Below are 62,814 nucleotides of genomic sequence, written 5' to 3'. Positions count from 1 at the left end.
TCCCATACCATGAGTAGTGGTAGGGGCTGCTTAAATCCCCAGGTCACTGTGGGACTGGCCCCAGTTCTCAGTTCCCACTGACTTCAAAGTGAATTCCCTCTAATCAGGTATGGAGAGAAACACCCACTGGTGCAATTTCAGCAGGGCCTCCAGGTGGTCGATTTGGCTTCTGATTACATTATTTAAACACTATTTCACAAAGGAGGTGATTTGGCATCACACTAATGCAAGCTTGAATTCACTGCCCATGATTTGAGTTTGCCAGTGTAAAGTAATTCTACAGTAACGGTCTTTACCACATCAGCCTTTTTATGTTTAAATTTGATGTTAAATTTTTAAAATCTCAGGAGAAGATAAAAGAAGAGAGCCTAACACATTTTAAGAAACCACAAACACCTTGTGAAAAGTCAACTTGTAAAATCCCAGCTGTTAAAGTGGCAAATTTAGCTCTTTATACCTGCAGTAGGTATGAATGCATGGGCATGTGTGTGTACACACACATGTTTTGGACTTATTTCTGTAGGGACAAAATGTCCAGGGACAATAGATCAGGGTCTGTATATATCACTTTTTCTTTTTGTGACCATCCCATGGCAATTGGATATTCTGGGAAAGCTGTTTCACTTTTTTTTTCAAGTCTTAGTCTCTCATATCTAAAATATGAGGATGTGACTATGTGCTTCCTAAGGCTCTTTCTAGCTCTCTCTTTATAATTAATTATCAGTAATGTAGAAAAATTATGAAAAGCTTATTTTCAGAAGGTGTTGCCTGGACCAAAAATAAGGAATGATGAGCAGTGGCTAAATTTTGACCTGATGGAGTAGCAGAGGAGTGGATGCCAACTTATTGTTATGGACTGAGTGTTTGTGTCCCCAAAATTCATGTGTTAATATCTAATTCTTAATGTGTTGTTATTAGAATGTAGTGCCCTTGAGTGAGATGACTGGGTCAGGAGGCCTCCACCCTCATGAATGGGATTAGTGCTCTTATAAATGAGACCCCAGAGAGCTCTCTCATCCCTTCCGCAATATGAGGACACAACAAGAAATGGCTGTCTGCAAACCAGGAAGCACACCCTTACCAGACACCAATTCTGCCACTGCCTTGATCGTGGGCTTCCCAGCCTCCAGAACTGTGAGAAATAAATGTTGGTTATTTATAAGCCAACTGAGGCTGTGGCATTCTGTTACAGCAGCCTGAATGGACTAAGAAACTTAGTGACAGTGCTCTCTCATCTCTCATTCTGCCTCTGCAAATTGCTCCACAAATGCACTTATTGTCCTCCCTCTTCCATTCTGAATTTCTTTCTCTCCATTTCTTATTTATTCACTCATCCATTTGCAAATATTTTCAGCCATAACCTGCATAAGAGACTTCCCTCTGCCCACTCTCAGTTTCCTTGCATGGAAAATGATGGATTTGGTCGAGGTGGAGTCTCAGGTTCCTGGCAGCACTAACATTCTTTAACTCCATGGAGATCTTCCCTCCATAAGCCTGTCAGGATGAAGAGCCGATCCAATCCTTCACCCTCTGTGCATTTGTTCTGCCTACAGGTGCACTGTTTTTCCTGGTATGCTTTCTCAGATGGCAGCAGAGCAAAGAATGAGGTAACTGCTGAGGATTGGCTGCCAAAACCTTCTGTGGGAAAACAGAGTTTTCCAGAATTGATATTTCTAGGAATGATTAAAGAAAAAAAAATAGATGCAGCTCAACTTGGCAAGGTTAACGGAATAGGCAGCAGGCTCTTGGGCTCAGCTGCCAGTGTGACCTCAAATAAACCAGCTTTGCCTGACAGGACACCTGGCAGGAATGCAGGCTGCAGAGTGGCCTGCAGGCTGCAGGGATGACATGGAGGCAATGGAGAGCTGGAGAACTGTTGGTAGAAGATGCGAGGGATGTCTCTAGTGGACTCTAAGTCAGTACTAGCCAGAGATGACCACTAATGACATCAGAGATGAGGAAATGTGTCAGGACAACTTCTCTGAGCACTGGGGAAGTATGGTAAATTGTTGACTCTTAGCTCTGGCTTCTTTCAAATCTCATTTTAAGTGTCTTCAAGAAGAATTCCTCTTCCTTCTGGTTTCCCTGGAGATTGGTGTGCAATGGACTGAGCCACCTATCTGGGGAATTCTTCATCTTTTAGTATCTTGTTAATATTTTCTTTGGTATCATGTACTTTCTGACTTTTAGCTGTGACGTCTTAGTTGTAGTTTATACAAGTGGATTAGGTGGAGAATAGGAATGCAAGGAACCTGGCCCTTTTTTAACTCTAGTTGACCTCTGTTTGCTAAGCAAATTCTCGTCTAATGAGAACTCATTCAAAGGCCTGAGAACTAGAGAGATATTATTAGAGCTGGAAAGAACTGTCAAGGATAACCTAACTTGGACCATCTCTTCATGGATGAGGGCAACACCGTGTGTCTGCTCGAGAGAGCCAGAAACAGAAGCCACAGCTTCCGAAATCCAGGTCACTTTTACCCCACCATCTTTATCCTTTCGATAAAAAAAAAAGCAAACATGCTATTTGTGAGTGTGTAGAATAAGTAGATGGTCTTTTGGATATGTGAGGAAAGAGGTAGGCTGAGTGAAGGAGGATGTATGTTAGAGAAGAGTTCCCCAAAGTGAAGTTGGAGCTGGGTTTAGAAGAAGTTGAATTTTAAAAACTGCTTTGGGATACATATAATCGGCACTAAAAGAGGCCTTACCAACCTTCCTTTTACAGTTGGGGAAACTAAGGATCAAACAGGTGAGGTCATTTTTGTACTCCCTGGAGAGGTAGCTTCATATATACAATATTTTAAATTATTTCCCAATTGTTATGATTTGGCTTTTGAACCAGTTTCCTTTTCCCTATATTGACTGAGACTTGCCAATCCTTTCATTTATTTACTTACTTATTTATGTTGGAAGCAGACTCCTATCACCTTTGCTTATTTATCATTTACTGAATTTCTTCTACTTCTTTTCCTGTTTTTCTTGTCCCTTTTTAAAAGATGCAAACCCAGCTAATGTACCTTAATCCAGATCCCATGATCCTTCGCAGAGAAAGCAAATGAAGTCCTCGCCTGTCTGTTGGACCTGCATGGCTTGCAGCAAGAGCATTTTGGTGCTCTGCCATGCACACATTCCTGTCCCATTGGCCACCCTTTCCAGCCTTCCTAGCAAAAGTGTATTTTCAGACCTTCTATCACTTTGCAATTTTTATTCCCCTAGGTGTACTTGCCTGAACTATTTTTTCATGCCAAACTTCAGTGGATTTCCTCCCCTTGTTTTCAAGGCCCTTTGGCCTCCAGCTGTTGGAGACAAACACTATTGTGATCTCATAGCAGGACTGATTTAACTGATAATTCGCAAAACAATCTGGAGCAATCATCACCTTTCACTCATGACTTCTCTGTTCCACATTTTCTCCTCAGAGGCCATAGATTTGGCTAAAGTTTTCTTGTCCCAAAGTCTGTCAATATCTGGCTCCCAAGCCCGCACTGTGTGTATAATTATCTAAAGGCATTTCTGGGCCTTCACATTGTTTTCCACTCTTCTGCTTTCACTTAAATATTGCTTCTCTTCTTAGACATTCCCCTTGCCTCTCCTGCTGGGTTGATGATGTGTGCCCCAGTTCGCTAGTATTTAAGATGCAAAAAGCTAACCTGGTTTTAAGAGCAACAGAAAAGTGGTTCTACAGATCTACCTGATATTGTTTGGGTGGGGGAACCTAACTGATGCCAGGAGGAATTACTCTAAATGTCAATGGCTTTTGATGAGTATAGGTGGAGATTAAAATAACCCAGGCAGCTCCTTTCTCAGCACAGCTTCTTTGGGTTTAGGCACACGAGTCCTGTGAAATCCTCTGTACCTCTTCTACCCATCCACAGCCAAACCTGCAGAACTCTTTGCATTTCTCCCACCTGTGCCAGCTCTGTGGGATCCTCTGCCCCTTTCCCATCCCTGGCTCCACTCAGCTGCCTGGATATGTAGATGGCTTGAAGTGCCTATGTGGAGCAATGTGCATTTTTGTTTATTTTCATTTATGAATTGCTTTTAAGTATGAATTTCTCTCTCTCTCTCTCTCTGTTCCAAACTACAAAAGAACCTAGATCAGATAAAGTAGGTACAAGTCATCACCATTTTGCTCCATGTAGAGGTATTATGAAGTCTCTAAATCCTTCCACTTTTCTTTTTTTGAAGTTAGATGACAGAGGACAAAGCATATCAGTAACATCTCTGTTCCATGGAAATCACTCTTATCTATTTTGAGTTATCCTTGAAACACAAATTATATTCTCAGTAAGGTTCTCTGTTTACCAAAGGACTTATCTCAATGACTCTGCTTACAGGTCCTTCGTTTTTTTCCATAGTTAAGGATTTCATCTGGGGGCCGAGTAATCAGTGTATCTTATTGGAGAGGTTCTCCCTAGTTTGCCCAGGGCCATTGGTCCAATGAAAATGCTTTTCTAAAATTTATTGTCAAGGCAAGCTATGAAACACATGAGCTCTGTCTACAAATTAATACTTATATTAAACTCACAGATATTAATATCAACGTGCTATCACATTTGTCTTCCCAAGTATGCTACTCTTCCCATGAACAAAAAAATCACATTTCTTTTCATTTTTTTACTTATGACACGATTTTCAAGACCCATTGCTAACCTGGTTTCTCTTCACTATGACACAGTGTATGTTGTCTACATCCTCTCCAAGCATCCCCATAAGTCATATTTAGTTTTACTTTTCCTCAAAAAAGAAAGCCATCAAGTAACAATATTATTTTAACTTCAATAAGAAATCAAGTATTTCTCAACATTTACATTTATTGTTGCCTGGAGAGATCTCTTCTAAGATGCATTTTTAAAAATTTCTAGAAGATAAGTTGGGTCCAAATGTCCATCTGATCCGATCCTGATAGAACTTGAAATTCTTGCATAAGAAGAGAGGAAGCTAGAAGATAGAAGAGGATGAGAGAAATTTTGAGACCATTGACTTCCTGTCTGCCTGGCGCTAGTACATTAGCCCTTATCAAAGTTAGAAGAGCTGGTACAACACAGCCATTGTAGGTATTGGATCAATACCTGGCAAGCAGCCTGAAGGTCAGATAAAGTACTTAGGCAGGCAGTTTGCCAGGCTAAAGAGATGTCAAGAAAATCAATTAGACTCTAAAGAAAGAGTAGCAAGCTAACTAAAAAATCCCATCTTGAAAGGCTCGCTGTATTTCGAAGGTAGTTTATATGCATTCACAGTATCTTTATCTTGTTTGTAAAAGTACATTTGCTAAGCAATTAAAACTATCCTTGGGTCACCTGAGGTCAACTCACAAAAGATTGTAAACACCTGCACAATCCTAGATTAGAAATTGCTACAAAGGATGGGGATTTAATCAAGTTCTTTTCAGAGTATAAGATTACATAACTTTCGATTAATTTGTTCTTTTTCTATATTGATTACTTTATGTGCATTTGGAATGCCAAAGATGCCCTTGCTTTTTGAGTGGTGAGAGACACCATGGACTTTGAGTACTACAGTGATGCCAGGTAGTTTACTTAGTAAGTTGCAGCCATCTCAAATCGAAAAATAGAAGGGGAAAAACAGGACTGATTGCTTTGGTAAACTTTTTCATCAGCAAGCAAAAGAAAGAAGCATAATGCTCACTGTGTGCAAGGCAGAAGTATTCTTGCTATTTGTTTACCAGCAAAATCTTTTTGTTATTTATATAGTCCCTTCTCTGTCCCAGGGACCTTGTGGGCATATTTTGGTATAAATAACGTGATGACACTCTATTTATCCCGGGTCTTATGATTTTCCTGGTATTGTTACATAAGACTGACAGATAATTTGTAGTACATATTTCTTGACTTCAGGGAAATTTTGTTGAGTCTGGTGGGAGAAATAATATTTAGACCATTTCAATGCTCTGCCAATATAAATTTATTCATAAAGGATAATTATCAAGGGCAAATGTATTGAGCCAGGTACTGTGCTAAATGCTGGGTGGAGGTACTGCAATAAACCAAGCAGATGGATCTCTGCTCTCAAGGAGCTTACAGTCTAGTGAGGGATACAGGCAAGAATCAAGCAATCTAAAACAAGCAAAGAAACAACTAAACATTGCGATGTGTACCCAAGGGAAAAAATAAATAAAATGTGGAAGGTTTAAGCTTATCGTAAAGATTATAAAGATGGGGACAGCAGTGAGCATTTCAAGGAAAGGAGACAGCCAGCACAAAGGGTCTCAGGATGTGGAGAAGTCAAGGGGTGGATCACACAGGCTCTGGCAAGCCATACAACTCATCACCACACAAGACCACAAAGTTTCCTTTGTTTTTAAAAATCTTTATATTTCTTATCCATGGTTGATAAAGAACCACAGATGACTAATTACAAGAATAATAAACAGCAATATTTGTTATTTTAGGTTTTGGAGAACTTAAGATTTATGTATTTGAAGGGTCTTCTGGGTCCCTGTCTCTATAGGTCTTTAATTCCAATAGGTGAACCTAACTGACCTACACTTTTACCCCTGGGTGTGATGCAGACAGAAGGCAGAAGAGCTACCCTTACTCACCCTGCTCAGCACTGAGTTCGTCCTGCTGTTCACTCAGGGAAGACATGGGGGATCTCAAATTTCTAGAGCTTAGTCCCTCCACCAGACACCCTGATGTTTTAGCCACAGGTCCTAATACAAATTGCTTGCCCATTTGGTTGCCTACCAATTGTTCCCTGCCTGATTCTCCACCTGTTCACACCTTGAGTCCCTACTCACACCTTGGACTTCTTTGACCTTGATTAATTGGACGCAAATCTAGTCTATCCTTTTGCCTTGGAACAATTACCCTGCCTGGGTTTTGCGTTGCATCCTGACAAACCTGTAGAATTGTGGCATTTTCTATAGTCTAGATGCTTTACTCCAAGTTGCTAAGTCTTTTTCTTGCAAGACTAATAAGATCAGTGAAAATAACTTAAAAGCCCCCTTTTTTTTTTTCTGCGGAGGGGGGTATAAGGGTATAAGTTTAATCTACTTGCATGCCCTGATCAGATAGTTTATGATTGACTGATAATATTAACGTGGTCATTAAAAGTATGAGCTTTGTAGCTAGATGGCCTGGGCTCCACTGCTTACTTGCTGTGTGTAAATCTGGGTGTTATGTAATCACTCTGGGCCTCAGTTTCCTTCTCTGTAGAAGGGGAGAAAAGTAGGACCTACCTCATAGAGTCGTTGTGAGGATTAAATAAATGAATACATGTGAAACACCTGGAATGTTGCCTGGCACTTTGTAAACTCTTCTTAAATGCTCATGAGTAAGGGTTGGAATTAGGATTTAAACTCAGACTAATTCTAGAGCCTGTGTTTTATTACATATTTCTCCCCAGCCTCTTAAGACAGGGATCTTTAAATGGTCTACAAACTACCATCTTTGGGCCAAATCCAGTCAAGGAGTTAAGAACAGTTTTTACATTTCTAAAGGGTTGTAAAAACCAGCCTACAAACCACCAAAGAAATAAAGACAAATATGTGACAGAGACCTTGTGTGACTCACAAAGCCTAAACTATTTATTGAATCTTTACAGAAAATTTGCTGATACTTGGCTTACATGTGTGGTTTGGGGCAATATCTGTAAATTCCAAGGCTCTATTTTCTCATCTGCAAAAGGGAGATTCTAATATCCATGCTATAAGGTTGTACAAGGCTTAAACAAGATCTCATACGGCAAAGTACTGAACATAATGTTCTGCCCATAGTAGGTGCTTGCTAAATGTCAGATTCCTTCTCTTCTTTCCCTTGTGATGTTATGTTGGCTTCTCTTAACATACATTTAAACTATTTTTAATATTGTAAAAGCGTCCACATATCACTCTAGATAAGCAGCCTGCTGAAGGGCTTCTGAATGATTTACCAAAGAGGACTGGAAATGTGGAAGGGGCTGGTGACATGAAGCAGCTGTAATTTGGCTACTTTTGAGGCCCAGGAAGGTCAGCTCTGTAAATGAGCTGTGAAGGGGAGGTGACCCTACTAGGAAATGGTGAAAACAAAAACAATGTGTTATCTGCCATATAAGTCAAGTGAGCATTTGGGTGAATTTAGTACAATATGTGAAACAGCTTAGCTTCCCCACTCTTAATTGCCACAGTAAGATGTGAGTTTGGCAAACTAAAGACATTGAGAGAAAGGCCATTGTGGGGATGATTCCTCAGAATGCCCTGGAAAGAAAGGGTGATTGCATGACCAAGGCAAGACATTTAGAGCCAGAAGAATAATATTTGGGGACTGGTGCCTTGCTTTCTTGAGGTTTACAGGCCAGGGAATGTCCTTCAAGTGTGGGGTAGTCTCTGAGTAGAAGTGGAACATTACTTATGCTCAGAGAAAGTAAATAAGGAACTATAGCCAGAAAAAAAGACTAAGGGTAACATGTAGGGAGGCATGAAAATGTCTTGAGTTCTGAAATCCCTGTCAATCTTGAAATAGACATTTATGTTCATACTGTTTGGAATGTTGAGCCTTGCTTAAACTTTTTCTCTCCCACATGTGACATTTTATTCTCTCAAAATTAGCTAACATTTCAAGCCTTTAGGGGCTTTAAAAACTTTTATTGAAGAATAATACATGTATAGAAAAGTAAGTCAATTAATTTTCACAAAAATACATGCATTTGATTAACCAACATCCCAATTAATAATGCATCTTAGATTAGCATCTTAGAAGCTCTCTTTGTAACTCCTTCCTGTTTCTACTCCTCTTTAACGGTAACAATTTTCCAGACTTCTGAAAGAAAAAAATAATTTTGCCTCTTTTTGTTCTTTACATAAATAGATTCACATGATATGTACTCTTTTGTATCTAGCTTCTTTCACTCATCAGTAGGTTTGTGAGCTCCATCCCTATTGTTACATATAGTTATTAATTGCTATTGCAGTAAAGTATTCCACTGTGTGATTACAGCACAATTTAGTCATTCTACTGTAGCTGGACATTTGGATAGTATCCACTTTTGGACATTACAAATGACACTACTATAAACATTCTGGTGCATCTCTTTGGGTGAACATATGTAGGCATTTCTGTTGTTGGGTTATAGGGCATGCATAAGTTAAGCTTTAGTAAATATTGTTTTTTCTAATGTGGTTACACCAATTTAAATTTCATATTGGTATATTTTGAGGAGGGTAAAGTGTGTTTTTAGAAGTCTATTAGAATAGAATATTATCTATCAAGGCAATTCTAGGGGCCACATATACTTATGCTACAAGTAATGGGATCAGCCTTGGAGCCAAGGGAAATCAGAGAAACAAGCAGATGGAGAACCAATGCCCTGTCAAGTATAGAATTGGGATAAGCTGCTGCTGTTGGTGCACTTTCACTCTGAGTGAAAGTGACCTATTAGTATTGCAGGAGCTAGCTTAAACATTGTATTTGTTGGATGAATGACAGTAACAGGAATTGAACATAAAATTTCAGACATCATTTATTAATTATATGTACCACATTGATTTCCTGGATTGTTTCCTTTTCCTATTTAAATACATATTAAATATTAGCTACCTGCTTTTGACAGGAAACTATGATCACTGAACCATCTAAATAGATACTCAAGCTACTGCTGAAATTCTTGAGTGCTTTGCACTGTTATTAACTGTAGAATATTCTCTGCAAATGTAAAAAAAGTCCCTGAGATGAGAAAATATGATGCACTTAAAAAAACTGGAACAAATATTGGCCCTTAAAATTATGGATGGATTATTTTATTTTTGAAACCTGGAAGCATAACCAACAAGTCATCAGATAGTTGGCTTCCTGAATTCAGAGTATCAGGAAGTTGCCAGAATAGTTTGGGATGAGCTTATATCAAGTCAGTTTGATGTCATAATTTGGCTGAACGCCACATAAAGAGGAAGCAGTAGACACTATCTGGACTTCGGAAATGTTTAGATTTCTTTTCATTTGTGTTAGTAAATCAGAAACATGGGGGAATGTTTGAAAGGCAGTGTGTTCTGATGCACGGACTTTGGAGTCATATAGACCTGCACTGGGAATCCAGTTCTGTTACTTACTAGCTGGGGGGATGTGACCTCAGATAAGTTGCCTACCCTATTAAATTGCTGTTTCCTCATCTAGAAAGTTGGAATAATAACACTTGCCCTACAGGGTTGGCATGAGAATTAAAGGAGCTAATTTACATATTGGTACAATTTCTCAGCCTTTTAGCCTCTCCCTCTTATGTACCCTTCTCTTTGGAGGTCAGATGGTACTGCAACATGGAGCCACAGCTTCTAGCTCCATAAGTCTCTCTGTGTCCAGTCCCCCTTTGTCTGGTTGCTGTCTGCCACTCCTATCATAGAACTTCTCGTATAGGGTTCTAGTTTACTATTTATTGATATCAGTCTCTGAAAGACTGTAATCTATCAGGAAGCAGGAACTAGGTCTATTTTACCCTAAACCACTAGCAGAGAGCCTCCCAAATAATGGAAAAAAAAAAGTATCGAACTTTCCCCAACTCCCCTTAGGCTTGATTATTTGAAAGTCAGAAAAGAAAGTCCTCATTTTGGCAGTGTTATGGATACATGGAAGTCTGAAAAACAATTCAATGAACTCGAAAATTTAGAGTGGCCAAGCTAAACAGGTTGAGATTACGGATAAAAACAAACCAAGCTGACACAAGACAGGGAATAATTATGTACATACAAAGGAAGTAGACATGACTGAATGTGAGTCAGCACTCTAGTGCTGTTATTAAAAGTGCAAACATGATTCTAGGTTGTATTAATAGATGCAAGACATGCAGAAGCCATGGGGTAATCTGCCTATTTTGACTTGGCATTGCCTGAGATCTTGTTGAAGAGCTGTGTATTTTTTGGTGCTCCATATTTATTAGAAGTTACTAAGAAATTGAGGAGGGTCTGGCTGGTGGATACAAAAATGGTTAAAGACATCAAATATATCTGCTATAAGGAAAATTTAAACCTGTTGTGATATTTTTGCTCTGGAGAAGAAACTTGAGAGTATTAAATAAGCATCGAGTATATTGTGCTTTTCAGGACACTGTGTAAATATATGATGAATATAAGATAATGCCATTAACTCACAGAAGTGAAGTATTCTTGAGAAAGTATATGATGCATGCGCCTTCCTGTAGGAAGCTGAGTGCTTAAGGCTTTCAAAATAGACAGTTTTCAATCCCTCTTGGAAGGTTGTATAACCTTGCTAAGTAGTCATTCAGAGTTTTAACACTCAAGAAGTCAAACAATTCTTTTTCCTAAACCCAAATCTCTTCCTCGTTGATTTTGACAATATTCTCTGGTTTTGGTCCATCACTGATGGGGAGAACTTGAATATCCTTTATATTAACTTCTTAATATATCTCAAATCACTAGTCATCTCCTTGCTGTGATTTTGACATCTCTTTCCTAGCCTAAAATTCTCTAACTTCCCCTTTCCTTAAGCACTCTTTGTAATTCTTTTCTGAACTTTCTCCCTGATATCCATACTCTGTAAGTGAGCTTGATGACTTAAATGGGATATAATAATCTAAAGGTGTCTGACTTGTCAAAAAAGAAAAGATCCGGCCACTGCACTCCAGCCTGGGCCACAGAGCGAGACTCTGTCTCAAAAAAAACAAAAACAAAAACAAAACAAAAAAAACAAAAAAAAACTCATATATAACTTTGGTTAACTATACTTCTCATTCTTTCCTTTAAAAATTCCTTTTCACCTTTTTTTTTTTTAAGAAGTTGCCTATCATTTATACATTAACATTTAATTTCCGTTTTTGTAGGAATAGTTTTCATCTAGTAAAGAAAATTTTGAATCTGATTTCCCTGTCACAGTATTAGCATACATTTTGTGAACAGAGCATTGCTGCCTTTGTTCAGGTGTGGGTTAGACAACCTACTAGGAAGAGTACCAGGGCTGAGTCTTAGGGAGCTTACTAAAGGCAGCACTCCAGAATGATACAGAGGCAGCAATAACTATTGTTCACTATAGTCTTCAAACCGGGCATCCCTTCACTCAACAGTGATAAGGTAAATTGCAAGATGAATGAGATAGAGTAAAAATTCTTTTCATCATCATGCTAAACCATCTTTTGTTTTTTTCTTGTCTATGTGGGCTACTAACTAACCTAGTTGCTAACCTAAAATTGAATACTTAGTAAAACTATCTTAAAACTGTTTCTCAACTATAAAGGGAAATAGAAACATTCTTGTATTTAAAAAGTAGCAGGGTTTCAGCAATGTAATTAAATGAGTGAGCCAATAAAAAGAAAGAACTTGTGGGCGGTAATGGGTAAACATGTACCAACAAAGTCTCATAAAATGATAGTAATAGTAACTGATTTGTAGAATGAAAGAAAAAAACATTTTACTTTTAAAATACTGGACAACAATAATATGTGGATCAGGAGTCTTTAAAATGGGTTTAAAGTCCTTGTATTGTTCAGGAAAAGGATTAAGATATTAATTTATATTAGAGTTTATTAAGTATATATAATAAAAGTTCAAAGGTGAAAAATAAAATAATAAGAACAGAGTACATAATTCTTAAACTAGTAATGGGAGCCAGGCACGGTGGCTCATATTTGTGATCCCAGCACTTTGGGAGGCCGAGGCGGGCAGATCACCTGAGGTCAGGAGTTTGAGACCAGCCTGGCCAACACAGCAAAACCCTATCTCTAGTACAAATACAAAAATTAGCTGGGTGTGGTGACAGGCACCTGTAATCCCAGCTACTCCAGCGACTGAGGCAGGAGAATTGCTTGAACCCGGGGGGGCAGAGGTTGCAGTAAGCCAAGATCACACCACTGCATTCCAGCCTGTGAAAGAAGAGGGAGACTCCATCTCAATAAAAATAAAAATAAAATAAAATAAATAAATAAAAATAAACTAGGAAAGGGAAAAACATTAAATTATAAACAAAAAAGCCACAGATAATAGTAACAATAATAATACAGGCAAGAGTAACTCAGGCATACAAGGATGGGGCTAATTCTATGAGAATTGAGGAGCTTTCACAGAGGAGGTGGTGTTTAAGCTGAATTTTGAAACAAACGAAGATACGGCTGGGGAAAGTGCATTTTATGCAGAATGTACGAAAAAAGAGTGAAAGTATAGAGAGCAGTAAAACTTTATGGGATCTGGGGAGCTGCAAGAAGTTCAGTGTGGCTGGAATTAGGTTTCAGTAGCCTACTCTGGAAAACTAGGTAGAAACTAGACCATAAAGCAAGAGCCTTGCAGGCCATGGCTGGGACCTGGGACTTTATCCCTTGGGTTCCTGAGACAGCCTCTGAAAGAATCTAGACCCTTGTTACCTTTTCACTTGGACTGAAATAACAGCAATGGGGCTAGAGCAAAGGACAATTATGTGTGGCCTGTTATGGAGGTGAAATCAATGGGACTAAATGATGTGTAGATGAGAAGGAAAGGAAACTGACCAGGGAACAAGGTTTACAGCTTGTAAGATTGCATGCGGTTATGCCATTTGTTGAGAGAGATGTTATAGTAGATCTTAGTTTGAGGAAAAAGATTGTGAGAATAGTTTTGTTTTATTTTTTTTGAGATGGAGTCTTGCTCATCGCCCAGGCTGGAGTGCAGTGGCACGATCTCGGCTCACTGCAAGCTCCGCCTCCCGGGTTCACGCCATTCTCCTGCCTCAGCCTCCCGAGTAGCTGGGACTACAGGCGCCCACCACCACGCCCGGCTAATTTTTTGTATTTTTAGCAGAGACGGGGTTTCACCGTGTTAGCCAGGATGGTCTCGATCTCCTGACCTCGTGATCCGCCCGCCTCGGTCTCCCAAAGTGCTGGGATTACGGGCGTGAGCCACCGCGCCCGGCCGAGAATAGTTTTAAAAGTTTGCGTTATAGATGCTTATAAGGACACCCAGATGGAAGTGTCTAGTTGAAAATATAGCTGTATTTAACATTAAAATTAAAATTAAAATAGGTGGTTGTCTGCCATGAAATGTTGCATCTACACAGATCTACACTCAAGGGCAATGACTCTTGGAAATTAAAATTAGAGAAATCAAGGTTTTAATACCTAAATATTCTAAAGAGGAGCATGGCCTTCAAAAACAGTTGTTTAATAAAAACGGGCCTAACATAGAGGGCTTTCTCCAAATTTGTTTTACACGTGCCTCTGGATGGATTCTACCAATATGTACTGCATGAATAATTTTCATGTCACACATTAGCTAAAAGTTGAGTACTATTATAAGATTTCACACCAGGCTGCATTCATGGTACCATGTTCTTTGCATGCCTATATTTTATTTTTGTTAATTAAAGGGAGAAGAAATAGATAACAGGTCTTTTGAAATCACAAAAAATTCAGACATTTTTTGAGTTTGTTTTGGAAGGCAAAAAGTTGGCAATCACACACATCACACAAACACATACAGATACACACACACACACATACACACACGCACACATCTTGTGCCTTCTGTTCTGACAATGTATCTTGCCCAGCTCCTTCCCACTGCCAGCAGCCTGGAACTTAGTGAGCTGGTGAGTGGAGTCAAGGACACTGTCTTTCAAGCAAGTCTACAACTTGGCTTCCTCAAATCTTTTATTTTTTTTAACTTTTACCTACCCGCCAGGTTGTTGTAAGGATCAAAGGATATAATGCTTGTGAAAGTTTAAAGAAAAAAAACTGTAAAGGACTATACAAATGTAAGAAGGTAAAGAAACATAGAGAACTATTCACTTCCATTTGCAATACAGAAATGTACCTGTTGGTACTTTTCTTTGTGCTGAAGATGTTTAGTCGTAAGTGGGGCTGTGGGAAGACTTTTGATCATGCATAATTTCTCAGGCACACACTGCTTAAAGATACATTTATCTTTCTCTGACCTAATCCCTCTGTGTATTTCAATTCAATTGAAGTTTCTTGCAGGCTTGTGCTGTTTTCACTCATTTTTACCATCATACACTTCATAGTCATTCCTACAGACTGTAATAATGTATCAGATAATTCTGGGACAAAAAAGCCCTGGGAATCTGCTTCAGGGAGAACCATTTTCCACAAATAGGTTCTAATGCCATTTCTCCAAGTATATTTATCTTATTGTTTACTTTCATAGTTTGTTTTGATCAGCTCTCTATCAAATTGCTTTGTAAAATCCCAGAACTCTAGGACTGTGACGGTACACACCGTGCAGTCTCCAGTTGATGTTTGTGGGGAAGCCGCCAAGTGGCCACGAGCATGTGTTCCCAGGCTCCCTTATGAGAGTACCTGGCCAAACTGCGGTCAGAAAAGCTTACCCAGGAGCCACCAACTGCTGGGAATCTGGCTGCCTACCCAGAAGAGATGGTGGCATGCACTGGCTGGTTTTTAGCCCTGGTGACTTTGGGAGGGAAACTGAGTGAGATACACAGATCCTAATAAACAGGCATCAAAGTGGTTATACCTGTTGAGCCAACTTAACAGAGCAGGGCAGATTGTCAGTATTCTAAAATTAAATTCATAATGACAACTCTTCAACTTACAACTACTGTTAAGGTTGCTATACCTCACACTTGTGTTTCTTCTCAATTAGAGAATGATATGGTTTGGCTGTGTCTGTACCCAAATCTCATCTTGAATTGTAGCACCCATAATTTCCACGTGTTGTGGGAGGGCCCTGGTGGGAGATAATTAAATCATGGCGGTGGTTTCCCCCATACTGTTCTCATAGTAGTGAATAAGTCTCACGAGATTTGATGGTTTTATAAGGGGAAATTCCTTTCACTTGATTCTCATTCTTTCTTGTCTGCAGCTATGTAAGATGTGCCTTTCATCTTCTGCCATGATTGTGAGACCTCTCCAGCCACGTGGATTTATGAGTCCATTAAACCTCTTTTTCTTTATTAGTTACCAAGTTAGGGGTATGTCTTTATTGGCAGTGTGAAGACTGACTAATACAGATAATGAATGTAGGTGCCATTGACTTTGAACCTGACTCCAATGGTCTAAGGAAATATCCATGCTGGTTTAGAGAAGAAGTCTTATTATGCCATCCCAACTAAAGCAATTATTGTAAGAAAGCAGAGAGATGCAATGGCTTTGAACTAGCATGAGAAAATGTGTATTTGTATAACAATATCATTGGGCTGTACTTAGCGTTTATAGAAAAGGAGAAAGATACAGAATGTTACATCAAACAATGATATATCCTTTTTTGTGTATTTGTAGTGTCCTGAGAATTGACACATAATGTGTTCATATATATGAGAATTATATTAACTCACTTTAATGTTTTTTAAAGTCAGCAGGTCAATTTTGTGACTCCATTTCAGTGAGTCAGAGAATAATTCTGATAGACTCATTGCAACAAACACAGAAATTTTAAAATTAATTTAGCTTATAAAATTACATCTTAACAAGCTAGAAATAGTTCATAGGGAAAAATCAGTGGTGGAAGCACCCTTCAGTATGTTTAGATTATCGAAATGTTCCTAAATGGCTCAAAATATGGTTCTTATATATGATAAATATTTTCCATACTGAAACTATATGTTGACAAATGAACAACATGTACTGTTGGTGAAGAGGCTGTAAGTGTCAAACACTAATTACCATGATTATGATTTGAACTTGTCAGAACTAACATCTTGAAATCTTGAGGAGGATTTGCAGAAGGATGGGAACAGAGCATATTGCAAGTTCTTTTTTTATTTGGTTATTATTAAACTATTGAGAATATACAAGTAATGCACACAAGTAATGTACATAAAAGATGGTGCTGTGATGTAATTACATCCTTCTTAAAGACCATTCAACATAATACCATGTTGTATTTCATTACACATGAAATACTGGTCCACTTTGTTCATCTTCTGCACTTGCCTTGATAATTTTTTTCACAGCTTTTTCTAGATTTCTTACATGTTTTAATTTAAAGATAAATGTAATATATCACCAAGTAGGAGGTTTTTAATCATCTTTCCTTCTACTCAAATGAGACTGGTTTATCTTTAGGAAATTTATGGGAAGGTAAGTACACACTAATACAAGGGATAGGATTAAGATATCTTTCCAGGTCTAAGGTAATTTGATTAGGCTTTTAGTACTTATCCAGAAGAAAGTTACCCCTTTTTTTCCCCAGACTTTCGCCCTTCTGATTAATTGCCTACCTTAATTTGTACAATCTTTCTAAAACTTAGAGCCCACTATTTTAATCTCCAGCTCAAAAGTCCTTGACTCCTGTCCTCCTCTGTAAGATCTTTCTGGAAGTTCCTCTCTACACTATAGGATTCTTACTCCATCTTGTTGCCCTCAGGTGGCTGCTATGACACTCACAACACATTATGGCACTCATTGGTATGCACATTTGCATATCCTGTGCTCTGCTGTATATTTCCTGAGCACAGGGACTGGGGATGTCATTTCTACATTCCCAGTACTGAACACAGAGTTTGGCCGAAGGGAGTTCCTTAACGAGTATTTCATGGCTGCGTAAAACAGCATCATCTTTCATTGCATTCGAGACCCCTCAAAAATCTGGCTCACTCTTTTTTCCCAGCCTCTTCTCCTTTCCCTTGTTCTTAGCTTCCAAATGGCAGTCACTCAGGATCATTGAAATACTCAAGTTTTTGCCCTGTGCCCATGCTGGTCTCCATGTCTCTTCTTGTTAAGATCTTATTTATTCCTTTCAGCCTAATTTAAATACTCATGTGTATGTCTGAATGTGTGTGTATGTGAGAAAATTTTGACCCTTCTATAACCCCAGCTAGAATTCATTTTGTCTCCTGTGTGTGCCACTCTGTAATCTGTTTAATCCCAGTTGGCTTGCATTATAGCTAGCTGTGCATATCATGATTTCCCTTCCTTGCTGGTGAGTTCCCTGAAGACAGGAACTGTGTTGATACGTTAATTCATTCAAAATATGTATTGGACACTTTCTATGTTCCAGGTATTGTCGTATGTTCTGAGCACAATGTGGTAATGATAATAAACAAAATTATTGTACTCAAAAATCTGACATTCTATTCAGGAGAGAAAGATAATAAAAATAGAAACAATGCAAAATACATCTGATGGTAATAAGTACTCTAGTGAGGCATAAAGCCAGAAAAGAGGGATACATGCTGATCACCAAAAGCCTCTTTGAGGAGATGACTTCTGTGCAGAGATCTGAAGGAAGGAGCATCTTTGTAGAAGAGCATTTATGCAGAGGTACTAGCAAATCCAAGGACCCCAAAGCAGGAGTGAGCTTGCAGTGATTAAGGAAGAGCAAGGAGGCTGGGATGTGTGCAACAGAGTGAGTTGGTGGAAAGTAGAGTGAAAGGCAGAGCTCCAGGAGTCCAGATCAGTAAGGCTTGATATACCCTGGCACACATTTGGGATTTTACTCCAAAGACATGGGAATCTTTGATGGGTTTTTGGTAGAGGAGTGACATGAGCAGACTTATGTCTTAGAGGCATCACCCTGGTTACTGTGTCTGTGGAATTGTCTGTAGTGGGGCAGGTATGGAATTAACGAGATCAGTTAGGATGCTGATGCAACTGTTTAAGCAAGAGATGGTGGTGCTTGGATGAAGTTTGTGGAAACATTGAGAAGTGGTTGGATTTTGTACATATGCAAAGCACTGACACATTTGCTGAAGGATTTGTTAAGAAAAGAGGGAAACCAAAGATGACTTTGAGGACGCTGGGCTTAGTTAACAGCAGAATGGATGTGCCGATTACTAAAATAAGTTGGACTACAGAATTGATAGGCTGGGAAGGGGAAATAAGTTTGAGATATGATGAGTTTGAGATGCTTATTTGATAATTTCGTGGAGATGTTAAGTAGGTAAGTTTGTATTTAAATCAAGAGCTTAGGGCTAAAGAAAATTTGAAAAATTTTAATCCTATGAATAGACAATACTGAAAACTCTGGGACTGAATAAGTATCAAACCAAATTAATTATAGATTATAAAGAGATTTTTAAGAACTGAAACCTCCCCCATTTAGAGATCAAACAAATGAGGGGAACCAGCTAAAGAGACTAAGATGAAGCACCTTCAGAGGTACTTGGGAGGGGTAGTCACTCAGTAAGGATTCCCTGAGTGATTTGCTATTTCTAGTGTAGGGGCAATTCCTTTCATTTGCTTCTGATGGTTCTTCGGACTAGGGAGCACTAAAGGGGAAGGGAGTGCTTCTACCATTTGACCTAAAGACAGAGTTTTACCTGCAGTTTTCAGCCTGGAAGTGTAGTTCTATCCTTGCCATCTGTGCTCTCCCTGGATTTCCACTTCATCCTCAAGGCAAGGGAGTAATCCTCTTCTCCTTTGTGTATACCTCTACTTAGAAGGTATAATTTTGTGGTTTATCATCTTCTCAAGATTGCTCTTGATAATTATTTTAATTGATTTCATCTCCACTGGGAACATGTCATGATTTGGCCAGGGGCAACTGTATGATGACATGGCTGGTTCAGGGGCTACCTCATGACATTGAGGTATTTTTAGTGCAGAAGCCCTACTTGATCACCTTCATCACTTCACCTAGGCCACAGCAACATCTTTAGTAAATCCTTCAGTCACTTAGTTTCTACACTCGGGGTGTGTTACTGTCAAATATTTTTGAGAATGTAAATGAAGCTTGACTCATTGTAAACCTGTGAACTCACCCTAGTCACTAGAGCAGATGGAATGTGAATAAAGGTCAAAATAAATTCATCTCAGTAGTATGTCTGCTGACACTGTAATAGGTACTTAACTTTCTCCATTCCTTACCTTACCCCATGACAAACTATGAAAACAACAATGTGGTTGTGAGCATGTTTAAAGCAACATCTCACTCTATGCCCAGTGGCGTTTCTTAGCTTTAAAGTGGGGGCTGCCATCTTGCTAAAATAGTGATCAATTAAGACTGGCAACATGAAAGCCTGATAAAGAAAAATCGAATTTTATTTCCCATAAACTATCAACTTACTGCTTTAATGGAGATTGACAGAGAAAAAATATACATAAAAAGGATAAAATCCATGTAAATTTTGGTGCCTTTGGAGCATATTTTATGATTTTCTATAATATAGTTTTCTCTTGGGTATGTATTACCTCTTATAATAACAAACTTTGTTTACCTATTTTTAGCACCTAGCTAAAGTTAGGTGGGGGGTGAAAATAGGTTATGTTAAGAAATTTGTTATCAATAATTTATAAAGTACTCAACACATGAGTGTTTATAATTGTGCAGAATATACTTTTAGTAGTTAATAATAAAAAGGGAGAAGCCCCTATGATGCTTAATCTATCTACCGATCCATGCATATATACATATATATCCACATATATATCTGTGATATATATATGTGGATAGATTAAGCATAATAGATACATATATATGCCATATATATGTATATCCAGCCTACAGTAGGTATTTTCAGCTAATTCCTATTATGGAATTCCTTAGAAATAGGTTAAAAAAATTTATTGGAGGAATCCAGGTAGCCCAGATGAGTGGGCTTTCCCCTAGTGAAGCACACCCTCTCCACCAAGGGACAGTCAAAGTGCTTCATTGAATGGGTCCTGCTCCCTGTGCCACCCAACTGGGTGAGACCCTCCAACAGGGGTTGTCAGACACCCTATACAGAAGCATTCCTACTGGCAATCAGGTCAGTGATCCTCGAGGTAAGAGATCCCAGAGGAAAGGGCAGGCACCCATCTTTGCTGTTCTCCAAGCTCCTCAAGTGCCATCTTCAGGCACAGGAGCAAACCAGTTGAATAGGGCCTGAAGTGAATCCCCAGCAAACCACAGCAGCCCTACAAAAGAGGAATCTGACCATTGAAAGAAAAACAAACAAACAAACAGAAAGCACAATAACAGCATCAACAAAAAGAGTTCCCACAAAAAACTCCATCCAATGGTCACCAGCCTCAAAGATCAAAACTAGACAAACTCATGGAGATGAGAAAGAATCAGTGAAAAAACTCTGAAAGCCCAAAAGACCAGAATGCCTCTTCTCCTCTGAATGATCACAACACCTCTCCAGCAAGGGCACAGAACTAGACGGAAGATTAAATGGACGAATTGACAGAAGTAGGCTTCAGGAAGTGAGTAATAACAAACTGTGCTGAGCTAAAGGAGCATATTCTAACCCAATGCATAGAAGCTAAGAACCTAGATGAAAGATTACAGGAGCTGCTAACTAGAATAACCAGTTTAGAGAGGAACATAAATGACCTGATGGAGCTGAAAAACACAGCATGAGAACATCATGAAGCATACACAAGTATCAATAGCCGTATTGACCAAATGGAAGAAAGAATAGCAGAGTTTGAAGATCATCTTGCTGAAATAAGGCATGCAGACAAGATTGGAGAAAAAAAAAAATAAAAAGGAATGAACAAAAGTTCTGAGCAATATGAGACTATGTAAAAAGATCAAACCTACAATTGATTGGAGTACCTGAGAAAGATGGGAAGAATGCAACCAAGTTGGAAAACATGCTTCAGGATATTATCCAGGAGAATTTCCCCGACCTAGTAAGTACATTTTTAATATGTTCACATATTTACATAAAGGGAAGCTCATCATACTCAAAGTGGACATCTCAGCAGAAACTCTATAAGCCAGAAGAGAGTGGGGGCTAATATTCAACATTTTTAAAGAAAAGAATTTTCAACCTAGAATTTCGTATCCAAACAAACTAAGCTTTATAAGCAAAAGAGAAATAAAATCCTTTCCAGACAAGCAAATGCTGAGGGATTTTGTCACCACCAGGCCTGCCTTGCAAGAGCTCCTGAAAGAAGCACTAAATATGGAAAGGAAAAATCAGTACCAGCCACTGCAAAATACACCAAAATATAAAGGCCAATGACACTATGAAGAAACTGCATCAACTAGTGTGCAAAAATAACCAGCTAGCATCATTATGACAGGATCAAATTCACACATAACAATATTAACCTTAAATGTAAATGGGCTAAATGCCCCAATGAAAAGACATGTACTGGCAAATTGAATAAAGAGTCAAGATCCATCTGTGTACTGTATTCAGGAGACTCATCTCAGGTGCAAAGACACACATAGCCTCAAAATAAAGGGATGGAGGAAAATTTAGCAAGCAAAAAAAAAAAAAAAAAAAAAAAAAAAAAAAAAAAAGCAAGAGATGCAATCTTAGTATCTGGCAGAACAGACTTTAAACCAACAAAGATTAAAAACAAAGATGGGCTTTACATAATGGTAAAGGAATCAATTCAACAAGAAGAGCTAACTATCCTAAATATATATGCACCAAATACAGAAGCACCAAAATTCATAAAACAAGTTCTTAAAGACATACAAAGAGAGTTAGACTACCACACAATAATAGTGGGAGACTTTAACACCCCACTGTCAATATTAGACAGATCAACGAGACAGAAAAGTAACAGGGATATTCAGGACTTGAACTCAGCTCTGAATCAAGTGGACCAAATAGACATCTACAGAACTCTCCATACCAAATCAAAAGAATATACATTCTTCTCAGTGCCACATGGCACTTATTCTAAAATTGACATATAATTGGAAGTAAAGCACTCCTCCTCAAATGCAAAAGAACTGAAATAATAACCAGCAAGTTCTCAGACCACAGTGCAATTAAATTAGAACCTAGGATTAAAAAACTCACACAAAACCACACAACTATATGGAAATTGAACAACCTGCTCCTGAGTGACTCATGGATAAATAATGAAATTAATGCATAAATCAAGAAGTTCTTTGAACCCAATAAGAACAAAGAGACAACATAATAGAATCTCTGGGACACAGCTAAAGCAGTGCTAAGAGGGAAATTTATAGCAGTAAATGCCCACATCAGAAAGGTAGAAAGATCTCAAATTGACACCCTAACATCACAATTAAAAGAGCTGGAGAAGCAAGAGCAAACAAATCCAAAAGCTAGCAGAAGACAAGAAATAACTAAGATCAGAGCAGAAATGAAGGAGATAGAGATGTGAAAACCCTTCAAAAAAATCTATGAATCTAGCAGCTGGTTTTTTGAAAAAAATAACAACATAGATAGACTGCTAGCTAGACAAATAAAGAAGAAAAGAGAGAAGAATCAAATAGACACAATAAAAAATGATAAAAGGATGCCACAACCAACCTCACAGAAATACGGACTACCATCAGAGAATACTATAAACACCTCTATGCAAATAAACTAGAAAATTTAGAAGAAATGGACAAACGTCTGGACACATACACCCTCTCATGATTAAACCAGAAGAATTTATATCTCTGAATAGACCAATAACAAGTTCTAAAATTTAGGTAGTAATAACCTACCAACCAAAGCAAGCCCAGGACCAGATGGATTCACAGCCAAATTCTATTAGAGGTACAAAGAGGAGCAGGTACTATTCTGAAACTATTCAAACAGTTGAAAAGAAGGGGCTCCTCCCTAACTTATTTTATGAGGCCAGCACCATCCTGATACCAAAACCTGGCAGACACACAACAACAAAAAAAGAAAACTTTAGGCCAATATCCCTGATGAACATCAATGCAAAAATCCTCAATTAAATACCGGCAAACTGAATCTAGCGGCACATCAAAAAGCTTATCCACCATGATCAAGTCAGCTTCATCCCTGGGATGCAAGGCTGGTTCAACATATGCAAATCAATAAATGTAATCCATCACATAAACAGAACCAGTGACAAAAACACATGATTATCTCAATAGATGGAGAAAAGAACTTTGATAAAAATTCAACATCCCTTCATGTTAAAAACTCTCAATAAACTAGGTATTGATGGAACATATCTCAAAATAATAAGAGCTGTTTATGACAAACCCACAGCCAATATCATACTGAATGGGCAAAGGCTAGAAGCATTCCCTTGAAAACTGGCACAAGACAAGAATGCCCTCTTTTATTACTCCTATTCAACATAGTATTGGAAGTTCTGGCCAAGGCAATCAGGCAAGAGAAAGAAATAAACGATATTCAAATAGGAAGAGAGGAAGTCAAATTGTCTCTGTTTGCAGACAACATGATTCTATACCTAGAAAACCCCATCATCTCAGCCCCCAAAACTCCTTAAGCTGATAAGCAACTTCAGCAAAGTCTCACGATACAAAATCAATGTGCAAAAATCACAGGCATTACTATACACCGACAATAGACAAGCAGAGAGCCAAATCATGAATGAACTCCCATTCAAAATTGCTACAAAGAGAATAGCAATAGCAACAGATAACAAAGGAAGTGAAGGACCTCTTCAAGGAAAACTACAAATCACTGCTCAAGGAAATAAGAGAGGAAACAAACAAATGGAAAAACATTCCATCCTCATGGATAGAAAGAATCAATATTGCGAAAATGGCCATACTGACTAAAGTAATTTATAGTTTTAATGCTATTCTCATCGAACTACCATTGACATTTTTCACAGAATTAGAAAAAATTACTTTAAATTTCACATGAAATGAAAAAGAGCCTGTATAGCCAAGACAATCCTAGGCAAAAAGAACAAAGCTGGAAGCATTAGGCTACCTGACTTCAAACTATATTACAAGGCTACAGTAACCAAAGCAGCATGGTACTGGTACCAAAACAGACATATAGACCAATGAAACAGAACAGAAATAACACCATGCATCTACTGCCATCTAGTCTTAGACAAACCTCACAAAAATAATGAAGAAAGGATTTCCTATTTAATAAATGGTGCTGGGAAAACTGGCTAGACATATGCAGAAAACTGAAACTGGACCTCTTCCTTACACCTTATACAAAAATTAACTCAAGATGGATTAAAGACTTAAATGTAAAACCAAAAAGCATAAAAACCCTAGAAGAAAACCAAGGCAATACCATTCAGGACATAGGCATGGGCAAAGACTTCATGACAAAAATGCCAAAAGCAATGGCCAAAATTGACAAAGAGGATTTAATTAAACTAAAGAACTTTTACACAGCAAAATAAGGTATCATCAGAGTGAACAGGGATCCTATAGAATGGGAGAAAATTTTTGCAATCTACTCGTCTGACAAAGATCTAATATTTAGAATCCACAAGAAACTTAAACACATTTATAAGAAAGCAACAAACAACCCCATCAAAAAGTAGGCAAAGGATATGAACAGACACTTCTCAAAAGAAGACATTTATGCAGTCAACAAACATATGAAGAAAAGTTCAACATCACTGATAATTAGAGAAATGCAAATCAAAACCACATTGAGATACCATCTCACACCAGTCAGAATGGCGATTATTAAAAGGTGAGGAAACAACAGATGCTGGCAAGGCTGTACAGAAATAGGAATGTTTTTATACTGTTGGTCGGAATGTAAGTTAGTTCAAACATTATGGAAGACAGTGTGGTAATTGCTCAAGGATCTAAAACCAGAAATACCATTTGACCCAGCAATCCCATTGCTGGGTATATACCCAAAGGAATACAAATCATTCAACTGTAAAGACACATGCACAAGTATATTTACTGCAGCACTACTTACAATATCAAAGACGTGGAACGAACCCAAATTCCCATCAATGGTAGACTGGATAAAGAAAATGTGGTAGAAGTACATCATGGAATACTATGCAGCCATAAAAAGGAATGAGATCATGTCTTTGCAGGGACATAAATGAAGCTGGAAGCCATCATTCTCGGCAAACTAACACAGGAACAGAAAACTAAACACTGCATGTTCTCACTTATAAGTGCAACTTGAATGATGAGAATACATAGACACAGGGAGGGAAACAACACACGCTGGGGCCAGTCGGGGGTTGGGGGAAGAAGCAAGTGAGAGTATTAGGACAAATAGCTAATGCATGCAGGGCTTAAAACCTAGATGATGGGTTGATAGGTGCAGCACACCACCATGGCACATGTATACCTATGTAATAAACATACGCATTCTGTACTTGTATCTCGAAACTTACAGTTAAAAAAAATGCTTTATCAACCACATACTGGCAATGTCATAAGTGACCTTTAAAAAATGGAAATGGTCGCCTCCAGTCTAGGATTTAGAAAGGTCAATGGGCAATTTAAAATTAAAAAAACTAGTATATTTTTACAACTTGTCTATAGAGACAATCTATTTTTTACTCTACTATGTAAACTTCCACTGGACTCTTTTAGACTCAACAGAATAGTGTTTTTTTTAGTGATAATAGATCATACAGAATCAAAATAGTTGAGAAAACTTTAACAATGACAAACAATTATATAGCACATTTAATTAATGTCATTTATTCATCATTGTAGCCCATGAGGCAACCACTTTTATACAATGAAGATGATAAAATAGTCAGTGAGTTAACTCCTAGTGATTCTACCACTGGCCATAAATTTGTCTTGGAAATGATGCAGTAAAAGCTCTCTCAGATATTTATTTTAACAGAGGAATTTTAGATAGAGAAAATCCTGGAAGGAGGAAATGGGCAGCTGCAAAATTTAAGGAAGGCACAGAACAAAAAAAGAAAAGGGCCTTTTAAGAAACTTGCATTGTGAAGTGTGAAGGTGTGTGTGCATGTGTCCGTGTGCGTGTTATCGATGGTGGTGGTGTTGGTGGGACGCTATTGGACCACATTGCCACCTGCCTTTAGACCACACTCTAGGGATGAACTCACTGGAGCTTCAGGCCACTCTTCTGGCGGCCAGCCCCCAGACTCTCTTTTCCTCTCCAAATCTTATCAGTGCTTGTAACATGTTGTTGTATAGTACAGTTTTTACGAAGTCAAGTTCTCCTTTACATACTCACATCAAGTATTTGATAAAAACTGTTCAACTTGAGCACATTTTTCTTATTAAAAATAGTAAGTATTAAGATTATTTTTGCATGAATATGAGATGTTTCATGCTGAAAGAGATTATTACTCCTCAATAAGCATTTTAATTATAAGGTGCTAGCTGAAAGACAAAGCAGACGTTTTGTAAGAAGCTGTTCTTTTTCTATATTTCTTTTAAAAATAATGTTTAATATTTCTGATTAAAATATTAAAAAGTATGAAGAATAAAATGAAATATTACCTCTGATTCCAGCCTCCAGAGATAACTACTATTAATATTTTGGTGTATTTCTTTGTCCGGGTGTGAGTATATGTGTATATTGACCTGCTCTATACTATACGTATAATTTTATATCCCACTTTTTTACTCCACCAATATATGAATTTTTCAGGAATTCAATGCTATTTTAAAACACTATTAATTCATTTTATATTTATTGCTTAAATATATCTCTACCTAGAGATATGCATTTATCTATTGTTTGTTTTATACTATAAATAGAGCTATGATAAAAGTCTTTGAACATAAACTTTAGTCAGCAAAAACTGTGGCTATTTTGGTCTGTTTTTTGAATCTCATAAAAATGCTTCCAGTGCTGTATTTTCTCTTTTTTAAAAAATACTTTTTCTTTTTTTTCTTATTTAAAAAGTATGGAATGCTTCACAAATTTGTATATCAACCTTGCACAGGGGACATGTGAATCTTCTCTGTGTCATTCCAATTTTAGTATATATGCTGTCAAAATGAGCACAAGTGCCTTATTTTCTTCAATTTGCTCTATAGAATACAAATTCACTGGTCAATAGATGTTTCACTATTTAAAAGATTAAATTGTGAAATAAGTTTGTGAAATGTTGAATTCAACAAAGATACAAATTTTTTTCTACAGGACTCCTCAGAGCCTTTAGTACGCAAATATGTGCTGAAAATTATTAAAAGAGAGCTCAGGTATGCAAGGCACCACTTTTCCAAAGATCACAGAGTGATTGTTCAATGGAATTTTGGTTTGGAAAATATTAAATGTGATTCTGTCTTTTGATTCAGAAGAGTTGTATCAGTTATTTTAGTTGGGGGTAACACAAGGCTATGCTGCAATAGCAAAAGCACTGAAATCTCTATAGTTTAATACAACAAAAGTTTATCCCTTGCTCATGTCATAGTATATAATAGAAACTCTTATGTGTTTCTATTCCCAAATAGTGTCCCAGGGGCCCAGCCTGCTTCCAAATTCTAACTCCACCAGCTCTTTTTTTTTTTTTCAACCATCTGCATGAGATTGCATGTGGAGGAGCACACCTGTTCTTCTTTCTCCAATGTTTAATTGGTAAGAATTAGTCATATGCCTAGACCACTTAGATTCAAGGGACTGAAAGATTATGGAGCACATAAACGTTTGATGAACAGTAACAGTCTTTGCTCCTACCTTAAAAAAAAAAAAAGTAATAGACATTGGATTTTGTTGAATGCCTATTTGGAAACTGCTGGGATAATAATATTTTAAAGCTTATTAATATTATGATCCTGCTTACTAAATATCCTAATATCAAACTCTTCATAGTCATAAAATAAATCCTTTGCTAAGATGAGAAAGCATTACCTTAGTGTTCTTTTGAATTAGATTTGATGGTATTTAAACCTAGGATTTTGTATCTATATTCATGAACAAGATGGGTTTACAATTTTCTTATCCATTGCTTTTTGTTAGAGATTGTTATCAGGGTTTATTATGGAAAGTTTTACATATATGTATTTTTAAGTAAACTTTTTATTTTGAAATACTTGTACGTTTACGTGCAATGAATCCATGCACTCATTTTTTGGTTTCTCTAATGTTAACATTTTGCAAAACTATACTGCAATATAAAAACCAGTATATTGGCATTGTTACAGCCAAAATAAAGAACATCTCCGGTACCACAAAGATTCCTTGTGTTGCACTTTTATGGCTGTACCCACTTCCCACTTGTCCCCACTTCCCTCTTGCCCCCACTCCCTTCTTAATCCCTCATAACAACTAATCTGTTCTCCATTTCTATAACTTTGTCATTTTAAGAATATTTTATAACTGGTATCATAGAGTATATAAACTTTGGATATTGACTTTTTCTTTTTAAAATTATTTTAAAATACCCATTTTATTTCTGTTTTTTGTGTTGTTACATGGGTGTATCAGTTTGTTTGCACACTGCTATAAAGAACTGCCCAAGACTGGGTAATTTATAAAGGAAAGAGGTTTAATTGACTCACATTTCCACATGGCTGGGGAGGCCTCAGGAAACTTATGATCATGGTAGAAGGCGAAAGGAGAGTAAGGACCTTCTTCACATGGCTGCAGGAGAGAGAAGAGTAAGGAGTGAAGGGGGAAGAGCCCCCACCAGATCTCATAAGAACTCACTATCACAAGAACAGCATGGTGGAAAACCACCCTCATGATACAATCACCTCCCACCAGGTCTCACCTTAGGCAGGTGGGGATTATCGGGATTACAATTGAAGATGAGATTTGGTGGGGACACAGCCAAATCCTATCAATGGGTGTATTGCATACTGGTGGAGACTGGGCTTCTAGTATACCCATCACCCCAATACTGAACATTGTACCCAATAGATAATTTTTCAACTTTTATCCCCTTTCCACCATCTCCCATTTTGGAGGCCCCAGTGTCTATTATTTTTATCTTTATGTTCATGCATACCCATTGTTTAGCTCCCACTTATAAGTAAGAACATGTGATATTTGATTTTATGTTTCTGAATTAGTTCACTTATGATTATGGCCTCCAGCTCCATCTGTGTTGCAGCAAGGGACACGGTTTCATTCTTTTTAATGTCTGCATATGTCTGTGGCGTAAATGTACCACATTTTCTATGTCCAGGATTGGCTTTTTTACTCAGGATAATTCTCTGGAGATTCCTACAGGTTGTTGTGTTTATCAATAATTTGTTCCTTTTTATTGCTTAATAGCAGTCTATGATAGGTGTGCATCAGTTCGTTTAATTATTATGCACCCAGTGAAAGGACATCTGAGTTGTTTTCAAGTTTTGGCTATTACAAACAAGCTACTATGAACACTTGTATAAAGGTTTTGGATGAACATAAGTTTTCATTTCTCTGTTATAAATGCATGTGGCTGAAATTGCTGGGTTGTATAACAGTTGCATGTTTAGTTTTTTGAAGAAACTGCCAAATTGTTTTGTAGAGTGACTACACTGTTTCATAACTCCACCAGCAGCATATGAGTGATCGAGTATCTCATTATCCTTGACAGTATTTACTGCTATCACTTTCTGTTTCCATGTCAGCCACTCGGATAGGCATGTAATAATGTCTTATTGTTGTTTTAATTTGGATGTCCCCATGGCTAATTATATTGGACCTAATTTCCTATACTTATTTGCTATCTATTTACTTTCTTTGAGGAACTATTTGTTCACTCATTTTTGCCTATTTTCTAGTTGTATTGTTTGATTTAGCTTTTTTTACTATTGAGCTTTGATAGTTCTTTATATATTATAGATACTAGTTCTTTGTCAGATATGTGGTTTACAAATACCTTCTTCTAGTATGTAACTTGTCTTTTCACTCTCTTAATATAATTTTTTCTCAGATCAAAAGTTTTTAACTTTTATGGTCTAATTTATTAATATTTCCCTTTATAAATATGCTTCATTGTCAAGTCTAAAAACACTTTGCCGAGACCTGGAACCCAAACATTTTCTCATGTAATTTTTTTCCCCAAAATTTTATAGTTGTACAATTTACCTTTAAGTCTATGATGCATTTTGAGTTAATCTGTGTAAGGCATCAGGTTACACAAATTTGTGTAAGTGTAAAGTGTAAAGTTTGTGACAAGATTACTATTATTTTTGCCTATGAATGTCCAATTGTTCTGGCACTTTTTGTTGAAAAGACTCCATTGGTTTTTGCTTCTTTGTCAAAATTCAGTTGGACATATCTGTGTTGATTTCTTTATGGTTTCTCTCTTCTGTTCTTTTGATCTGTGTGTGGATTGCTCCATTAGTATCACACAGTCTTGACTACTGCAGCCAGACAAAAAGTCTTAAAATCAGGTAGACTCATTACTCTTATATTATTTTTCTTTTGCATTTTGCTTTTAACTATTCCACTTCTTTTGCCTTTTCATATTATTTTTTGAATAATATTGTCTATATCTATGTCTATGAAAAATGAGTAGCAAGGCTTTTAATAGGAATTGCATTACACTTGCATATAAATTTGTGGAAAACTAATATTTTTACTATGTAAAGTCTTTTGATCCTTAAACTATATATCTCCAGTTCTTTAGATCATTGATTTCTTCCATCAGCATTGTTTTAAATATTTCATTGACATACATTTAGAAACATATCAGACAGTGTTATAATTTTGCTTCGATTGTCAAACATGATTTGGGAAAATTTAGAAAAGGAAACTACTGCATTTATCCATATTTTTATTTACAAAGTTCTCCTTCTTGTTGCTTCAAGGATCCTACTTTTATCATTTATTTTCTGTTAAGAGAATTTTTTTTTAGCCATTCTTTTAGGGTAGGTCTGCTGAAGACAATTCTCTTAGTTTTGCTTCATCTGAGAATGTCTTGAGTTCCCCTTTATTGCTGAAGCATATTTTCTCCGTGTATATTATTCTCGGTAGATAGTTGTTTTATTTCAGTATTCGAAAAACTGTGCCACTTCCTTCTGGCCTTCATAGTTTTTGATAAGAAACCCACCATCTCTGATTTACTATTTTTTAGTATAGGTAAGCTTTTTTCTCTATCTCATTACTTTTAGGGTTTCTTTGTTTATAGAATTTTGACTATGATGTTTTGTAGTATGATTTCATAGTATTTCTCCTGCTTAGGGTTTGCTTAGCTTCTTAATCTTTAGGCTATCTCTCTTGAAAAATTTGGGAAAATTTCAACTATTATTTCTTTGAGGTTGTCAGTTTCTTAGGAAACTAGAATATAGAGGCATAAAGAAAACCCAGGGAACTTATTACCATGTTGTTTCTTGAGTCCTGAAGGTCCTATTGAGTGTGCCTTCTTTTTTCCATTTTTGAGTTCACTAATGTTTGTCTTACATATAATGTCCAGAACTTTTAATTGTACTTAGTGAGAGGAATAAAAAAATGCATTTTTATTCCATATTCTCAGAATCTATATATGTTTTCTAGTTGTATCTCTTGAATATTTATTGCACATAGGATTACCTGTTCCCTAATACTTTGCAAGAGTTTTCTAATGAAATTAGTTGGCTGATTAACAAAAAATAAATCCAAAAGAATTTACTTCTCAAAATGTTAAAGATAATTTATAGTGAAGATTGTATCTGGATTGGGCTTGAAAAACTAAAACTCACAGGATAAAAACAGGTTAAATCCTTTCAGGTGTAAAGAACAGTAGGAGTCATCATACTAAAGAGCATCTTCTAAAAGTTAAGGCAAGACAAGAGTAGATTGAAAATAAGATTTTAAATTCCCAAATCTTAAATGCTTATACACCGTTGATGGGAATAGAAATTAGTTTAGCCAATGTGGAAAGCAAGTTGGAGATTTCTCAAATAACTTAAAACAGAACTACCATTCAATCTAGCAACCTCATTACTTAGTAAATTACCCAAAGGAAAAAAATTGTTCTACCAAAAAGACACGTAAAGTTGTATGTTCATCACAGCACTATTCACAATAGCAAATATATGGAATCAATCTAGATGCCCATAAGTGAAGGATTGGATAAAGCAAATATAGTGTGTGTGTGTGTGTGTGTGTGTGTGTGTGTGTGTGTGTTTATATTTATATTTATATATTTATATATATATATGTGTGTGTGTGTATGTCATGGAATACTATGCCACCACAAAACATGAAATTATGTCCTTTGCAGTAATGTGGATGCACCTGGAGGTCATTATACTAAGCAAATTAACACAGAAATAGAAACCCGAATACTGCCTATTCTCACTTATAAGCAGGAGCCAAACATTGGGTACACATTGATATAAAGATAAGAACAATAAATACTGGGGACTACCAGAATGGAGAGGGAGGGAGAGGAACAAGGGCTGAAAAACTACCTAGTGAGTACTATGCTTACTACCTGGTGACAGGACCAGTCGAATCCAAGCCTCAGTGTTATAGAATATACCCATGTAACAAATCTGCAATCTAAAACAAAAACCTAAATCATCTTTAAAAAAGCCAAATAATGTTATAAAAATAAACAAATTAAACAAATCTTTATAATGAGAGAGAATAGAAGGTTTTTGTTTTTTTTGTTTGTTTAGTTTGTTTGTTTTCTGGCAGTATAGTAGATGAGCAATCTTCAGATGTTTTGTAGTGGAATAATTTTCTAACATAGCCATATCTAAAATTGAAAAAGAAAGAAGCAAAAATAATTTTTTCCCATTTCCCCCCCCATTTTCATCAGGAAGGAAAATATTTTCCAGAAATGCTCCCTCTCAGCAGATTTTTATTTGTATTCTATTGGTCAAAATAGGGTCAAAGGGCCATGTCCTTAAACCTATCCCTGACAAAGACAATGCAGTGAACATTTTATTTACGGTCTTCCCTTCCCTCCAGTTTTCTTTTTTTCTGATTTCTTTTTATTTAAAAAATTTATTTTAAATTGCATAGAGAAAGGGTTTCACTATGTTGATCAGGCTGGTCCGTAACTCCTGAGCTCAAGCAATCCTCCAATCTCTGCCTCCCAAAGTGCTGGGATTAGAGGTATGAGTAACTGTGCTTAGTCCCCAATTTTCACTGTATGTTCTTCTATAGAAAAATATGTAATTCTTTAATTATAAAAATATTATATTTTTATAGACTAGTTGGTAAATATAAAAGAACATGTGAAAAAATAAAAATCAGCTATAATGCCATAACTAACAGATATTACAGATAATTTTTAGCTAACTTCAAATTGGATTTTATTTATTTGCCTTTAATGTGATATGTTTTCAATACTTTTGTAGGCAAATGCATATTTCACTGATCTCAGTCCTCACCACTGGTCATTTTACAGTACATTGTTTTCATTTTTGAGCTCTTAATTTGATTAATATTTTGAGTGGCTGAAATACACACCCATATACACACATACTCTTAAAGAATGGCATATAGGTAATATATTTTCCAAGCTCTTGAACGTTTAAGAATATTTGTGTTTCATTCATTAATATGTTCATTCCTATAACAATTATTTATTGAACATCCTCTATGTACCTGGCACAATGTTAAATATTAGACTTATAAGGGTTAATAGGACAGATATGGCCCATGCCCTCTTGGAGCTTTTAATTTACTAGGAAGCAGATATTTAAAACATAAAGGATATGAAGACAAAAAGGAGAGATAAGGGTGATTATATGGGTATGTAATTCAGAAGGAACAACATAATAACCTAGTTTGAGGATCAGAGAACGTTTTCACTTTAAAAAATTGCATTAGACTGAGACCTGAAATTTTAGCAGAAATGCAGAGTAGGAGGAAGAATATTCTGAGTAACAGAAACTCCATGAATGACGCATTGAGGTAGGAGCAGATGGCAAATTTGAGAGGCTGAAAGAGGACCAGTATACTTAAAACACTGAAAGTGAAGAGGAGTGGGACATATAAATCCTATAAAGAGTGGGTAAAAACTCAATTGTGGATGGTGGATGGCCATGTGAATCACTGTTGGGATTTGGTACATTGTTATAAGGGCAATGAAAATCCTTGAGAAGTTTTAATATGGAGATATGATTAATTATGCATTTCAAATAGATTACTCTAGATATTAAATTTACTTTCAAAATTCTGTATACATCTTCCTTGTCTTCTGCAATTTAATGTACAAAGTAGAAGTCTGAGGCTAACTTTAATTTTGTTCCTTTAAGTGTAGAATACATTTTTTCTAAATGTTTATAAGAAATTTATTTATTCTTGAAAAACACTGTCCAAGGATTCTTCTAGATATAGATTTTTTTTACTTATTTTTTTCTGGAACATATTGAATTATTTATATGCATGTATTTAGGACATTTTTAAAAGCTTGGAGTGTTTTCTTTAGTTATATCTTTACTTATTGCTCCAATTCTTTTTTTTCTGTTTTTTCCCTTTGGGATCCTCTGTAAATTTTGAGACTAAATTTCTACTTTTTTCCCTATGCCTACCTTCATTTTCATTTGACACATACAAAATCTCTGACAAACACACAGATACTCATGGACATGCACATACATTTATTTACATATTGATATAGAAACACACATGTAGACACTTAGCAATTTTCATGAAAATTTAGGAGAGGTTCTGTCACGTGTGTTAGCCATTTTAGTCTGAAATTGCCATTCTCATTTTGGAAACTTACACCTGAAATCTACAGTGAAGATATAATCCATGCAGGAAAGGGGAAGATGGTACATAGAGAGGTTTGGAACTTTTTTAGTGGCATTGGGAATATTCCAAAAACTATCTTAAGTGAGTAAAGAAACAGAGTGTGACTTTGTTATCTGCTGAATTAAGGTCTTATTCAAAAGACAGAATTGCCTTCATGAAATGATAGAGACCATTAATTAGTCTCTCTTTAGGAATTCACCAACCATTCTAGTTCTGTAGCATTCTACTGTATTAAAAACCAACATCAGACGAAACAAAATACAAACATAACTTCTAGAAGAACAATTTTTATAAATCTTTTTGGGAACTCATTTTGGCAGACAGAAAGCTCTTCTAAAGTCTCACCCAACCTGAACAGACTTTTTCAGAAACCTATTTCCCTTTCTTCTCTCCAGGAAACAGAGAGAATAGTCTTTTCGAAAAATGTCCAAATTTCTTGATATATTGAGGACATAAGCTTCCTTAATTGATTTTCAGTCTCGTGCACCAGGTGTATATCTGCATTAAAAATTTTCTGCCTTAGCAGGACTTCTAAGTCTAGTCTCCTTCCATAGGCTCCTTTTTTTGGTGAAATATCATATAAATGACCTTTAATATGAAGGAATTATTAATATCTATAAAATTTTGCTTTTAAGTCATGTATGATTTTTTTCTTGCATGTTATACTTAGTTTGAAAGAAGTGGCCAGGCGCGGTGGCTCAAGCCTGTAATCCCAACACTTTGGGAGGCCGAGACGGGTGGATCACGAGGTCAGGAGATCGAGACCATCCTGGCTAACACGGTGAAACCCCATCTCTACTAAAAAATACAAAAAAAAAAAAAAAAAATTAGCCAGGTGTGGTGGCGGGTGCCTGTAGTCCCAGCTACTCGGGAGGCTGAGGCAAGAGAATGGCGTGAACCCGGGAGGCGGAGCTTGCAGTGAGCTGAGATCCGGCCACTGCACTCCAGCCTGGGCGACAGAGCGAGGCTCCGTTTCAAAAAAAAAAGAAAGAAGTATAGTGTCCATGTGGAGAACATGAACTGTAGAATTAGAAGCGTGGGCTGGGATCATTGCTTACTAGCTGGGTGAGCTTGGACAAGTGACAGGGTTTCTGTGCTTCAGGTTTTCCATCTGAAAAAAAAGAATCTCTTCATTTAAAGAGCTAATGTATTCAAGAACATGAAAGAGTACCTGAAACATACTGCTTTATATATGTACTTGTTATTGTTATTTTTAAGGTAATTGGCAATACAAATCTGTCCTTTTAAGTTGACTTGACAATGCCTCCTGAAGAAAAGAATTAAGTTCTTGATAAACATCAAGACTCAATAATAAAATTTAAAAATTCCTAAGTTATAAAGATTATTATTAAAAGAGACCAACTACTTTATTACTTTAAAATATTGATTAGCTTTTTTGAACTTATTTTATGTCTAAATACTCTTTATAAATCTTATATTCAGTAGAAATATGTCTTGAGTGGTCATCATCAAGAAAGATGACAACTTCTTGTAGAAATTTAACCCTTGGTACCCTTGGAAATTAAGCTTTAATTAGTTACATTTCCAGGGATATTTGGGTCTCATTTCTTTGTTTGTATTGTTTTGTTTTTCCAGTAAATGGCTTCTTAAGCTGTATTATCCCCTCCAGTGTCCATTGATTCAGAGAAATACCAACAATTAGAATTTATTGCTCTGATTTTGAACTGAATCTTGTGGCTGTTTTTATTGTAATTCAAGGCACTGTCTAATCCCTTTGCTTAGAAGCCATTGAAGTGAAAATGTTCATATTGCCGATTTACTTTGTGACAATGATGTATGTGAAGATTATTCTGCAAGAACCAGAAAATATGATACTTGTTGGAAGAAATTCAATGTCGCAACCAGTTGAAATAAAGAACACCCAATCCCACGTGCTAACAAAGTGGGGATTCCTTTCCAAATCTTTGTACTATGCAAAGGATACTTTTCTGGTGTGCCGAGAAGTTATCTCTGGGACTGTCACACTTGGAATTCCAGCAGATTACCCTATCATCAAGTCATCAGTATGCTGCTATTTGAATAAACACAGCTGTTGTTTTCCAAGAAATATGGCTAGGAGCAGCAAGGAAAAAAAGGGCAATTAGTGTTATTGAAATGAAGGGGTACTCAGGATGGCATATATATATTTATGAGCATTTTCGTTTCCGAATAGCCTATTTACCATGCTGTGACTTAACAGTGGGGGAGTAATGATCCCCTCTCCAAATCCTTGGTACTTTACTGCATTTTGCTATTTGCCTAATATTAATTACAAATAATTTTCATAATTAAAATAAATATATATATTTTAATTTCACATGACCTTGTGCTATCTTCTATCCACAAATCCTTGAAGTTTTGATGGCAGCATGTTCCAAAGACCTATATATAAGGATATATGAATAGGATAACCTATTTTAAAATTTATACTAATGATTTCAATATGTGGAGCAAAGATGTTATTGTCCTGGACCTGGGAATAAGGCTTGTTTTTAGAGGGTCAAGGGGAACCTTCAGCATGGTGTAATGCAGAGTGGTGGACCAGAAAGATGAGACTATTAACCAACATTGTGGGCCCAGGCAAGGGATTCCGTCCCCTGGATCTCAGCTTCTTTATCTGTAAACTGTTGAGATTGGATGATATGACCTTTAAGGTCTCTTCAAATTCCATGATGCTTTGAACTTAGGTCTTTATTACTCTGGTCTGACACTCAATGCTGAACAACACATTTGTTACAGAGACCCATTGGAACTGGTGGTTGTCATCTTTATAAATAAACAAACATTCTGACTGTTTTTGTGCTTTCAGTATAAATGAAGACAAATAATGGGATGAGTTGTTAAGATCTTAGTGCTTTATTCACCTAAAGTAGTTTGTTTTGAATTTGTATATATATATATATATATGTCTGTCTGTTTGTATTTTTTTTTTTTTTTTTGAGATGGAGTCTCACTCTGTCACCCAGGCTGGAGTGCAGTGGTGCGATCTCAGCTCACTGCAAGCTCCTCCTCCCGGGTTCATACCATTCCCCTGCCTCAGCCTCCCTAGTAGCTGGGAGTACAGGCGCCCGCCACCACGCCCGGCTAATTTTTTGCAGTTTTAGTAGAGACGGGGTTTCACCGTGTTAGGCAGGATGGTCTCGATCTCCTGACCTCATGATCCACCCACTTCAGCCTCCCTTGAATTTGTATATTCTTAAATCTTTAGTCTACGGTTAAGAACTCTGGTTCAGGGGTATTGGTTTGGCAAGTGTAAGGGGGATTGGGGAGAAGATTGGAGAAGTATGTTAAGGTTCTGTTATTTCTGGGGTAAAAAATAAGAAGATGCCAGGAAAAAGAAACTGAAGTTAGAGGCAATGACTTTTGTTTAGAAGGTCAATGCTGTGGTGCATTTTAAAACCATCTCATTTAAAAAGTACAGAGAGTACACCAGCACCCACTAGCTTGGTGGCTGTGGTTGCATTAGCATCTTGTCCAACAGCCATGATAACCAAGCTATGTATCTTCCTTTTATTTTCTCTCAAGAGGGAGTTGATCTCCAATTTGCAAGTAAGTCTTCGAAATTTAGTTCAGTTAAGCCCAAGGATTTTAAAGACATCTCATACACAAAATGACACACATCAAGGGTGTGGGTATGTTGTTTTCCAGTGTTTCTAAGTAGGTGTGAAGGAAAACCTCATTTAAACTCTATTGAGAAATCAACAAAAGCCTTAAAACAAGAATAATGAAGCAGCATGAGTAATGTTCAGGGTCTATACTGAGACAAGGATGACGAGGGCATTGGTTCTTCAGTCAGAACAGCAACTGTCTATGCAATGTCTGAGGTCTGACTGTGCGACCTTGGGCCCAGCCACGAAATACCGTCACCCAAACCCAACTCCCCCCTCATTAACAGTAACAACACACAGCAGTTTAGTGCTTTATGGTTTCAGAGCTCTTTTGCATGTATTATCTCATCTCTGGTCCATTTTTAGGATGGTGTTAGCCTTACCTCATGCCCCAGCATTTCATCATGTCTTTGGAGACATTGCAGCTTAGCTGATAGGTCTGATTTTTCTCCTTATGCTTTGGGTAACCTCTGGAAGGGGTAAAGTTTATGTTTTGGCTAGTAGTTTAAACAAATAACAAAGTTGGACTGAAATGGAAAGTTTCTAGTGAGATCAAAGAATACGACATAAGGGATAAAATTAAGCACGGTTTATGCAGTGGTGGCTTCTCTCATTAGGGCTGTCAGACAAACTGTTCCCACTCATTTTCTCACTTGGCCCTCATGGGAACCCCCTGGAGGTAGGAGCATTTATTATTATTCCTAGTGTACAGATGAGGAAACAAACACTTGGCCATTTACATAGTTTATAGAAGTCACAGGGCCAATGACAGAGCCTAGTTCTTTTGCCTCTTAGGCCAATGCTCTTTCTTCCATACCCCAGTGCCTCTCTAGGTATAAGATCACTTCTCAAGTTTGGACATTTTCTTGTATACATCACTTTCCTCCCCCGAATTAACAGAGAGGTAATAAATTTCAGAGGAGAGCTGGGACTAAAGATGCAGTCTTCACTCTGTCGCTGGGTTCTCTTTTTTTCCCTTAAAGTGAAGAGAATTCCTGTTTCTTTTGTACATTGAGGTCCATGCTACTTTTTGAGTCCTATAGACAGAGGAGTATTAGACACTCATAGAACTCTTTTTGCTATTGCTTCTCATTATGTTGTTGTGGTTAATGTCTTGATGTTCAGTATTATGAAACACATTGTCTTGAAACTTGTCCACTCAAAAGCCATCACCTACTGCTTCTTTGGTTGTGGGCTCCATGGACTTTAAAAGATCATTGAATGATGAAAGCAAGAAAGTTGGAGAATGAAGAGGTCTGTTAGGCAGTTTTCTACCTTCAACGTGCCTGTGGAGATGCTGGGTGAGTAATGTAAGAGAACAGGTGAATGGCACATGCGGCGGGGGGGCGGGGGGAGCCTCCTCTCAGGGTGTCATTGTTACTTTTGTCTGTTTTCATTTTTGTTTTTTCTTTCATTCTTAGAAAGGTAGGTCCTGTGTGCCAGGTAGGGCATGGCAACAGGAGTCTAGAATTTAGGAGAATGGAGAGGCTACAGTTGGACCTAGTTAGTGTTTTCAAGATCTTGTCTTGACCACTGTCTGAAGTTAGTGGAATTGGATCTGGACAGAATATCAAAATCCCAGCCAAGAGGGTCAGGTATTACTCAAAAAATCTGTGCATTTGCCTAGGACTAGAAAACTTTTTCCATTCCTCACTGGCAGGTCAACTGATCTTCTTGATATACTTTAATCCAGTCTTAGGAACAAGCATCAGTGACTCTGGCTAAAAGCTCTAGGTAAGCAATAGATAAACTTTTGGCAGTAATGTCATTATTGGTATTTGAGTCAGTTGTTAGTGGCATTTATTATCCCCAGCCCCAAATCCTTCATTTAGCTTTTATGTGTTTTTTTTTTTAGTTTTACTTTCCTGGATTCTTTTCTTCTCTTCAATTGTCGTAAATCAGTAACAGTTGAACTACACTGTCAAAATACAGTATTTTTTTTTTAAATGAATGAAGCTCTTTGTTAAGGAATGGTTCTTTCTCTAATGCAAATAATTACTTTCTAATTGTTATGTAAGATTATACTTTACTGCATATATTTTTAAAGCAGGTAGCGCCTGCAAAGTAATCATCTTATTTACCATTTTTAAAATTAAGTAGCAAGTCTATGGGACAATTCCAACTAAATAAAAAAAAAATTCAATAATGGAAATAGAGTAAGGACAAGGGGGAACATATATTACACAAAGCAAAACTATTTTGAAACACAGCATCTTATGTGGCCTTCCTTAGATTTTAGTGGCTTTTTGAAAAGATGGCTCCACACCTTGATTTACTACTCATCCCAAAGTCTAAATCCAAGGTTGTTCTTGGAACATTGCCTCTTCAAAGCATTCTTATTAGGAGCTGAGAGCACCCAAAGAGAGTGGTGAACATTTAAAGCATAGAGCATATAATGTAGCTGCACTAATATGAAACAATTGTTCTGTATTAGACTCCAGAGATTGAATTATACAATTCATATCTAAGTGAAAGATGAGCGCCATATTAAGCATATTTCCCCATCTCTGAAAGCAGGCAGAAAACTTACAAATGCATCTCAACAATCTTCTCCAAAGAGCATTCTTACTGGTCTGAAGCTATGGAGCACTCTGTTCTCTCTTGAATGTACTTTATTATCAATTCTTAAGCAGTTGAAAGGAGGCCTTGAATCTGAACCTATCCCACAATGCCCTTTATGTAGTGTGACTCTCAGAGGCCCCTGCTGCCCACACTTTGGCAAAGACTCATTTAACTTGATAGGCTTATGTATTCTACTCTTCCTTTCAACAGGAGTGGCTGGAGCAGGGTAGAGGTAGAAGATGATTCCATGTAATGGATCCAATTACAAAGACTTTTGGAGGAGTGCTGAGAAGAGGTTATATTTGGTGGGAGGAATAATCCTTTAGAATATGGTATGGCCCAATATCGGTCCTGGAAATAATCCTATCTATAGGAGACAGTTCTACTTCATTTAGAATTTAAAGGATGGAATATTCATAAAAAATTTTACATTGAAAATTTAATCCCAGCCTGGGGCTTGAGGAGCTAATTTCATCCCAGGTCTCTCTGCTCTACCATTACTGCTTTCTCCCACTTTATCAGGAAAATTTTGTAATACCTTTGTGCAATTAAGAGATACTGAGCTTTGTGCAATTAAGAGATACTGACTGGCAATTATTGGCTCATTCTACATACCAACTTAATGGCCAGAGATTCTTTGGTTTTAATATCTAGCGAGTTTTACATGAGGCCACAGAATCAACTCTTAATTCATTCAGTAGTAATAGTTCAGTACTATCTTGGTGGTGTATATTATTTGTAGAGATCACAATTTTATGACTTGGGACTTGATCAGGGCTTAGAAAAGTTGGTGGGGTTTCTGAGTGAGTAGTCAATAGTCCCAAGAATTGACAGACACATGGGGAAAGGAACAGAAGTTGTGGCAGACAATCATAGAAATGAAGAAAAGACAGAAAGAACAGGGAACGAGAAAGAAGTGAATGGTGGGAGTGGTGGATGTCCCTAAATCATCTCATACTGCTGTGCTGGAGCCAGTTTTGAAAGGCTCACCGAAGCTGATTATAGTTTTCTTTTGAACTCTGTTCTGTGATTTTGTTTTGGTAACTTCAAATTGGCACAGTGGAAGCATTTACACCATAGATATTGGTGAATACTACAAATCAGGGCTTTTTTTTTTTTTTTCCTCCAGGGAGCTAGTTGTTCAATATTTACCAGCATACTATGACCTTAGATATTTCTTTGTGATACAAGAAGCCTAAATTATCAAATGTGTCATAGCAGGAGAGAGTTTGGGAGACACTGGATTAGTTGGGCAGGGGCCAGTTCCACGAATAGAAATGACAAACTGGAGTTTCTATTCCCATAGTTGACTGAAATGAGAAGCAGGTCAAGGTATGGACAGAAGAGGTCAAACTAGTTGAGAAAGATGTATTGTAGGCATTTTGCAGAAAGCAGGAGCAGTCCTATTTAGCACTCATAACAGATGAATAAATGGTGGTTGGGAGAGGTTAAATCTATATATCACACAAGTTAGAACCAATTATAATTTATTTTACCCAAAGTCCTAATTTCTAACCCCCACACTATAGGGTTCCTCTGTAGACCTCTGCATTCAATGAGGCTGGTGGTGCTCCCCACAACTTTTGGGCTTAGCATCGAAATTGTAATCTAGATTGAGCTTTCTAGTGATACCCTATACACAGCTCTGCGTGGCAGCCCTGCCTGCGGGTCACCTCTCTCTGACTCTATACATATGAAGAACATCCTCAGCCAAAACATCCCTGCTCCACTCCAGAGCAAACATCAGTTTCCCCTCCTCTTCTAAGTTTATAACTTTTTCTTTATTTCTACTGCCTTCTCATTCATTCATTTATTCATTCAATAAACATTTGTTAAAAGCCTGTGTGCATTGTGAAAGAAAGAGGGAATTCAACCTAGGAAGGCCTACTGGAGGGAACACATGTGTGTGTCTAATTTGGAAGCTGCAGAAGAAGAAGGAGTAAAGATGTGGGTTTGAGGACCACAGATGGGGGGCTAGACTTTCTAGGTCATCATGGAGACTCCATCTGTTTTGACTATTTCTCTTCAATATGAGCAAAAGCCTTAGCCTGGCAACTTACTCTTTTCTTCTAATTTTCTTTCATCTTTTGTCTCTGGCCGTTATCCAGGACCAGGTGGATCTCACTGACTTAGATATTCTCCCTTCGGAGATCCTGGTGCCTTCTGTGCCCCTACCCCCAAAGTGAAATCACTTTAGATACAATAATTCTATATGATATTTTTGCTTATCTGAAAAGCATAATTTAATTCTATTTATTGAAGTGGACTGATTCGTATAAAGTGTACATAGTAAATCATTTTGAGTTATTGATTTGGTAAAAAGGCCTATGGTTTGAAACAATTTTACATTTTGATCATGCGACATTATCCACTGAATCTCTTCTGATTTACATTTATTTATTTTTAGTTGTACATTTATTAATGATAAACGGAGTTCAACTATAAATGACTATAGAATTTCATGAGATATTTTAAGGAGGTGTTAGAGTTAGGAACGTGTGGGTGGGGAGCCATATATGAATAAAGATAGTTTCAGTCAGATGTGAGAATCACACTTTGAGAAAGTGTGGTCTCTGGACCAGAAACATCAGTATTACCCAGGAATTTATTTCAAATGCACATTTTTGAGCCCCACCCCAGGCCTGAATCAGAAATTCTGCAAGTGGGGCCCAGTAATTTGCATTTTGACAAGCTCTGCATGCAATTCTGATGTTAGCTAAATATAAGAATCACTGATTAAAGTAATACTAACAAAGTTAGCAACAATCAAAGAAAATTTTAAATGAAGTAGTACAGTTATGTCATTAACTCACTTTGGTCGGACCAATACTTGTTGGGATCCTTAGGCAGATTTTCTACTTACTGTATTCTTAAAAACCAAAAGTGTTTCAGCATTTTCACTTCTTTTGCAAATAACCATTAGACAGACTTGTAAAAAGATTGATTGTATACTTTCATTTCCTCAAGCGGTCATTTATTCTTTCAGATAATACTCATTCTTCAGGCAGCAGACAAAAGACTTGAAGACATACACAGCTGAAGGAAATGAAAAGGCGACAAGGCTAAGAGAACAAAGATGAGCATTGTCACGGTCTGGAGGGTGGTGGTGGAGGAAGCCTTCTCTACGCTGGTGCCGCTATTGGAACTTTCAGGAAATGAACATGTGTGTTTTGTGTTTTTCTCTTTACACCTCAAGAAACTTGGAACAATGATTTTCTTTTATGGAGAAGCTTACATTTAAGCAGATAAAAATTAGCCCCGAGAATAGAAATACAGAATCAAAGTCCACAAATTTAATTATTGCTTCCCCTGGTTAGCTGATCTTCAATTCTGATATCTTCCTCTCTGGTGTAGGGGAGTAAGGGTTATACCCATTTTTAAATTCTTTGTTGTATTATGACTACTAATACACAGGGAAAGTTTCTATGCATTCATTTATTCAATAGGTATTTATTAGGACTCACTGTTTATGGAACTGCCCAAGATATTGTGGGAGATACAAGGGAGAGGACAACATCAACCCTGTTCGCAGAGTGTTTGAAGTCTACCAGGACTTCAAATGTGTCCATTGTACACGTAAGCATAATAAAAGCTAAAAGTAGGTGTGCCATACAATGGATCAAAATCAAAGGCTGTAAGAAGAGGAAAGGCATTCTTTCTAGCTTTGGTCAGATTTGGTCCACAATCAAATCAAATTCTTACTAAGTTCATATTCTCTTACTGACAAACTGAACTGCTGCAAAAAATAATCCTCCCCCATGGGAGATCTTACAGTCAGACCCTAATTGCCCTAGCTCAGTTTAGAATGTAGCTTTGAAAAGAATGACAAAAGACCTTGAAGAGGCGAGCAACAGATTTTGAAATATCTGGTCTATAAGGGTAAGAGACTGTATGATGCCAAAGCCTGGGGGTACCCAGCTGGGGTCAATCGATATTAATTGCTAACACCTAGAGGTAATTAGCAGTAATTACCCAAAGGAGTGATGGGATGGCCAGACTGACTTAAAGGCAGCAATTCCAGGAGCTCCTAGCATGTTGGGAACCTAACAGTTTCTAGGTAACCATAAATAAATTAGGTTTCCCCAGCAATTTATGTAGAGAGTTTTAAAATTGCATTACAAAGGACCCCTGGGGCAAGCTTTTATAAATATATTATTAAAACTTGTAACCCTTCCTACCCAGAGGTGAAGTTTATTTTCTCACACTTTGAGTCTGAGAACTTGCTTTAACCAATAGAATATCGGGAAAGAGAAATTGTGCAACTTCTTTTGCTAGTAAGTCTTACAAGACCTTCAGCTTCCACCTTCACCTTCTAGAAACATTGCCCTGAGATCTTGTGAGGCAGCTGGTCTAGCCTCCTGGAGGAGCAGTTTTGTGGAGAAGATTCAGGCATCCCTGCCAACAGCACCAACTCCAGATATATGAGTGAGTGCATCTTAAGAGTCTCTGGCTAATACTGTACTAAAGTGTTAGACACTCAGAGTAGATCATTTTACCACCACCTTTTTCCCTATGGCAAAATTATATTCAACTATAATAAAAATTATAATTTTATTTCTTAGTTTTAAAGCAAACAATTGGCAAGATAACGAATGTCAATTTCAAAGATATTCATATTGAGCAAAATATTTCATAGATGAAATAAAAACAAAAAAAAAATACTTGTTTTCACCTTGCCTCAGTTTGAATTTTTTTTTGCACAGAAATTCCCAAGAGTAAGAATGATTGTAAAGACAAAGAAACACAACTTGAGTTCCTTCTATTCTGTGATTTTATCATTGCTAATTTCAAATCTACTGATTAAACACAAGAATATGTAGTACCATGGAAATAGGGATGTAAACTGCGCACAACGAAAGCTTGAACAAGTCCTAGTCGCTATGAAACTATTCTTAAATATATGTAACAGACACTGGGGGGGGGGCTGGGGGTTGGGGGGCAACTGTGTAACTGAGTTCTCCAAATTAACTTCTATGTAGAACACAATGTTTATTAAAAGATAAGGAATAAAACCGGCTAATTTGAAGCTTCTGTAAATGTTATTAAAACTGAAGAGCTCCAGTATTTGTTCAGAAATTAGGCCAACACCCTTCCTCAGCCGCCTGCTCCTCGGCCTCATCGCTCGGCCTCTGCCTGGCCTATCGCCTGCCGCTGGCTTCCGACGGGCTGGACCTGAGCCAGGCGGCGGCGTGCACCAATGACTACAAGATCATCCGCACCAACGAGAAGGAGCAGCTGCAGGGCCTCAACGACCGCTTCGCCGTGTTCATCAAGAAGGTGCATCACCTGGAGACGCAAAACCGCGCGCTGGAGGGCGAGGTGGCCGCGCTGCGACAGCGCCACGCCCAGCCGTCGTGCGTCGGCGAGCTCTTCCAGCGCGAGCTGCGCGACCTGCGCGCGCAGCTGGAGGAGGGCAGCTCGGCGCGTGCGCAGGCCGTGCTGGAGCGCGACTGGCTGGCCGAAGAGGTGCAGCTGCTGCGGACGCTAAGGCGCCGAGGGTGCCCTGAAGGCGCAGTAGCGCGATATGGACGGCGCCACGCTGGCCCGCCTGGACCTGGAAAAGAAGCTGGAGTCGCTGCTGGACGAGCTGGCCTTCGTGCGCCAGGTGCACGACGAGGAGGTAGCTGAGCTGCTGGCCACGCTTCAGGCGTCGTCGCAGGCCGCGGCCGAGGTGGATGTGGCTGTGGCTAAACCAGATCTGACCTCGGCGCTGAGGGAGATGCGCGCCCAGTATGAGTCCCTGGCCGCTAAGAACCTGCAGTCCGCGGAAGAATGGTACAAGTCCAAGTTCGCCAACCTGAACGCGCAGGCGGCGCGCAGCATAGAGGCCATCCGGACCAGCGGCGAGGAGATCCATGAATACCGGCGCCAGCTGCAGGCGCGCACCAGCGAGATCGAGGGCCTGCGCGGGGCCAACGAGTCCTTGGAGAGGCGGATCCTGGAGCTGGAGGAGGGGCACGGTGCCGAGGTGGCTGGCTACCAGGGTAGCATTGGGCAGCTGGAGAATGATCTGAGGAACACCAAGAGTGAGATGGCACTCCACATTCGGGAATACCAGGACTTGCTCAATGTCAAAATGGCTCTTGACATTGAGATAGCAGCTTACAGGAAACTGCTGGAAGGTGAGGAGACACGTTTTAGCACCAGTGGGTTAGGCATTTCGGGGCTGAATCCACTTCCCAATCCAAGTTATCCGCTCCCACCTAGAATCCTCAGTTCTACAACCTCCAAGTCTCATCCACTGGGCTATCACTTAAGAAAGAGGAGGAGGAGGCATCTAAGGTAGCTTCTAAGAAAACTTCCCAGATAGAGGAAAGTTTTGAAGAAATATTAGAGGAGACAGTGATATCTACTAAGAAAACCGAGAAATCAAATATAGAAGAAACCACCCTTTCAAGCCAAAAAATATAGTTCCATTGCTTTGAAAAAGTTAATGCTTAAGAGGGAATGATATGCATTTGACTTGTTGAACAGCCTATTCCTGAACCATAACACCTGCCACCACTATAAAGTATCTTCAAGGCTTCAGTCTCCTATTTAGTATTGAATACTTACCTTCTGTAATAAGAAAACCACCCCTTAGATTGAAGTAAACTGCAGTCCTGGAGCAATCACAGATGAATTATCTAAGAATACAGCTTTTTGACCTTCAGCTCACACTTCACAGTGATCGATGATTCAGGTGCAGAGGAAGTGCAAACTACGGTGCTAAATCTGTGATCATCGTAATTTGCTGTGAACTGAAATTAAAACTATTCACGCTACCCAGCCGTTACCCAGCTAAATAATCTTACTCTAGATACCTAAAACGTAAGATCACTGCCAAAGATAAACTAATGGTCCACACCCAATTCCACTCTGATAGAACTTTCACAAATAATAGGTGTTTGTTTAATGGACACCTTCCACCTCCCTCAATTCCACATATACTTTTCTTCTATGTAGGAAAAAAATAGTCTAGTGTAGTGTTCTTCCCATGTAAACACATTTTGGTTTTTCTCAAAAGAACTTACCCCCATTTGCTCTCTTTGCTCAGTGGGTAAAATTAGATGCATGTTGACCATGTCTATGATTCGTGTAATTGCTTATCCCTGCCCATTTTATATTCTTTCAATTCTGTAGGTTAAAAAAAAATGGCAGTGATGAATTTTAAGGGTTTCTCCCAACATATAAAATAATGAAAAGAATCCCTTGACTTTAGGCTTTCAGCTTACACAAATCCATTTAATTAGGATAAAAAAAAAAAACAAAACCTTAAGGATGTAGCTTTTCACCTTTACTTTAGAAGCACAGTAAATAGTTATTCCAAACTGTGATGAAGCTGACCTTAGATTTAGTAGTATAAGCTAGAGGAAGTGAGTGTTTCTATGAGTGGAAGAAGCCAAGGTGTCATTTACGTGTCAGTTCATTTGTGGTGATATAGAATTAGCTTTTTCATCCCCTTACCCTTAGAATCCATGTATTCCCCTTCCCACTAGTCTAGGTCCTAAAAATGCCTCACTTTCACTCTCCTATGCCTTTTACGAGTGCTCAGTGTAGGATATTTTGTCACTAGAACACAATGCTGCTGCCCCAAAGTAAAAAAAAAAAACAAAAAAAACACAACCACTTCTGGTCAATCAACACCACCAGCAAATATAAGAAAGAACTCTTTCTCTTTTCTAAAAGACTTCCCCAACACTTACCCCATGGTTGCACAGATGGTGGGGTCCTGCCGGAGAGGAAGAGACACCCAGACCAGAGAAGGGGTGTGCATGCGCCTACTCGCTTGCTAGAAGTAGATTCTGGACAGTCAGCTCTTCATCTGCCCAACTGTGTAGCATCTGCATTGCCCAGTCTTTCATGTGTGCCAAGGCTGATGCAGGATTTGTTCTCTGTCCAGCAGTCACTTCTGCCAGAGCTAAAGAGTTGCCCCATCTCTGTTCCATGTCTCCTTTAAGAGCTCTGGTGATAAGGACATGATGCTTTTACTGAACTTTCTTATCCTAGCACGTGGTTCAATAGTTCAAGGAACTTGAAAGACACTTTTCTCTTCTTCCTTACTTTTACCCCATCCCTGTCTTTACTCCTCACACTTATTGTAAGACATTAGTAAAATAAAAAATTAAAAGTCACACGAATCCCACAAAAAAAAAAAAAAAAAAAAAATGAGGCCAACACATTTTTTTTTTCCCCCCCCCCAGGGAGGAGTAGTTTACCACTGACGCTGTTTGGAATTGCTGGCACATGGTGATAATCAAAGGTAGGCTGATTTCTTGTCATTTAAATTGTTGCTTCAAAATTTACAGATGATGTACCCTATTTTTGCCTGTGCCTTATGTGGACTGCTCCTGCTGACCCATGCTGGATATGCCTCTGCTTTTGTTGCCAGAGGAAGGTATCTGCATGGGTCTGCAGCAACTTCAATTCTTGCCTCCTCAGAAAAAAGAATTTGACTAGGGGCATGAGGCAGAAGGAGAGACCGGGGCAAGTTTTGGAGCAGGAGTGAAAGTTTATTAAAAAGCTTTAGAGCAGTAATGAAAGGAAGAAAAGTACACTTGGAAGAGGGCCGAGTGGATGACGTGAGAGGCCAAGTTCATGGCTTGGCCTCTTGACTTGGGGTTTTATATGTTGGCATGCTTCCGGAGTCTTTTGTTACTTCTCCCCACTCCTGAGGTCTTACTGGGAAGCAGCTGATCACCAGTTTCAGGTGTTTTCTATTAGAGACTGCCTTTCCCTGGCACCAGCTGTGACAAATTGTTACTTTAGAGAGACAGTTAACAACTCCCTGACCATCACCTGTTGGTCGCCCAGTGCTCCTGGTGTGTATGTTGGGGAGCCCTCTCTTGCCCTGCTCATATCTAATTAGCTACTTACTGTACCACTTTTAGCATTTCACGTCCCATCTGACTGTGACTAGGTGAGACCAGCAGGAACTGCTCAGTTGACCCAAAGAATCACCAGAAATAATAAATGGTTATTTCATGCCACCAAGTTTCAGGATAATTATGTAGCCATAGATAAGTGGTGCAGGAAATGATCACTTAGAGTAATTGAGCTAGATTTTTCTTCCTGAAGCTGTGACAATTATAAGAGCTCTAAATATGTACTGGGTAGAAGGTAAAGATTTGGGGACTATTGTTGATGGTATGGCTTATTGACGGAGGTGAAGTCATTTTAAATAAGATGAGAGAGGTGATGCAAGAAGGAAATGGGGAGAGAAAAATGTTTCTGTGAAGATTGGAGATTTACAATTATCACGAATAGATTGGTGAGGGGGAGTGATTCAAAGAAAACAGTGTTTTAATTCCTGAAGCTAAATCATTTTTTTGTATCTTGAGTATGAAACCAGACCTTTGGGAATGGGATCTGAATGTCCCTGAAACAATGAGGTATGCTTCTACGTTCCAGCAAAGACATCAAACTCTGTCCCAAAAGCCAGAATGAAGGACACATTGTGGAGATTATGTTTTCATGGTACAGAGCTTTAACATACTTATTTGGTAGGTAATTTCTGAAGCAGTAGCAAGGATACAATGGTAAAAAATTGGCAAAAATCCATCCCACTCATTACTAATAACTTTAAATTTATAATGTGGTAAATTACATAACCATAGATAAATGCCATTTCCATATCCGGTTTCTGAAATGTCTACAAATATGAAACTGAGTCACAGAAAACTGGAGTGTTGTTTTAAACATTTCAGTCCGTTCAGCTTTTGCTTTTTATGACTTTGATTGATTTCCATGCTATCTCAAACATTTCTGTCTTGAAGAACGGATTTTTTTGGACCATGATTTGGCAAAGATGATGTGTGTACTATGAAAATTGGAGACTGTGGTTGTCAGGAGAGGTGATGTTCTGTTCAGTAAAATTATACTGAAACTTATCAGGAGGAGAAATAAATTCCTGGAATAATGAAGAGTTGTATATTTGAACATATATGTACATATATGATGGAAATTAGCTAATGCGATTATGGAGACTGAGAAATCTGAAGACCTGCCCTCTGCAAGTTGGAGAACCAGGAAAGCCAGTGGTGTGATTCAGTTTAAATTCAAAGATCTAAGAATGAGGAACATCGATTTTTCCCAGTAGGAGGAGATGGATGCCCTAAAGAGTGAATTTGCCATTCCTCCACCTTTTTGTTCTTGGATGCCTGTCCATATTGGTGAAGGCAGTCTTCTTTCTACTTATTCAGTTGCTATTCTCTTCCAAAAACACCCTCACAGACACACTCAGAAATAATGTTTTACCTGTTATCTGGGCTTCTTTAACCCAGTCAAATTGACACAGAAAATTAGACATCACGTCATAATAATGAGTAAAGAGTGTGAGGAATGTTGGAAGTATTTTAAGAATGACACAATTTCAGAAATTCTGAGAATTCTAATTTTTTTCCTAGCAGATACCTGAAGATTAGTATCTGTCACCAATTTATAAATACTAACTGAATCATCCTGTACTCAAATAAATTATGATAAATTAACTCGACTTTACTTTTGCTAGTGTGAGTACAGTATTTGTTCACTGGACTGTCTGAGATTTACTGCAACTGGATTTCAGTAAAATATTTCACAGCCTCTTGTTATATCTTAATGGAGAAGATGGAAACATCTGAGTTGAATAATAGGCCATTAAATTAATTTGTAGCTTGTTAAACAGCCATGTCTAAGTGTGGTGATTAGTGAATCAATATTATCTTGAAGTCACCTTACTAGAAGTCAGCCCTATGACTGTGTTTTTGATCAAGTTCTCACCAATGACTTGAAAAAAGATAAAAAAAAAAGTCACTTTCTTTCATGCATTTGATTATTAAACACACAGACACAATGTGTTGATAATATTTTGACTAATAAAAGTAAATACTTAGAAGTTTCCAGCACGTAGGAAACAGGTGCTAAGAACAACCAGTTGAAATTTAAGGCTGACAATTATGGTAAAAACAAACAAACAAACAAAACCCAAGTATATAATGCGTGAGTCTTAGATTAATGATAGTTTATATAGAAAAATAACCCCGGAAGTTTTAATGGAGTGCAAGTCTAAATAAACTTATAATGAAACAGGGCTGCCAAGACATCTAATGGAAACTTTGGTTTCACTAACATAACTAACATATCTAGAACATGCAAGGTATTAGTCTCCTTGAATTCTACATTGGACTGTATCTAGAGTATTATATTCCATTTTAGAATAGTATCAATAAATATTGATAAATGGGCATAAATATGGAGGAGGATGCCCAGAATATAAATTTATTTTTTTTCTAGAACTCAAACTGTGGAAGAACTAGAGATGTTTCACTGACTAGGGAAATGTTGATGGGGAAAGGACCATTGTTATCAAATATTTGATATTTGATATTTTGCCTATGCATATGAACTAGAGGTTATACTTATTCAGTGTCACTCTGGGTAACTAGGGCCAATTAATTTAGTTTATAGGTAGGTAGAGTGCAATTCAAATTACAAAAAAGTAATGGGACAGGCTCTAAACTCCCCATCAGTGAAGACGTTTAAGTAGAGGTTAGAGTATTTGGCACTTAAAAAATCTGCCTAGTTCATTTTCCTGCATTTCTGGGAGATGGTAATAGGTGACATTTAATGTTCTTTCATCGGGAATGCTGTATATGGTTCTATGCGATAATCAATAACTAGATGTCAAAATGAGAAAATGAGCACACCTGCCATATTATTGACTCTTGTGTTTTATGGTCTACTTAGTCTGACCAATCATCCTGCTTTACCTGGGACTGTCCTGCTTGTAGTATTGCAAATTCCATGTTCCAGAAACTCTTTCAGTCTTAGAAAAACAAGAAAAGTTGGTCACTGTGGTCAGACTCACTCAGTCACTTAAGGAGCGCATCTCAGCTCTTGAGTTGTGCTTGGAGTTGATCCACAGGATAGGATTTGCAAGAGGCTGGTTGATTTGCTTCTTCCATGGATATGATCAATGAGAGGGAGGAAGCCCCAAAGTTCTAATGTTTATGAGCCTAGGTCGGAATCTTATTATCCAGAAACTCCTTCAAGGATTTGGGGGCAAAGAGTTCATTTGTGTCATGATCCTGGGAAGCCTAGCTGTGGGAGTCAGAGAACTGAGATTGGAGAGGGAAGAATGCCCATATGATGTACTTTGAACATGTTATCACTGTGGGCAACTGGTGCTTAGTCCTAGGGAGGGCTTCTGGGAAACTTTGCGAAACACATCTCTGTGTTGTACCTGTCAAAATCTCTATCTAGTGGTGTTAACTTTCTGGTATGTCTGGCCCATCCTGCTCACTCTTCCATCCAAAGAAAGTCCTCAAGTCTTTGATCAAATGGGAATGGGTTGGGGTTATGTTAGGACACCAACAGAGGCTGCCACCTGCCTCTGATTCAGACTTTTGTTGTTACCTTTATCTCTAAATTACCCTATACATATGGTCACAGAAACACAGTAGATTGAAAGAAGCAGCATGCATTTGTGGCAGATTGAATAAATAGACTCACTACTTCACTCCTTCCTGTATCTCTGCCTTTCGTAGTGACTCTTCAGTTCTTCCCATTAAAGAGAGTGAGAGTGAGTTCCAAAAAAAAAAAAAAAAAAAAAAAAGCCTCCTGACTTTGGATCTGACCATGTATCTGTTTTGGTTAATGGAACGTGGACAGAAGTGAGAAGGTTGCCAGGACTCGCCTGAGGCCTGAAGAGTGTTGTATGTGTCTGCAGGTGCTTTGGGCCTCTGCCGTCACCATGAGAAGAATATGCCCCAGCTAGCCCATGAGTCCACGGAGGGTGAGAGATAGTTGGAACAGCTCCAGATCCAGCTGCAGCTTGGAAGTGACCAGCCTAGTCCTGCTAAGATTGGCAGAAGCACCCTAGCTGACCTGTAGAAATACAACAAATACAGGCTGTTGTGCAGTCTAGACTGCACTATCTGTAGTATATTATGAATGAATAATTTTATAATTCCTAAAATTACTTTTTAGCAATCATAAGTGTACTATATTGTTTTATTGCATAAAAGGACTAATTTATTAAATGTAAACATTACAGTATCACATTTGTGGGTGTGTCTCAGCCACCCCTTTATGTCTGAACCTGTAAATCTTGCTCTCTCATGCTTTCTCTTGCTCTCTTTCTCTTTTTAAAAAATATAGACTTCTTTTTTCAAGCAGTTTTATGTTCACAACAAAACTGAGCAGAAAGTACAGAGAGTTCCCATATGCCCACTGCCTCCACCTACAGCCTCCCCCATTATCAACATCCCACACCAGAGTGGTACATTTGTTACAACCAATGAGCCAACACTGACAGTTTGTTATCACCCAAAGTCCGTAGTTTACATTAGGATTCACTCCTAGTGTCGTATTTTCTATGGGTTTTGGCTATCACACGATTTTCACACAATTTTTCTGTCTCTATCACCCAATTTTGCTAACTCTAATACAATTTTAGAGTTTAAAAAGTATACTAGGAGTCTCAACAAATGCTAGGGGCCTAAGAATCTTGACGCCTAAAAGAGTCTACTCTTGAAGGAGTTAACTTCTCCAAACCTCATTAGCAAAATGGAGGATAATAACACCTTGGATGGCTGCTTTAAGGATTAGCAGTATTGTATAAAAATAACACTGTAATAGTGGAATTGCTATAGTGACATTGCTATGGAGGACCCAGAGGGATGGGAAGTAATTGATTTACAAAAAAGAGGAAAACAGGGTAAAGCAAAGAATAAAATGGTATTGTCAGCAAAGCCACTTCTTCCCTTAGAGGGAACAGAGTGGGTTCCTATGACACTTTTGCTTCTGTTTGGAAATGATGTAAGGGAAGAGACTCCATCTGCAGTAGCTATTCTCAAGCCCTGTCCATGGGCAGTAGGATGCTAAGACATCACAGACTGATGTGCTCCTAAATATAGTCAGTAATGAGAGGTTGGACTTCGAGATAATTTTGGCTTAACAGGACTCTATTGAAGGCCTAGGGAGGGCTGTGTGGAGGAATATAAAAGCAAGTGTACCCATGCATGCATTGGATGATGTCAGTGTTTTTCAGCAGGATGGATGTTTGGCGTGCTCACATCTCCCATGGATCCTCAGTGTCTATTGCAATATTCACATTGCTATTTCTTGCACATTATACAATATGCTTTGTTACTTGTATGTTGTGTCGGAAGATATTTTTGTTTGCTTCTCCAAACCCAGTTTTTCTCCTTCACTCTGCCCTCTGTCCTGGAAAACTGGTCTGTATGGACTACATCAATAGGCCTCATTCATGACCAGATATCTTTCCATAATTCTGTGTCAAGTTCTACATTTAAGATACTTCTTGAAGTTCTAAAAGAGGTAGACAGTGACATGTTTTGTGGAGCAACTATTCCTAACAATTCATGGTTTGTGGGAAGTGATAAAAGATGGTGTGGATTGTGCTACTAGTACGAAACCTCAAACAAGGTCTGTTACATCAAATAGGTGCTTAAATGATAGACGCAAGTATTATCACATTTCTATTCTGAAAATAGGGCTAAGAGCATTTTGATTTTCTTCAAAGAAGCACAAATTTTGCAAAACTGTACAAACTGGTTTGGGTTTCAGAAAAGGGGCAGCTGAACTAAGACAATCACCATTTTTACTCCTTTCTTTTTCCTTTCCTTTCCTTTCCTTTTCCACCCTTTCTTTTCTCCTTACCACTGCTTGAATAATGCAAGATGAGCACCGTATAAAAGGTGGGTATATGGAAGGCATAGATTTATCAGAAGAGACTGCCACCTAAGCAAAATGTGACACTAGCTCTTGGAGTCTTCCTTCCATTTTAATCATCTTCAGAATATAGTCTTTGGATAATTACAGATAGATAAACAGAAACAAGGCTAATAATCAAAACCCTGAATAGGTGAATTACATTTTAGTGCTAAGCTCACATTTACCACATAAGATATATGTGTGATATTTTACCAGTTTGGAAGTAACTTTTTCTGATTTCTTCTCCATTATTCATGTTATTTATTGTTATAATTAAGACATGACAGGCTAGACACTTTAGTAAAAAGTTTCCCCCCAGATCCCACATCTATATTATTTGGTATCTAGAAAACAAGGGGTGATTTGCTCCAAGGAATCATTGAAATATTTACATTCATTTCAATTATCATTAATAGCAATTTTTAAGTAAATTATTTTACAAAATGCAGGGTAGGTAATAATATAGCCTTGTAAAATCTCTTATTTGGCTTATTGCAATTTATACTAAATTTTTATCACTTCTCTGTGTGCCATAACACAGCATGTTTTATCTATTATATTCATTTCTAAAAACATTTTGACGAATTATTAATGACTGAAAGGATTCTCGTGTAAACAGCTGTGCATCTGTCCATCCATCCATCCATCATCTATTCATCACCTCATTTATGTACTAGGAAATGTGCTAACATGTGGAAAAAGCTAGAAAAGCATCAAAATGATTATTCTCATCGACTCACAAAACTAATGAAAGACATAGGCAAAAAAGTAAACATTTAGCTTAATGTGGTAAGGCTGCTAATTTAGGCTAGGTTTTGTGAAGATGAAGAGGTAGAAGTGTTAATAGAAAGGAGACATTGGGGGACAGTAAGTTGCAGCTGAGCTGTGTTTTGAAGTATAATTAGGAGTTATCAAAGTGAAAGGCAAGAGGATAGAAGCTGAAGCTTAGATAAAATCACACAGGTCTGAGAGAGCACGTGATATGTGGGGAGGTGTAATGTATATCATTTAATATATCTAGAACATAGTGTATAGGCGAGAGCTGTTAAATATGAGAGACACAAGCAGGCAGCAGATCATGAAAGCTCTCATGAGCTCGGAGAGTTTGCACTTTTCACAAAACTCATTGGAAAACCACTAATGGGTTTTGAGCAGAATAGAGTGATCAAATGTGTATTCTAGAAGGACTGCTCTCAGGGTTGTGGAGAATGGGTAGATAGATAAGCCAAAAACTGCAGTGGAGACATTAGACTGTGACTGAATGAGAGCAGGTTGTATTCAAGGTCCTGGAGATACCGTGAACAGGGTCTGGCACATGGTAATTCCTCTATATGTATTTGTTGAATAGAGGAATAAATGCACAGATCATGCAATACATTTTTTAGGTAATTTCAGTAAGAAATGATGAAGGCCTGAACTAAGGTATTGGTAATGGAGAAGGATAAAAAGAAGATCATTTAGATTAGTGTTTTCCAAACTTTTCTAATCATGACCTATCTTAAGAAGTAAATATACATGACTCCATATATACAGCCCACATCAGAAACTAATGTTTTTACTAAACTATTTACTTCCACTACCTGTGATGTACTCTAATTTCTATCCTGTATTGTGCTGTGGCATACTACACTATTTATATTAGTTTGCTAGAGCTGCTGTAACAAATACAGTAGACCTGGTGGCTTAAACAAAGGCCATTTATTTTCTCACAGTTCTGGAGATAGAAGTCCAAGATCGAGATGCTGGCAGGATTGATGTCTTCTGTGGGCCATGAGGGAAGGATCTGTTCCAGGCCGTTCTGCTTGTCTTAAGGTCATCTTTTCATTGTATCTTATAATGATTTTTCCTGTGTATGTCTGTATTCCTAATTTCCTCTTCTTATAAGGACACCCATCATATAGGATTAGGACCTACCCATATGACTAATTTTCTCTTAATTAACTCTTTAAAAATCCTATCTTCAAATATAGTTGCATCCTGAGGTACTGGGGGTTAGGAACTCAATATATAAATTCTGTGATAATTCAACCCACAATACACAATTTGTTTTTTTTTTTGACACAGGGTCTTGCTCTGTTGCCCAGGCTGGAGTGCAGTGGCATGATCATAGCTCACTGCAGCCTCGAACTTCTGGGTTCAAGTGATCCTTTGACCTCAGTCTCCTGAGTAACTGGGACTATAAGTGTGAGCCACCATGTCCAGCTCCTGTTATATATTTTTTAACCAACCGAAGTTTGTAATGTACGTTGGGGTTCTCTTTTTGTGGTATACATTCTATGGGTTTTTAAAAAGTGGATAATTATATATACCCACTTTTATAGCATTATGCAGAATGGTTTCACTGGTCTAAAAATCCCTCATGTACTATTTATTCCCCCCTCTCTCCAAACCTCTGGCAACCACTGATCTTTTTACTGTCTCCATAGTTTTGCCTTTTCCAGAAGGCCGTACAGTTGGAACCACATAGTATGCAGCCTTTTCAGATTAGCGTCATTCACTTAGTAATATTTTCTTTTTAAAATGCTATTCCTATCCTGTTAAATTGCTTTCATGATAAACTAAAGATTGCTGTCTTCTATTTGGAAAACCCTAGTTTAATGGGATCGGAAATAGGTAGAACTGGAAGCTCTTGGTGACTTTTAAACTATGGGGAGGAAGAAAAGAGGGATCTGGAACTCAGAAGACAATCTGTGATGAACATTTGGTTGGCACACAGGTGATAATTGGTGTCTGAGGTGTGGTTGAGTCCACTCAGAAAGTGAAGAGAAGGTGAAAATTGAAGAGTTGAGGAACCTAGAGAATGTCAATTCCATAGGTGTCAAACTTTGTTTTAGGTTTAATTTTGAGTTGAACACCTTTAACTATGTTAATTTGCAAATATTTTGTTTTTCTTATGAACCATTTATATCTTCTGTAAACGTTTCTATTGGTTTGTTGATCTTCTCATCAATTTGTGAGAAACCGTTCTGTCTTAAAGAAAATAGCCCATTGACAGGTGTTTTCAAATATTTCTTCCTTGTGTTTTGACTTTGTTTATGACATTAATTGCTATGAAGATTTTTGAAATTTATTTGCAGTTTTACCAATGTATATTTTATGTCTTTCAAATTTTATGATATGCATAGCAAAGCCTTCTCCACTTTAATATTATATAAAGAGCAATCTGGTTTTTATTGTACTTGTATTCATTTATTTGTTTAAGCTTTGTATTTGGAAATTTGATTATCTTGAAATGTTTACAGATGGGGTAAGATAGAGATACAATTTTCTTTCTGTGTATATCACCTGGCAATTGTGCTAGCTTCTTTAGTAAGTAAATTCTTTTTTATTCTCTGATTTTTCAATGATATATTTATCACATACCTGTAGTAATACATGATATATATTATGTTCATCATTATTATCCCTTATCCATATACATTTTTATAGACATCTTGACTAATTTATTTTCTTTGAAAAATACATAAGTGAATGATCTTTAAAATAAATTTTCCGGTACAGTCTGCTCTGTACCAGAAAGTCCACACCCTAAACGAATAAGTCCCCAAATGAATACCTCAAAAATTTGATTGGGACCACAATAAAATTAGAAATTAGAAAGGTTGCCTTCTTTAAACTACTGAGTCACCATATTCAAGATAAATTTATTGGCCATCCATGTAGTTTAGGACCGTGGTGGTGGCCTAGCTAACGTCTGCAAAAGTCTCCTTCCTCAACCATAAGAAAAATTCAAGCAAATTCTATGCAAAACCATGTCTTTCATAACTTGAAGACAGAGTATGAAAAAACTGCAGAATAACCGTGTGTGAATAGCAAAAAGAAGAATGAATTTTGAAATACACACACACACGCACACTTTACCTCATCCTATAACAGAAGTTTAATACAAATTGAAATAATTGCTGAGGGCCTTTGGGATCAAAGGCCATTGACATCAAGTACAAGATTTCCATTGACACTAATGGAACTTTAGTGGGGTTATCTCAGGAAATGAATCCGAAGGATGACAAACTTTAAGTTTTTCAAAATTAATTTTGCTTGACAAAATTAAATTTTCTTCACGTGGGAGAGGGACACATTAATATAAATGTATGAGAGAGGCAAATGGTAAAGTTCTGAGCTTTAGTGTAGGATGCATCTTGATCATTCTCTTCCTCTCAAATTAATATTTTATTAAATTTATTTACACACTCATTCAAACTGAACTTGTGGTGGCAATTAGTCACTTCTTAGGTAATGATTAAATACGTATAATCCTTTTTTCATCTATCATCCTATTTGGACAAGAAGGAGACTGGGAACAGAAGGGGGGTGTATGGGCGTAATGAAGTTATTAGCCATTGTTTTAGAGGTGAGAAATGCTTTTGAAAACAAAGAAAAGTAGATACAGGGGTAGCTAATACATTTTGTTTTGAAAATCAAATATTCTATTATCCAGATAATTTTCTGCCTTTGGTGTAGGTGTGTAATTTCCCATTTTTGAGGCTGGTAAACATACTATGAAGTGATATCTTTAACAAATGCCCACATTAATACTTATATTTATTTTAGAATCGAGCATGGTTTATTATCATGCAGAGTTCATTTTGCATTTTTGTTAGGAATGTTATTAAACATTTCATGTGCTGTAAATTATTTATAGTGCTTCAGTCTGCAGCATCTTGAACTACTTGCTGATCTATCTAGAAATTCCATCTCTGATCATAGTCTGCCTATGCAAAAAGGGAAAAAACCTAATTGTAGTCTTTAAGAAAACATATAAAGAACTGAGTTTATGAAACAGAGGAATGATATCCTAATACATGTGATTGATAGTCATGAAATCCAGAGAGAGATTGTAAGTTAAAATGATGACAAATTCAAATGTAGAAGAAACACAGCAAAGTTACCCTGTTGTGAAACCCATCGGAAAACAATCTTGCCAGAGATTAGCCTTTAGTTGTTAACAAAGCCACGAAGAGAAAATACTTGGCACCTTGTGGTTTTAACAGAAGAAAAACTTTGAACCAAGAGTGGAAATATTAAATATCTTTTATTATTAATATTTAAACATTAGAAAGGACATTGAATAATAAAATAATCTTTCATTATTTAACTTCTTTATCTTTGGGTTTATTGACATTTTTGTATTTGCCACAACTTTCTTAAGCAAATTGCCGAGCACTTTCTTTAGCTGGACTAACTTGGTTTTAATTGATCCATTTTCTGGTTTTCCCAATTTATAATTAATAGCATGAAAAGAAAAACCCATTTGTACTGCCCATCCCTGAGTAGCCATGGCTATATAATGCAGAATAGTGGATAAATATATCTTTACATTTCCATCCAACAGTCCAGCAATAATGACTCAAATCTGTTGTCTGGCAGAACTCCCAAGTACTTATAAAGAGACCAAGATCTCTGAAAACGATAGGTCCTTTCCAACACACTGTGCTGAAAATCTTGTCAATTGTAAAATAATTGTTGGCCATTGTGGGGTTTGAGGCAACAGGGATTTACATGACTATAGAGGATCATTTTTTTTTATATAACTGTGTAGGGTCTAGCCAACAGTTCTTGGCAGCATTTTAAGCAGCATTAAGTTTCCTGGCAATGCCAGGGATCAGATCCAGGGAAGCTGACTTTGTCACTGTAATTATTTCCAAGCTTATTGTGTTCCCAAACAAAGCAACTTGAGGACAGGTCCATTGTAAATTTTCTGAGTGCTTCACATGCAAGGCCCTTGAGTGTCTCTTCCAGATACATGTGTTTGGACCAATTCAGATATGGTTTCTTTGATACTTGCTAATTAGCACTTTTGGTCAAAGTCTGGAATTTTAGATTTCATAGTCATAAGGAAACCATGACCTCAAATTTCCTGTCCCATTGTATGAGAGATGTTAATATGTGAGCCTGTCCAAAGAATGGTTAGCAACATCAAGGACAAGAATTGCTTCACACTGGCCCCAAATAGTTGCAAATGGTTTAATTTTTATGTGGGTGCAGAGGTGGAGTGAGGGGAGTTTAGTTTTTACTGATCTTAACTTGTATGGGAAGAGTAACTATTCAATGAACTTTTACAATATGCTTAACAACATAATGAGGTTTGGAATGAAAGGGAGTATATAAATCATTGTAAGGTCAATGTTTAAGCTCAGGGTTCTTATCGGTTGAAACTGCCCTTACCCTGAAACATCTCATTTTTGAGTAGCGTGAACTGTAAACTAATCACATATATGCAGTATGCTGCCTCTACATCCACTCTATGCCAAACAGAGATTTGAAAAAGTACTCAGAAGTTTGACAATACATGGTGAGGACCTGTTCTCAAAACACATCTCAAGAGATTTTCAAGTTTTACCCAAAAACGGATGTGACTCAGCTTTTATATACCACCCCAGGCCAAATTTATGCTTGTGTATTATACAATACCTCAGTTTGGTTTGTAAAATCTGATTTAGGCATAAGTCTTAAAAGGACTAGGAAAGTATTCATTGGGGACCAACTGTATCAGGGCTGGAAGCTACTTTTGACATCCCTTGGTCAATCTCCGTCTTTTTATAGGTAAAAAACCAAGGTGCAGAGAAATTATATGACTTGATTGGGTCATGGATTTGGTCAGAGTTGGACTTCTAACACAGATCTTCTACCTCTTGATAATGTTTCACTAGATTCACTAGATGTTTTCATTAGAAAGTCAACAGGATTAGAAGCAGCATGAGAATAAAGATCCATGTTCTTGTACGTGGGACATCTTTATAGAGTGCTTTCTGCCTCTGAAGGTCATGGCAGATGTCATCTTTTTATAGTTCTTCAACATTAGTTCCCTGTTAAGTTTCTGTTTCAGTAATTTGGGAAACATACAATATTTTCAGTGAACTATATATATTTTTCAC

At 37.6% G+C, this 62,814-nt stretch overlaps 1 long non-coding RNA gene, 1 other non-coding gene and 1 pseudogene across 2 annotated transcripts; 2 read left to right on the top strand and 1 right to left on the bottom strand.

Moving 5' to 3' along the window:
- Positions 1 to 26,461: 26,461 nt before the first annotated feature.
- On the top strand, positions 26,462 to 48,107 carry LOC105492723 (alpha-internexin pseudogene; annotated as a pseudogene).
- Positions 27,343 to 27,449, bottom strand: LOC112428637 (U6 spliceosomal RNA). Its single transcript, XR_003020684.1, has one exon. It is a non-coding gene; the product is annotated as a U6 spliceosomal RNA (small nuclear RNA).
- A 1,327-nt stretch (positions 48,108 to 49,434) lies between the features above and the next one.
- Positions 49,435 to 59,148, top strand: LOC139356967 (uncharacterized). Its single transcript, XR_011609543.1, has 3 exons — positions 49,435 to 49,484; positions 57,652 to 57,751; positions 58,004 to 59,148. It is a non-coding gene; the product is annotated as an uncharacterized lncRNA (long non-coding RNA).
- Positions 59,149 to 62,814: the final 3,666 nt, after the last annotated feature.

Source organism: Macaca nemestrina, chromosome 11 (genome assembly GCF_043159975.1).
Source record: "Macaca nemestrina isolate mMacNem1 chromosome 11, mMacNem.hap1, whole genome shotgun sequence".
Lineage (NCBI taxonomy): Eukaryota > Metazoa > Chordata > Mammalia > Primates > Cercopithecidae > Macaca > Macaca nemestrina.
The sequence above is the reverse complement of the archived record's forward strand: the minus strand, read 5'-3'. Positions and strand labels throughout refer to the sequence as shown.